Source organism: Syzygium oleosum, unplaced genomic scaffold, assembly GCF_021117445.2.
Source record: "Syzygium oleosum isolate NSW1041296 unplaced genomic scaffold, Sole_v2.1 Sole_v2.43, whole genome shotgun sequence".
NCBI classification, from domain to species: Eukaryota; Viridiplantae; Streptophyta; class Magnoliopsida; order Myrtales; family Myrtaceae; genus Syzygium; species Syzygium oleosum.
The window spans coordinates 225,353-297,092 of record NW_026607527.1 but is presented as its reverse complement, the minus strand read 5'-3'; the positions used below and the strand labels follow the sequence as shown (position 1 = coordinate 297,092).

The 71,740-nt window shown below is 40.0% G+C and overlaps 3 protein-coding genes and 1 long non-coding RNA gene across 5 annotated transcripts; 1 reads left to right on the top strand and 3 right to left on the bottom strand.

Moving 5' to 3' along the window:
• Positions 1-27,013: 27,013 nt before the first annotated feature.
• LOC130136200 (glutamine synthetase leaf isozyme, chloroplastic) lies at positions 27,014-31,653 on the bottom strand. Of its 2 annotated transcripts, none has more exons than XM_056306360.1 (14): positions 31,338-31,653; positions 29,916-30,171; positions 29,667-29,706; positions 29,492-29,595; positions 29,366-29,414; positions 29,133-29,239; positions 28,954-29,041; positions 28,721-28,849; positions 28,563-28,637; positions 28,394-28,447; positions 28,283-28,320; positions 28,036-28,195; positions 27,852-27,912; positions 27,014-27,472 (listed from the first exon to the last, which is right to left on the bottom strand). In XM_056306360.1, the coding sequence occupies exons 2-14, from the start codon at positions 30,167-30,169 to the stop codon at positions 27,333-27,335; spliced, it is 1,299 nt and encodes a 432-aa protein (XP_056162335.1). In that variant the 5' UTR covers positions 30,170-30,171; positions 31,338-31,653; the 3' UTR covers positions 27,014-27,332. The 2 variants fall into 2 exon arrangements, with proteins under 2 accessions (XP_056162335.1, XP_056162334.1); XM_056306359.1 differs by having other exon boundaries at positions 29,916-30,180; positions 31,338-31,652.
• A 3,961-nt stretch (positions 31,654-35,614) lies between these two features.
• Positions 35,615-36,286, bottom strand: LOC130136201 (uncharacterized). Its single transcript, XR_008815212.1, has 2 exons — positions 35,820-36,286; positions 35,615-35,670 (listed from the first exon to the last, which is right to left on the bottom strand). It is a non-coding gene; the product is annotated as an uncharacterized LOC130136201 (long non-coding RNA).
• Positions 36,287-43,803: 7,517 nt separating this feature from the next.
• Positions 43,804-58,406, top strand: LOC115693443 (uncharacterized). The gene is made up of 14 exons (XM_030620432.2): positions 43,804-44,039; positions 45,162-45,243; positions 46,232-46,335; positions 47,173-47,299; positions 47,729-47,823; positions 49,916-50,039; positions 51,727-51,807; positions 52,928-53,026; positions 53,966-54,124; positions 54,225-54,285; positions 54,431-54,498; positions 56,997-57,041; positions 57,263-57,439; positions 57,515-58,406. Exons 1-14 carry the CDS (start codon positions 44,002-44,004, stop codon positions 58,034-58,036), a joined length of 1,782 nt encoding a protein of 593 aa, XP_030476292.2. The 5' UTR covers positions 43,804-44,001; the 3' UTR covers positions 58,037-58,406.
• A 2,036-nt stretch (positions 58,407-60,442) lies between these two features.
• LOC115693448 (uncharacterized) lies at positions 60,443-63,722 on the bottom strand. Its single transcript, XM_030620441.2, has 2 exons — positions 61,243-63,722; positions 60,443-61,055 (listed from the first exon to the last, which is right to left on the bottom strand). The coding sequence occupies exons 1-2, from the start codon at positions 63,364-63,366 to the stop codon at positions 60,630-60,632; spliced, it is 2,550 nt and encodes an 849-aa protein (XP_030476301.2). The 5' UTR covers positions 63,367-63,722; the 3' UTR covers positions 60,443-60,629.
• Between the last annotated feature and the right edge of the window lie 8,018 nt (positions 63,723-71,740).

Sequence of the window (71,740 nt, the reverse complement as noted above, 5' to 3'; positions counted from 1 at the left end):
GCCCATCCGGACTCGCCGTGCGCCCCGGCACGCTGCTCGCCACCGTGCCGCGCTGGCACGCCGATCGGCCACCGTGCCCAGCGCTGTGCACGCCGATCGGCCATTGTGCTCGCATTGGTCGGGCCACCGCGCCCGTGTGGCCCGCGCCCGCGCCTAGTCCGCATTGTTCACCCGGCCATTTTAGGCCCGAGCCGACTTTTCCCGGCCGTAATCTAATAAGTGACTTCCTAAACCCTACCTAGTATTTTGGGTACTTTATTGACTTGTCTCGTGTTTAGAACGGCTAGGGCATGTTTTAATTTAATTATATTATGTTACAATTATGCTATTTGAATTGGATTAAATGATGTGCTTGATTTGGGTAATTGTGCGTGGCCGACTTGAATGTCTGGTTTGTGGATTGAGGTGGCGAATTGTGAATTGGACTGAGTGGTGATTATGGGGTTTGATGCAATTGGCATTAAATTGATTTAATTGAGTGGCGTGTGCTTGCTCACGATTCTAAGCCCGGATTGATCGGAGGGCTACGGACTTGGGACGTGTTGATCAGGGTCCGTGTGAAGGCATGAATGGCCGATGTGCCAAATGGACGCGGGGCTTGAGACGTGTTGACGGTGGCCCGTTAAAGGTGTGTTAGACCGGGACGTGTTTACGTCGGTCATTGGTAGTGAGCCCGGATCGACGGAGGGCCGAGCCTCGAGGCGATTTACGCGGGCCGTGAGATTGGGCCTGAGGCGCAAAGGCTCGGGCAATGAGAATGGACCCGAAGCGCAGCGGGGCGCTGGTCGTGAGAAAGATGTTCGCCATGCATGCGAATTGAGTGTGATTGAATTGGTCAAGGTTGTGTGTGACCTGAATTGGCTGGTTGAGTGCGGTGATTGAATTGACCTGGTTGAATGTGTGGTTGAATTAGTAAGATGGATTGCGTGCAAGTGTGGTTGGCGCTTTGAGCAATTGCGATGTGTTATTTAATTACTATTATTGCATTATCACGTGACGACTAACGTGCGAGTTTACATGGGCTTGATGGCAAGGTAAGTATAATGATGCGAATTTTACATGTTATGGGGTAGATTGCATGTACTACTTATCCGGGGTACGCATTGGCCTACGTGGGGTATAGGGGGTTGCTTATTGAGAATCGTTCTCACGGTTATTATATAACCATTTCAGATCCGCGACCATGAGTGACTGGAGACGCTGCAAGGGTATCTCGGAGATCGAGAATGGGTCAAGTACTCGGTATTTGGGTTCCCCTCAGAGAGGAGTTAAGTTTGCGAACCATTGCCCCTTTGAGGAATGTGATTCTTTGTTGTGGCCTAGCTTGGGATTGTCTTTTGTGGGCATCGTAAGTATCTGCCAAGTGTAGGAATTACAATTATTGTTTCGTGCTATTATTACCCCGTATCATTATTAATTGTCCGGGTTGTTTCTATTTGTTTCCGCGCGTGCCTAATCTATGATGTTTGGGTTGGGTCGGCGACGTGTCTGGGACGTCGCATTCAATGATCGACCATATCGAGGGATGATCGCGCGTCGTAGGGGTGCGGGGCGCGACATCCCCAGCGGATTTGGTATCGGAGCAAGGTCACGCTCGAACCAAGATGGTCGAAGCTTGGAGTGATAAGGAGCCGATGACTTTGGGGTAGCCACAGGGAGATTTGTTGGCCATGCGTTACCCAGACTGCTTGGTTGTGATTGCTGAGTGATATTATGCACTAATACGTGAAATGTAGGTGCGCCAGGACATGAGGTTAGTGCACGATCCCTGTTCTTTGTGATTGAGTGGTGTTGCGATTGGTTTCCTGCTTAATGAATTGTGTTGTGATTCATTGCCTAGGACTTTAGACTGATATAGTTGGCCTAGGTCTTTAATTCTCAAGGGGAATTATAGCAGGTAAGTGGGTGGTGTGAATCCTGTGAGTATGAGTAGTCGAGAAAGAGGTCGAGGTCGAGGTCGCGTAGGGTCCGCAAGTTGAGCTCAGGGGGATCCTGTGATGGGATGAGATTTTGAGGCATTCGAGGAAGTTAGAATTTTAATGGGAAGGCAAACCGAGGAGCGAAATGCTATTGTTGCTACTAATGTTGAGGCCACTATTGTCGTCACAAAGGAAATAACAAGAATCATAGGTATAATGGAAATGTTGGGAATCAAGATCAAGGTAAGTTAATGCAATGACAGACATGCGCGCTTGGTTGGAAAAATTCTGAAATTTGAACTTGCAAGATTCGATGGAAAGCGGTGACCTCGAGACTACATTATTTTGGATAGAGGACTTAGAAAAAGGCTTTTGAGGTATTCAGGTGCACCGATAAGGAGAAAGTGACCCTCGGCTATATATTAACTCTAAGGAAATACAAGTGATTAGTAGAACTTCCCAAGTAGGATATTTCGGAGGGCATATTTCCAAGCCGGGGTGTCGTTATCGAGGCCTTCAATGGGAGGTACTTTCGTGAGACTATGCAAGAATAGAAAATGACGTAGTTTCTTCGGCTTCGCTAAAAATTGAATGTCAGGGGATCGCTCGAGGTCGAGTTTGTAAGGTTGTCTAAGTACGCACCAAGGATAGCCAATGATCGTGTGGATAGGACAAAGAGGTTTCATGATGGATTGAAATCGAATCTCCGCAATGATTGATGCTAATGAACTTAAGGGATTGTAATGAGCTATATGACGGGCTCAAACGGTTGAAAGGGATATGAATGAGAGGGTTATCGTATATGGACCGCGGTACACGCCGGCCAGGGACAATAGGAACTTTGAAAGAAGCTCTATGATAGAGAAAACAAAGATTTGTCCCTCTAGTAAGAAAGAATTTTGAAAAGCCGAACTACTACTCCAACGCGGCATGTCGGTCTTGTGGAGCGGGTATAGGAATAACTATTGCCAAGTTAGAAATGGAGTACGTTGTGGATGTGACGCAGTAGGTCACCAGATGAGAAACTCGTTGAATCGATAGGTTATGTCACTAATGCAATCGCAAAATACCCTGTGTAGGACATTAAGCTTTGAGAGCCGCCCGCATTAATCGACTAATTGGCTAAGGACGAAGGAAAAGTGTATGTTGTGGTTGAGAAGGAAGTGAAGGATGTGCCTTGAAAGTCTATATGCATTATGTGATGATATTGGGTACAATAGGAGATGATTTTGAAGCTATTACTTGAATGATCATGTATGACGTATTATCACTTATGGTGAATAGGCGTAATCGATCTATGGATTTCTGATTTACTAATGACATTCTTGGACGAGTTTGGAAGGATAAGTTATGCTTGAAAATTTCAGATTTTATAAAGAATCGGGGTGATTTGTTTTGGGAGACTGTTGGATTGAAATTGGATGGGTTGAGCTTGTCCTTGAGATGTATATAGATAACTATCTTGTGAATAACTCGTTGGTTAAGGGGTCAAGGCTAGAGGACGTAGTCGAGGTCTGTAATCTTCCCAATGTCTTTCCTCAGGAATTGCCAGGATTGCCACCTGATAGAGAAGTGGAGTTTGTGGTGGAATTAACCCTAGGGATAAAATCGATATTGAAAGTGCCCTATAGGATGTCGCTGTCAGAATTAAAGGAATTGAAGGTCCAAATGCAAGAGTTATTGGATAAAGGTTTTATTCGCTCGTGCGCCTCCATGGAGAGCTAGTATTATTCGTGAGGAAAAAGGATGGATTGTTGAGGTTGTGCATTGACTACATATAACCCAACCAGGTGACCGTTAAGAATAAGTACTCAATTGCCAAGGATTGATGACCTTTTTGATCGGGCCATAAGGGGCGCGCATTTTCTAAGATCGATTTGAGGACTCGGCTATCACTAATTGAGGATCAAGAAGGAGAACGTGTCAAGTCGGGCAATCAGACGAGGTTCGGGACACTATGAGTTTACGGTGATGCCGTTTGGACTGACGAACGCCCTGCAGCCTTTTATGGATTTAATGAATCGGGTATTCAAGGAATTTTTGGATCAGCTTTGTGATCGTATTTATAGATGATATTCTCGTGTATTCGAAGAGTTCCACCGAACACGAGGTACATTTGGAAAAGGTTCTACAGCACCCTAAGGAACATGCGCTCCACGCTAAGTTCAAACAAGTGTGAATTCGGCTTCATCGAGTGGCATTCTTAGGACATGTGGTATCCGAGAAGGAATTGCAGTGGACCCGCTAAAATTGAAACCGTTGTGAACCGACCAAGGCCGACAACAAGAACTCGAGGTTCGGAGCTTTTGGGTTTAGAGGTATGAGGGTACGCTTCGTGGAGAAGTTTTCGGCATTAGCGATGCCGTTGACGCGGTTAGTAAAGAAGGAGACGAGGTTTGAATGGACGGATAAGTGCGAAAGGAGTTTCCAAGAATTAAACAGAGGTTGACAACCGCGCCAGTGTTGACACGGTCCCGTTAGGTCCGGAGATATGAAATCTACAAAGGACGCTGTCGCTAAGAGGACCCTGGATGTGTATTGACACAACGTGGAAGAGTAGTGCCATACGCATCGTGACAAATGAGACCGCATAAGCTGAATTATCCAACTCATGATTTGGAATTAGCCGCGATTATTTTCGCTCTTAAGATTTGGAGACACTACCTGTGTGGGGAGAAATTTCAGGGATTTTTACGATCATCGCAGTTTAAAGGTATCTCGTTTTCCCAAAAAGAACTTAGCATGAGTCGCCATTAGATGGAACTTCTTAAGGACTACGATCGCGATATTTTATATCACCCCGAAAATGCTAATAAGGTAGCGGATGCACCGAGTTGGAAATCGAGTATCGCGCATATGATGGTTAAAGAGTGGACCCTGTTGGAAGGAGTCCAACATTCGAATTTAAGTTTGAAGTGAGTCGTGTCTCAAGTCCGCTTGCCGCATTGAGGATTGAATCAAACAGTATTAAGATTAAGGCTCTACAATCGATGGACCTAAAATTCAAAAAATTTTGAGTATGGATGCCACAAAAGGAAATCGTATTTTCGTGTATCCGAGGATGGAATACCTTGAAGTTCCGTGGACGGTTGAGTGTACCCCTGAGATGCCGAGCTTAAGGAGGGGATTTTGTCAAAAGCTCACCTGTAGTAATTACGTATTTACCCGTGTAGCGCGAAAATGTATCGAATTTACTTGGCAAAGATTATTGAAACGGCATGAAACTGGACGTGGCCAAGCATGTGGCTAAGTGTTTAACATGCCAACAAGTGAAGGCGCAATATTGCAAGCCGGGTGGAATGTTGCAGCCATTGGAAATCCCCTCGAGTGGGAAATGGGAACACATCACAATGGACTTTGTAATGGGATTATCGAGAAGTAAAGTGGGTCATGATTCGATTTGGGTGGTGGTCGACCGATTGACAAAGTCGCCGCATTTTCTACCAAGATTTAAAGGATTTCGCCTTGGAAAGGCATGCCGAGATTTACGTGCGACAAATAGTCCGTCCGCATGAAGTACCAAGTGACGAGATCATTTCCGGACCGTTATCCTAAGTTTACCGCTGCCTTTTGGAAAAGTCTTCATACTAGCATTAGAACGAAGGTATAGTTTAGCACGGCCTATCATCCCCCAGATGGATGGCCAAATCCGAAAGGATGATCTCGTACTTTGGAGGTCATGTCATGAGTATGTGTTTTGGATTTTAAGGGTGGGGAGGAACAAATTGCATTTGGTCGAATTCGCCTAAAACAATAGCTACCGACAGAGTATCGTAATGGCACCATTCAAAACACTATATGGCATGGCTTGGAAACAATCGTTGTGTTGGGATGAGGTAGGAGAAAGAAGTATAATGGGTCCAGAGTTGGTTCAAGAATCGGTGAAAACGGTAAAGACTATCCGGAAAGGTTGAGAACATGCTCACGAGCCGTTAGAAAAGTTACGCGGACCAAAGGCGAGACCGCTGGGGTTTCAAGTTGGCGACCATGTATTTCTCAAGGTCTCGCCGATGAGAGGGACTATCTCTAGTTTGGCAAAAAAAAAAGGGGAAACTAAGTCCAAGGTATATAAGCCCGCTCGAGATTTTGGAAAGGATTGGGACGTTGACTATTGTCTCGCCTTGCCGCCGAATTTGTCGCAGGTTCACAATGTCTTCCACGTGTCGATGTTGGGGATATACGAACCGGATCCGACCCACATGTTGAATCATGAGGTAATATACGGATGACAGGTGTCGTACGTGGAAAAGCCAAGCCTGTGAATGAGATAGAATAGAAAGAGTGTTGCAAACAAGAAAATTCCGATGATCAAGGTAGTTGGAGCACCATGGGACCGAAGGTGCGACGGGGAAAGTGAAGAATTGATGCGACACCAGTACCCCCATTTGTTTGAATAGTCAAGTTGGATTGTAAATTTCGAGGACGAAATTTTTGTAAGGGGGGAAGAGTTGTGACATTCGAATTTCGGCCCATTTTGGGATTTATAAAACGTGTAATTTGTCACGTGGTTTATAGTAAAATCTCACCCGGAACCGATCACTTCGCTATTATTTTTAAATTGTAGATTTCACTAGAATCGCACTCGATCGAATTTTGTCATATTTAGACCCCAAACTTGGCATGATGGAGTTTCAGGACGAAATAAATTGGACGGTGTCAATATTATTGTGGCCACTGCCGAGATTGCCTTAATTAATGAAAAATGGAAGTTTTTAACCGGGTGCGAATTTGGACTAGTAGACCTTCCTTCGGTAACTTGATTTAATTGATTTGGCCTTTGTCCCTTATTATATTCGAGGTTTAATTTGGACCGGAGATCGTTATCTCTGTTTTAATTATGGGCCGTTTAATTGCATTATTTATTTGATTGAACATTTAAATTTTTCTCTCTCTTTCTTTCTCTCTCCTCTCTCTCCTCCGTCCGTGCGCACTCCCCCTCAATCATCACGCCCGTCCCGCTCTCCCTCCTCGCGGCCATCACTTCCCCACCTACGCACGTCCGCCCTCCCCTTCCCCATGCACGTCTCTCTCTCTCTCCTCTCTCCTTCTTCTCTTTCTTTTCTTCTCTCTTTTCTCCTTCTCCTTCCTTCTTCCTCCTTGGCCGACCGGGTTCCGCTCCTGTTTCGCCCGCCCAACAACTGGCCACCGCGACCGCCCGCTGTCCGCCTCGCAGACCGCTGTAGATTCGACCGGGCCAGCACCACTACGTGCGCCGCCCGCTTCATAGCCCCGCTGCCGCCCTGGGCCACCCGGGTCACACCCTCCTCTCCCTCGACTTCCGTCCGTCTCCGTGCCTCCTTTTGCCCACGCCCTTGTTTCGCTCAGCCTGATGCCGCCCGAGCCCGCCCTTGGATCAGCTGAGCCCGCCATTGGCCGCTTAGCTGCCCCGGCCACGCCAAGGCCGTCTGTCGCCCGCCGCTTCTACCGGCTGTCCTCTCCTCCCTCCCTTGTTCGCACGAACCGTGAGCTCGCTCCGTGACCGCCGTGGCCCAGTCGTCCCTGTTGCCGCTGTCGGGCACGGGCCGCCGTCCGCCCGGCCCAAGCCGCCGCTCGCCTCATGCTGCTGCCGGTCCGCCATCTCTCCCCTCAACCCCGATCCCTCCCTCACCCTCACCCTCACTTCACCTCACCCTCACCCCCCCGCTCCACTCTTTTTCTCCCCTCGTCCAATGCCTGCTGCAAGGCTGCTCGCCATCGTCGCTGTCATCCAAGCCACTTGTCACTCTGTCACCGTCGCTGCCGTCGCCAATTGCCGCCGTCCCTGGCCAGCTACTGTGCCTCTGGTCACCTCACTGGGCCAATAGCCCCAAGCCGTCGGTCAAGGCTCGTCGCCACGCGACCAAGCCGCGCGCCCGTCGCCGTGCCCACTGCCCGCGCCCGCGCCCGCGCCCGTGCTTGCCCGCTCAGCCTCGGCCTGCTGCCGGCGCGTCGACTATCCGCTGCCATGCGTCCCCGGCACGCTGCTTCGCCACTGCGCCCGTGCGCTGTAGTACGCCGATCGGCCACTGTGGCTCACATTGGTCGGCCACCGCCCAGGTGGCCCGCGCCCGCGCTTAGTCCGCATTGTTCACCCGGTTATTTTAGGCCCGAGCCGACTTTTCCCTAGCCGGAATCTAGTAAGTGACTTCCTAAACCCTACTTAGTATTTTGGGTACTTTATTGACTTGTCTCTTGGTTTAGAACGCTAGGGCGTGTTTTAATTTAATTATATTATGTTACAATTATGCTATTTGAATTGGATTAAATGATGTGCTTGATTTGGGTAATTGTGCGTGGCCGACTTGAATGTCTCGGTTTGTGGATCGAGGTAGCGAATTGTGAATTGGACCGAGTGGTGATTATGGGTTTGATGCAATTGGCATGAAATTGATTTAATTGAGTGGCATGTGCTTTCGTTGATTCTAAGCCTGGATTGATCGGAGGGCTACTGGACTTGGGACGTGTTGACCCGCCATCCGTGTGAAGGCATGAATGGCCGATGTGCCAAAATGGACGCGGGCTTGAGACATGTTGACGGTGGCCCGTTAAAGGTGTGTTAGACCGGGACGTGTTTACGTCGGTCATTGGTAGCGAGCCCCGGGACGATCGGAGGGTCGAGCTTGAGGCGTATTTACGCGGCCGCGAGGATTGGGCCCGAGGCGCAGTGGGCGCGGGCAATGAGAATAGACTCGAGGCGCAGTTGGCACGGGTCGTGAGAAAGATGTTCGGCCATGCATGCGAATTGAGTGTGATTGAATTGGTCAAGTTGTGTGTGTGACCTGAATTGGCTGGTTGAGTGTGTGATTGAATTGACTGGTTGAATGTGTGGTTGAATTAGTAAGATGGATTGCGTGCAAGTGTGGTTGGCGTTTGAGCAATTGCGATGTGTTATTTAATTACTATTATCAGCATTATCACATGACGTACTAACGGCAGAGTTTACATGGGCTTGATGGCAAGGTAAGTATAATGATGCGAATTTTACATGTTATGAGGTAGATTGCATGTACGACTTTGTCCGGGTACGCATTGGCTTACGTGGGGTACGTGGGTTGCTTATTGAGACTCGTTCTCACTGTTATTATATAACCATTTCGCATCCGCGACCATGAGTGACTGGAGACGCCGCAAGGGTATCTCTGAGATCGAGAACGGGTCAAGTACTGGCATTTTGGGTTCCCCCTTGTAGAGGAGTTAAGTTTGCGAACCATTGCCCCTTTTGAGGAATGTGATTCTCGTTGTTGTGGCCTAGCTTGGGACCGCTCTTTTTGTGGGCGTCGTATGTATCCACCAAGTGTAGGAATTACAATTATTGTTTCGTGCTATATATTACCCCGTATCATTATTAATTGTCCGGGTTGTTTCTATTTGTTTCTTCGCGTGCCTAATCTCTCGATGTTTGGGTTGGGTCGGCGACGTGTTCCGGGACGTCGCATTCAATGATCGACCATCGAGGGATGATCGCGCGCTCGTAGGTGCGGGGCGTGACATTTACTTGTGAGCATGCGTTTGGTCGCCTTAACAACCTCACTATCGCTGACCATTATAAGCATGTCGTCTACATATAAGCATAAATGGCAAAATCATTATGAGTGTTCTTAACATATACACATTTATCACACTCATTAATCTTAAAACCATTCGACAAACATGACTTGGTCGAATTTAGCATGCCATTGTTTCGGTGCTTGTTTCAATCCATAGAGTGACTTAATAAGCCAACATACTTTCTTTTCTTGTCCTGGAACAATGAACCTTTCGGGTTGTTCCAAATATATTTCTTCTTCCAAATCCCCGTGTAAGAAGGCCGTTTTAACATCCATTTGATGGATTTCAAGCTTATACACCTGGTTTGCTATGGCAATTAGCATCGTTATAGATGTAATTCTAGTAACAGGTGAATAAGTATCAAAATAATCAAGACCTTCTCGTTGCTTGTATCCTTTACTACAAGCCTAGCCTTATATTTATCAATAGTACCATCCGCTTTCATTTTCCTCTTGAAAATCCACTTACATTATAGTGGTTTATTACCGTGGAGGAAGGTCAACCAATTTCCATGTATGGTTTGACAGATGGATTCAACTTCACTATTGATAGCTTCTTTCCTAACGGGGCTTCAGCGATGTCACAGCCTCTTTGAATGTCCGGAGGCTCATTCTCTAACAGTACGTTAAGAAATCGTGTCCAAAAGACGTGGAAGTCCTTTGTCTTTTACTACGTCAAGGTTCATCCTCCATTGGATCACTTCTAGATATAGTATCTCGAGACCTCTTATTATTATCAATTGGCTCATATACTATGTTATACGGAAATATATTTTCAAAGAACGAAGCGCCCCTTGATTCAATGATCGTATTAACATGTATATTCTGGGATCTCTCGACTTGTGAACAAGAAAATGATATGCATTGCTATTCGGCATATCCGATAAAAACACAATAATGCCTTTGGTCCTATCTTTAACCTTTTAGGCTTAGAAACCGCAACTTTAGCCAAACACCCCCACACCTTGAGATAATTCAAGTTAGGCATTCGCCTTTCCATTTCTCATAGGGAGTTTGTTGTGTCTTTCTATGGGGTACTCTATTTAAACTAAAATTCGCCATCAAAACAGCTTCCCCCACAAATTCCGTGGTAAACCGGAACTATTCAACAATGCATTCATTGTTTCCTTTAAAAGACCGGTTTTTCCTTTCCGCCACTCCATTAGATTGTGGTGTATAAGGAGTAGTCATTTGGTGAACGATACCAAAATCAGTACAAATTTCCTCAAAAGGAAATTTATATTCACCTCCTCTGTCACTCCTTATTATCTTAATTTTCTTATTCAACTAAGTTTCAACTTCGGACTTATAAATTCTAAAAGCATTCATCACCTCATCTTTGCTACTAAGCAAATAAACATAACAATACCTCGAAAGCAGTCATCTATAAATGTGAGAAAATACTTATTACCACCTCTTGACGGTATTGATTTCATATCGCATATATCTCGTGTGTATTAAATCTAAAGGTTCCGAGACTCTATTGTCTACGAATGAAAAAGGAGGCTTAGAAAATTTAGATTCAACACACACTTGGCATTTCTCACTTGAACAATCGAATTTTGGCAATAACCCCATGTTCATTAATTTCTTTATCGACTTATAGTTAACGTGTCCTAATCTAGCATGCCATAAATTAGGAGACTCAAGCACATAAGCAGAAACAACTTTATTCATAACATCATTGGGTACATCAATCATTACATTCAACTTGAAAAGACCATCACTAAGGTAATCCTTTCCTACATACATCTCATTCTTGGAGAGTACAAAACTTATCGATACAAAACCAACTTGAAGCCATTCTTGCTAAGAAGAGATCCGGACACTAAATTCTTGCGTATGTCCAAGCATGTAGCACATTGTTTAGTGTCACAACTTTCCCAAATGTCATCTTTAGAGCAACCTTTCCAACACCTTCAACCTTAGAAGTCGATGAATTACCCATATAGAGTTTTTCATCACCTTCCATAGGCATGTAAGATGAGAACATTGATTTATTGGCGCAAATATGACGAGTTGCTCCGGTATCAATTCACCATTCTTTGGGATTTCCCACCATGTTGCACTCGGATATCATAGCAAGAAGATTGATATCATCAACACCATTAGAAATCTGTTCCACCACATTCGCCCTCGAGTCACCTTCCTTTTCTTGGCTCTACAGTCTTTGGCACGATGTCCGGACTTTCCACAATTATAGCATTTGCCAATGAATTTTTTCAAGCCTTGGGTGGATCCCCGTCCATAGTTTTTCCTCTTCTTGTTGGGTTTTGATCCTTCTTCAACAACATTGGCTCTTAAGAGCGCCGGATTGCTGCCAACTTTCTTTCGAATTCCTATTGTCTTCCTCTATCCTCAACCGAACAATCAAGTCTTCAAGTGACAACTCATTTATCTTGTGTTTGAGATAATTTTGAAATCTCTCCAGGGATGGTGGCAGTTTTTCAATGAAGGCAGCCACTTGAAATGACTCACTTAGAGTCATTCCTTCAAAGATGAATATCATGCATAATCACTTGAAGCTCTTGAACCCGACTATCCATTAATCACCTCTATTTCGTAACTTTTTTTTTCTTTACCTCTACTCCGTAACTTATCCATAACTACTGAAAACTCCTCCAACGCATGGAGCGATAATCATATTTAGTTAGTATCGTTGATATTAAGATAGGATTCTAATATAGCCAAGACTCTTTCCAGATAAAAAAAAAGAAAGAAAGAAAACGTTTTGCCAAATTTCCATATATAAATTTTCTAGTAGTACTTGCAAGACCTTAGTAATTCCTAGTTGTGTACTAGTGACTAATCAGTAACACCAAGCCAAGCAGACCTCGTCACTACTACGAATACATTTCAAAGGTCTAACAGTGGATACCGGCACTGATTCTTGAGACATGGCTAGAGTACGCAAAACATCTTTTTAACATCCTCAAAAAATTGGGAGTATTAAAAAATCGATACTATTTTCTTGTAAGATAATGTGTTGGTGAAGCAAAGCCACAATTTTCCACTCGCCGACGTCATGGTGCTGTCGCAAAAGGATCTTTTATAAAAAAGGTTTTCCATTGGCCGACAACTCAGAGTCACCATCCACTTACAAAGGCTACAGCTACATTACATAGAGCACAATCATCTACATCCCAGCAACCATCATTTTGCAGCCTAGAGAGCAGCAATAGGAGAGGGAATGCCCCGATGGCTGCACAATCTCCGGTGTGCCGTGGACAAAATCAGCTTAGGCTTGATGCTAAAATATTATTTGAGCTCTAACCGCAACTTGGGCATGGTTTTTTTGTCCATAAAAGGACATGGCTTTGAAATTGGACATGGACCTTTACTACCTTTATGGTTCTAATTCGGGCCTAGTCAGATAGAATGTTTTTTTATTTCAAACACTAACTGCATTCAAACAAGGACAACCTTATTTTTGAAATAGGTGTAAAGATATTGAATCTGAGGTTCATTGTTCTTGTCAATTGATAGACACGTTGCTTTAAACTCTTTATCAAACCACTTTTCTGTTTAGCATTAAACTCACGTTCTATTCTAAATCACACCGAGCAAGTAAGATAAATGTAATCCAGTATACATCCTATTGCGCACGAAGAACTGAGCTCTCAAAAGTATATAAGGTAGTAACCAAGTCTCTCTTGTTCAACATGAGATTAAAGATTTCACTAAACATTGGACAAGATACCAGAGATTCGGAATAAGGATAGCATAAGTTGCACATTCTTATTCCCAACTAATCACAGTTTGCTGTTATATCTCATAACTTCCCCTTCCGCATTAGTTGCATGTTCAACACTTCTATGGATGCCACTTTAATTATATGTCATTCCATTTCTTTCTAACCCCTCCTTGCTCTATTGGGATTTCCGAAAGAATTTACGTTACTTGTAACCGTGCATGTAACTAATGATTTTTCATATGATTAGGAACTTTTTATTCAGTGTATGAACAATCACTAACTTGTTTACATAACTAGTAACGTTTCATATAAAAAGTAATTATTCTATGTTGATTCTTATCGTCCAAATAACAAAAACGACAACTTTGAACATAACTAGTGATAATATGCATGTCCAATAATAATAGAAAAAATGTATTTAAATGACAACAACTAATTGAAACCTCCACTGTCATTAATGCTCAAACCCCTACATATACTTATGTTCTATATATTACTTTATAATAAAGTTAGAAAAAAGCTTAATCATCTCATTTAATCTTTTACATATCTGAACAATATATCAACAACAACTCGCCTTACTTACTAAGTTGGATATGATCTCTCACATACTAGAACAATATGTCAACATCTTGCTTTACTTATCAAATTGGATGTAACCTTCTACCCATGAATCATTTTCCTTATACAATGTTACAACCAAGGCCCACATTAGATGCGGATGTCTTCCAAATCTTCTTGGTCAATAAAGCAAAATTTTTATATAATCTGGCCAGTTAACTTAATGCTTCAATTTTTTTTTAAAAAAGAAGCACTTTGGGATTCTTTTGTCAAGATGCATGCGCACAATTAATAATATATTAACTTCAATTCGCTTAACTTATGAAATTTGATTAAATCTTTTACTCATGAATCATGCTCCTTAAAAAATGCCATAACCAAGGACCACATCTGATGCGGATGTCTTACTAATCTTCTTGGTCATGGTGCAAATTCTTTACATAATTTGGCCGGTTCACTTTGCGTCTGAAATTTGAAAAGAGGCACCATGGGGTTATTGTTACTAGTTTGTGTCACTTTCATCCCGATTTAATTGTGGTCCTAACTTCTAACTCAGCTCTCATGATCCACAAGATATGTAAAAGATTACATACAATTTAATATTAAGGCAAGCTGATTTGATGTATTGTTCCAGAAAAACTACATTATATAAAGTTAGATGATTGGTTTTTTCCTACGTTATAGTAAAGTAACAATCTAATTAATGTTAAGGGAAGTGAGAGGGAATGGACGTCTGTGATGATGTCGGTCCACCATCAAACTCCTTTTTACGTAACTTTCTTAATATTGAGAGATGTATCTGTATATACATAGTTTGGTTTTACAGATGACACATAATAAAAAAGAATGAAAGAAGGCAATCATGAGCTTTCTTAAGACTTGTTCCTTTGTGCTTTTTAAAGAGCAAACCCGATTTTTTTGCTTTCCTATTAGAACATAAGATGCTATGCAAATATAAAATGGTTAGGAAGAAATTACATGTAAATCACGTATCAATATTTACATGTTGTGAAAATTTCTTATGTTTCGGGTCAAAAAAATGTAAAAAAGTGTCCGAGACAAGATTAAATTAAACAAAACAAAATGCAAACGCATGGCAAGCCCTTCCTATTTTGTTGACGTTTATGAAAGCGTTACAGCTTGAAATCCACTGCAAGTGGTGGACCATAGCAGTGTCCTTCGGTTTTGATGTGCCATCTTTTCCGCCGGGTCCTCTTTTCCTTAATTTTCCCTTTGTCCAAAAGGCGACCAGAAAAGGTTTAAGATAACGAGTAGAATGAGCAAATTTGTCCGTGGGCCAACAAATGAGAATCACCATCACCTTACAAAGGCTCCACTACATCCAGCACAATCAACTCAAACCCGGCGACCATCTCATTGCAGATTAGACAACAACAGCAGCACAGGGAATGCCCCAATGGCTGCACAATCTTTGGTGTTCAGTGGACAATATCAGTTTATGCTTGAAGATAAAATGTTTCATTTGAGTTCTAACAGCAAACATCATAAAACTAGTCACTCAATTAGTAGAAGGGAAAGGACCATCATGAAGCACAGAGAATGTTTCATTTGAGTTCTAACAGCAAACATCACAAAACTAATCACTCAATTAGCAGAAGGGGAAGAACCATCATGAAGCACAGAGTTTCTTTCGGTTTAAATAAAGTAGATTGCCTCCCATTCCAAGCAAAACTCTAGTAGAGTTCTCAAAAAAAGTTTTACACTTGCCAGCGATATGTTTGAAATGAGGCTTAAGTAGGCTGCTCACATTCAAAAGCTCTCACCAAATGTAAGTAGAGTCACTCTTAGGTGCAACAGACCAAGTTCTTGGTCCTTTAACAAATAAAGCCAGCTCTCATTACCAATCTCCGGAGGCAATTCCACGCAAGTAATTGTCTCCACCCCATTCACCCTTTTACATTAAGAAGGCATATATCTTTCCAAGCTGCTTTTGCTCCCTTAGCATCGTCAGGCTTGCCTCTCTAAAGAATAGCGGTGCGCTTAATTTCCACTAGCTTCAATATTGGCAGCACAAAATTTGCATAATTGTAGAAAAAAGTACTAACCAAAATAAACACAAGTTTCCAACTGAGTTTATTTAGCTACTACACATGAATCATATTTTTTTAATTATATTCGCAAGATGCCCGGGCATTGCATGGGTAAAATTATAATTGGTATTTTATTCTATATGTCATTGTCAATGTGAATTTTCGCAATAGAAGTAAAACACAAAAAGTTGTAATAAAATAAATATTCACATAAATTAAATTCTCCGCTAGACGTTACGTGGAGTTTTACTTAAAGTGGATCCACCATCATGCAAATGTATCCTTAATTAAAAGAAAACAAAAGACATAAAATTGTACTATTAATTGAATCATAATATAATTCCTTGTAATGTTTCAAGCATGTAAAATGTTATCAATCAATAAACAAGTAAGCATAAAGTAAGATCATAAATTTCCCTCTCTTGATAGCTTTCCTCCATTTGTTGGAATGTTCAAGGTTGTGCTATCATCGACCAAAAAAAAAAAATGTTGTGCTATCAACTTGGTGTGTAAAAGGCGAGCAAGCCATTCATGTAAAATCTTCTTCAGAGGAAAATGGTTTATTTTCTCTTCTCCATTTGCTATTAATAGAGAGTTGGATGCTAAATTTTGAGATTATCTTCCAATTTCATATAATTGACTTTCCTTTTAAATGGAAAATGTCCCTTGTATTTTTGCTCATCATTTGATGTTTATCTTTTTCTTTTGGCAAGAGTTGACAGATAGCTCATCATCTATCGCAAAGTCTTGGCAATGTATCATAAAAAGAATGTTGGCTATCTTGCCAAAAAATGCAATATTCGTTTGTATTTTCAAAGAAACTTGCAAATTTTCCCCAAAGGACATATTTAAAATTCACCTGACTGATTTTTGTCACAACCCTCCCAACAAGGCGAAGACGAGTTTGGAGATAATGTTGAGTTGGGGAATAACAGTCCCCAATCGGTGCACTCTCCCAAACCCTTATCTTCACGACATTGGGATTTTCATTTTATCTTCCCAACAAGGCCTTACGATATCTGTTGTTTCGTTGTCACCGACTACCTAACTGTAGCTGTGTTCTTTATACATGTCTTCCAAATCTTCTTGGTCAATAAAGCAAAATTTTTATATAATCTGGCCAGTTAACTTTATGCTTGAAATTTTTTTTTTAAAAGAAGCACTTTGGGATTCTTTTGTGGTCGTGAGCTATTTTAGCCTATTTGTTAGGCTTTTTTATTGTATAGATTTCTTCCTAGTATAGAATCCTTCCTATTGTATATCTCCTAATTAGGGTTGACATATGTCCTATATATACATTGTAAATGTACAGAAAACAAATTTATTGAATAGAAAAAGGAGAGTCTTTTCCTACATGGTATCAGAGCCCTAGGGTTTGATCCTTGGGGTACTGTACGTCAATCATCGACTACGGCGGTCCCGCACGATTCTGGCACCGTCGGTTAGGTCACCCATCTTTTGGGTATTTACGGCATTTGTTTCCCAAGTTATTTCATGGTCTATCGAACTCTAGTTTTCAGTGTGATACATGTATTTTGGCAAAGAGCCATCGTACTTGTTTTCCTCCCAGTTTGAATATAAGTTCTGCTCCTTTTTCCTTAATTCATTCTGATGTATGGGGTGCGTCTCCTATTACTACTGTATCTGGGTTTAGATGGTTTATCATCTTTGTTGATGATTGCACACGTATGACTTGGCTATATTTGATGAAACATAAGAATGAGGCTGAAGCTATCTTTCGGACTTTCCACCGTATGATTCAAACTCAGTTTGGGGCCAAACTTCAGGTTCTCAGGTCTGATAATGGTGGCGAATACTTAAGTAAACCTCTTGCGACTTATTTTCAAGAACATGGTTTGATACATGAAACTTCTTGCCCTCGGACTCCTCGCCGAGAATGGTGTTCTTTGAGCGCAAGAATCGCCATCTTCTTGAAACCACTCGAGCACTCTTGGAGGGTAGCCATGTTCCCCATCGTTTTTGGGATTCTGTCGTAGTCACAGCTGCTTATTTGTTAAATCGCATGCCTTCCCGCATTCTGAGCTATCGCACGCCAATGCCAGCACTTGCTGCCCATGTGTCTCTTCCTTCGGTTCTTACATTGCCTCCTAAGGTGTTTGGTTGTGTCGCTTATGTCCATCTTCACAAAATCAAACCAAACTTGACCCTTGTGCACTCAAATGTGTGTTTCTTGGTTATGGCCCTTCTCGAAAGGGTATCGGTGTTATGATCTTGCCGAGAAGCGTATGTATGTCACCATGGATGTAACATTTATTGAGACGGAGTCCTATTTTCCTTCCCCCCAGTGTCCTGTTCAGGGGGAGACTAGTTGTAGAACCAGACATTGGTGGGAGGTGGGAATTGCAGGAGCGACGGATGGGTGCGCACGTGATCTTGAGGTTGCACGTGATTCTGAGGCTACTGAGACTGAAGATTTTGATCTCTTGCCGCACGATTCCGAGGATGCACGACTGCGGACAACACCGACTTACGGCATGGGTCCGAACAAAAAGTGTCAATGCGCATGCACAAATGCCGCAATTGTCAATGCATGCACAACCGCAACAAATTTCTCCTTGTCTTCGCAGAACAGCAATTGTCAATGAGGCACAACCGCAAATGTACCTCCTTGTCTTTGCCCTCTTTAGTACCACTCCAAGCTCCCGAGAATGTACACGAGGTAAGTACTTCTACTGTACTTGATTCTTTTGAAGATACTGATGTGCTTACTGGTTATAAGCTACCCGATAGGCATAATAGGGGTAAACCACCGAATCGATATTCTCCAGATGTAGAGGACCACCGGTCTCGATACCCTATTGCGTGCACTATGTGGACCGCTTAAGAGGCTGTCCACACCACTACAAGCCTTCATGTTTACGATTTCCTCAGTTCAAGTTCCAAACAGGGTTGAAGAAGCCATGAAGGATCCGAAATGGCTTCAAGCGATGGAGGCAGAGATGGAGGCGTTGGAGAAAAATCGAACTTGGAAACTTATGGAACTACCAAAGGATAAAAAGCCGGTTGGATGTAGGTGGGTGTTCACAAATCAAACATAAAATGGCAGCACTATTGAGAGGTATAAGGCGCGATTGGTAGCTAAAGGGTATACACAGACTTATGGGGTGGATTATCAGGAAACATTCTCTCCGGTTGCAAAGTTAGACACTATAAGAGTGTTGTTATCTCCGGCTGCAAACTTGGGTGCCTTTGCATCAATTTGATGTGAAGAATGCATTTCTTCATGGAGATTTAGAGGAGGAGATCTATATGGAGCTTCCACTGGATACGAGATGCGCGAGATAAGCCGAACATGGTCCGTAAGCCGGAAAGATCATTGTATGGGTTGAAGCAAATCCTCTCGTGCATGGTTTGGTCGCTTTAGCTCAGCTATGAAAGGGTATGGATACTCCCAAAGTAACTCAGATCATACTTTGTTCTTAAAAGGTGCTCAAGGAAGAATGACAGCTCTTATCATATATGTAAACGACATGATTATTACAGGCAATGATAGTGCGAGAGATTATGAGACTCATAGGATTATTATCAAGCGAGTTTGAGATGAAGAACTTGGGAGGTTTGAAATATTTCCTGGGAATCGAGGTTGCTAGGTCGAAGGAAGGGATTTACTTGTCTCAGGCGGAAGTATGTTCTTGATCTTTTGACCGGGTTGGCATGCTAGATTGCAAGCCCGCAGACACTCCTATGGTACAAAACGTAAGCTTGGAGAGTACCCCGATCAAACGCCTACTAATAAAGAGAAATACCAAAGGTTAGTAGGTCGATTGATTTACTTATCACATACACGTCCTGATATTGCTCATGCAGTAAGTGTGGTGAGTCGGTTCATGCATGCACCTAGTGAGGATCATATGAGTCTTTGTGTGGCGCATCATTCGATATTTGAAGTCACCCTAGGAAAGGGGTTGCTATTTGCAAAGAATGGCCACCTTGAAATAGAAGGTTACACGATGCAGATTGGGCTGGAAGTGTGATGACAGAGGTCTACATCGGTATCTTACATTTGTGGGAGGCAACCTTGTTACGTGGAGAAGTAAGAAACAAAAGGTTGTAGCTCTTGGTCTAGTGTGAGCTGAATTCGAGAGGTGTAGCAAAGGGGTTATGCGAACTTCTATGGCTTCGAAAGCTGCTAACTGAGCTCGGGTATCCACCAGGTTTGGAAATCAAATTGTTTTGTGATAATAAAGCAGCCATAAATATTGCTCATAATCCAATTCAAGCATGATAAAACCAAACATGTAGAGATTGGATGTGACATTTCATCAAAGAGAATTTGGAGGCAAAAGTGATCCAGCATTACCATTTGTCAAGTCTCGAAGACCGGTTAGGCGATATATTGACAAAGGCTCACGTCAAGTAGAGAATTTCATTGCTCACTTATCAAGTTGGGTATCAAAGACATCTTTGCACCTACTTGAGGGGGAGTGTGGTTGTGAGCTATTTTAGCCTATTTGTTAGGCTTTTTTATTGTATAGATTTCTTCCTAGTATAGAATCCTTCCTATTGTATATCTCCTAATTAGGGTTGACATATGTCCTATATATACATTGTAAATGTACGAGAAAACAAATTTATTGAATAGAAAAAGGAGAGTCTTTTCCTACATCTTTTGTCAAGATGCATGTGCACAATTAATAATATATCAACTTCAATTCGCTTAACTTATGAAATTTGATTAAATCTTTACGTGTGAATCATGCTCCTTAAACAATGCCATAACCAAGGCCCACATCTGATGCCGATGTCTTACTAATCTTCTTGGTCATGGTGCAAATTCTTTACATAATTTGGCCGGTTCACTTTGTGTCTGAAATTTGAAAAGAGGCACTATGGGGTTATTGTTACTAGTTTGTGTCACTTTCATCCCGATTTAATTGTGGTCCTAACTTTTAACTTAGCTCTCATGATCCACCAGATATGTAAAAGATTACATACAATTTAATATTAAGGCAAGCTGATTTGATGTATTGTTCCAGAAAAACTATATTATATAAAGTTAGATAATTGATTTTTCTCTACTTTATTGTAAAGTAACAATCTAATTAATGTTAAGGGAAGTGAGAGGGAATGGACGCTTGTGATGATGTCGGTCCACCATCAATAAAGCATTAGATGGGAATGGACGTTTTTTTTTTGGTCTGTACAAAGGCCCACATTAGATGCGCTTGTCTTCCAAATCTTCTTGGTCAATAAAGCAGAACTTTTATATAAAGCAAATATTCTTGCTTTACTTATCAAATTGGAAGGAACCGTTTACAAATGAATCATTCACCTTATACAATGTCACAACCAAGGCCCACCTAAGATGCGGATGTCTTCCAAATCTTCTTGGTTACTAAAGCAAAATTTTTATGTAATCTGGCCGGTTCACTTTATCCTTGAAATCAAAAAAGAAAAAGAAAAAAAGAAGCACTTAGGGTTCTTTTGTCAAGATGCATGCGTACTATTAATAATATATCGACTTCAATTCGCTCAACTTACGAAATTTGATTAAATTTTTACGCATGAATCATGCTCCTTAAACAATGCCATAACCAAGGCCCACATCTGATGCGGACGTCTTACTAATCTTCTTGGTCATGGTGCAAATTCTTTACATAATTTGGCCGGTTCACTTTGTGTCTGAAATTTGAAAAGAGGCACTATGGGGTTATTGTTACTAGTTTGTGTCACTTTCATCCCAATTTAATTGTGGTCCTAACTTTTTACTTAGCTCTCACGATCCACCAGATATGTAAACAATCACATATTATTTAATATTAAGGCAAGCTGATTTGATTGTTCAAGAAAAACTATATTATATAAAGTTAGATGATTAATTTTTTTTCTACTTCATTGTAAAGTAACAATCTAATTAATGTTAAGGGAGGTGAGAGGGAATGGACGTTTGTGATGATGTCGGTCCGCCATTAAATTCCTTTCTATGTAACTTTCTTACTATTGAGAGATGTATCTGTATATACATAGTTTGGTTTTACAAATGACACATAATAGAAAAGAATGAGAGAAGGCAATCATGAGCTTTCTTAAGTCTTGCTCCTTTGTGCTTTTTAAAGATCAAACACGATTTTGTTGCTTTCCTTTTAGAACATAAAATGCTATGCAAATATAAAATGGTTAGGAAAAAATTATATGTAAATCACGTATCAATATATACATGTTGTGAAAATTTCTTAGGTTTCGGGTCAAAAAAATGTAAAAATGTGTCCGAGACAAGATTAAATTAAACAAAACAAAATGTAAACGCATGGCAAGCCCTACCTATTTTGTTGACGTTTAAGAAAGCGTTACAGCTTGAAATCCACTGCAAGTGATGGAGTCCGGGACCATATCAGTGTCCTTCGGTTTGAAGTGTCGTCTTTTTTCTAGGTCCTCTTTTCCTTAATTTTCCCTTTTCCAAAAGGCGACCAGAAAAAGTTTAAGATAATGTGTTGATTGAGCAAATTTGTCCGTGGGCCAACAAATGAGAATCACCATCAACTTACAAAGGCTCCACTACATCCAGCACAATCAACTCAAGCCCAGTAACCATCTCATTGCAGATTAGACAACAACAGCAGCACAGGGAATGCCCCCAATGGCTGCACAATCTCTGTGGTTTATTGGACAATATCAACTTAAGCTCGATGATAAAATGTTTCATTTGAGTTCTAACAGCAAACATCATAAAACTAACCACTTGATTAGCATAAGCGGAAGGACCATCGTGAAGCACAGAGTTCCCTTCGGTCTAAAGAAAGTAGATTGCCTTTCATTCCAAGCAAAGCTCTATCACAGTTTTCGAAAAGTTTTGTACTTCCCAGCTATGTGTTTGACACGAGGCTTAAGGATGCTGCTCACATTCAAAAGCTTACCAAATGTAAGTAGAGTCACTCTTTGGTTCAACGGGCCAAATTCTTTGGTCCTTTAACAAATAAAGCTGCACCTAAGCATTCCAAATGAAGCCAGCTCTCACTACCAATCTCCGGAGGCAATTCCACGCAAGTAGTTGTCTCAACTCCATTCCCCGTTTACATAGTAGAAGGCGTATATCTTTCCAAGCCGCTCTTGCTCCCTTAGCATCATCGGGCTTGCAACATGAGAATTATCCAAAAAGTTTTAAACTTATTTCACTTTTACTAATTATGTACTAAAACTTTCAATTTTATCAATTGAATCCCATACACTTTTATGTTTTGCCGATTGAGTCTATCCAGACAATTTTAGCAAGAAACCGTTGATATGGACGCCGGTCATCCTATGTAGCACAATCAATACTGATGTGTACAATTTTTTTAATAATGTTTTATTATTTTTTTGAATTTTTAATCAATTTTTATTTATTTTTTATTTTTCCTTTTCTTTTCTCTTCTTTTCTTTTTTTATTTTCTTTTTCTTTGTTTTTTCCTTTTTCCCTCCGCCTACCACCGGGGCCTCGTCAATGGCCATCGGCCTCGAGCGAGGGACGCCCGCACCGGGCTAGCAAGGCCTCCACCCTCGCTAGCTTGGATAGGACACCTCGGGGTCTCGAGCAAGGGTCACCCTCGCCAAATGTTGAGACAAGGAAAAGTGGAGACCTTGCAAATGCACAAGGCACGTGGAGAAGGTCTGGAGATAGTTCGAGGATACAGGAGATGCAGATAAATCATCGCTGCCATTTTCGTTTTGCGGTTGCTTCGCTGCCTCTCTAAACTGAGTTGAAGCTTTAAGTGTGCTACATAACTCTTTTCTATTTCAAGGATATTGCAAATCTGGCGAGGGCAGCCTCGCCAAGCCAGCAAGGGCAACCCTTACCCATCTAGCATGGGCAGACCTCACCAGCCAGGCCCGAGCTACCCTTGCCGAGGTTGTCCTTCACCCAAGGCCAATGGGGACAGACCTCGCCTGAGGTTGGCAAACGTCATCAGCCATTGACGAGGCCCAATGGTGGTCGGCGGAGGGAAAAAGAAAAAGAAAAAAAAGAAATTTTTTAAAAATATTAAAATATTATTAAAAATTATACATGTCAAAGATTGCCCGTATCACGTGAGACAGGTTGACATCCACATCAACAATTTCCAATCAAAATTGATCAGATGGACTCAATCGACAAAACGTGAAAAGTTTTAGAACTCAATTAGCAAAATTGAAAGGTTTAGGACTGAATTGGCAAAAGTACAATAGGTTTATGAATTTTTGGACTATTTTTCTATAGCGGTGCGCTTACTTTCCACTAGCTTGAATATTTTCTTTGGCAGCAAAAAAATTTGGCTCCTATAAGTAATAAGCTACATATGACAGCTTTAATGAGTTGTAGTCTGCCTGTAAAAGTCAAATGCTCAACATTCTTCCCGTTATCCTTTCACTATTGGTTTGCAATCTTTGTCACTAAGCTTTGCTAGATATTGAAGGAAGTTCAAGGTGGGAAAATTACCACAAAAGTTATAAATATATTGTAATTATGCTAGTTCAATACTAAACCTTTTTATTTTGCTAATTTAGTATTAAACCTTTGAAAATTTGCCAATATAGTCCATCGGGCTAATTTTCATCGGAAATTACTGACATGGATGCTAGTAATCCTACTTGACACCGCCAAGACACTAACATGGACATTTTTTTATAATTTTTTTGTTTTCTTTTTTTCCTTCATCCTTTGCGGTTGCCGCCTCCTTGATGGCCGTGAGGGCCGACCTCACCCATTGAGCGAGGCTCGCCCTCACCTAAGGCCAATGAGGGTCAGCCTTGCCTGCTTCAGCAAGCCTTGCCAAATACCAGCGAGGTGACCTCTATTGAGGTGACGACAATGGCGAGCCTCACTAGATACCCAATAGAATTTTGATAGGCCTTTGCCAAGTCTCACCTGAAGTTGGTGAGGCCGACCCTTGCTAGCCTTGGGTGACCCTCGCTTAGCGAGAGTGGTCGGCCCCTCACCAGATTCCAGCGAGTGTGAGCCTCGCCGGCCCTCGTTTGTGGCCAGTCGTTGGCCATCAAGGAGGCCATCAACCACAAAGGATGAAGGAAAAAGAAAGAAAAGAAAAGAAACAATACATTTATTTAAAAAAGTCAAAAAAATAATTACAAAATTGTCCACATCAATGTCGGCTGTGCTACGTAGGATAGCTGGCGTCCACATTAGTGATTTTTGGCCAAAATTGGCAAAATGGACTGAATTAGTGAATTTTCAAAAGGTTTAAGACTAAATTGACCAAATTGAAAGGTTTATAATTGAATTGACACAATTGCAATAGGTTTGAGACTTTTTTGGTAATTATCCCTAATGAGGCATCTCGATATTGTTTGGTAAGCACTTCATGGATGAAATTTATTTATGTCAATAAAATTTTTACTGATATTTTTTTTAAAAGATCATTTTATGTAATGTTTTTCATTGATATTTTAAAAAAATTCAATTTATGTAATGTTTTGGATTACTTAAATTTCATCCTTTAAAGTTTCAAGTTGGAGATTGTAACTATGATTTCATTTTGGAAAATCTTCAAAGAGCGCTTTTTTTTGTTTCATCTTATTATCCAATTATATGTATATGTATATAAAAGACAACTGATATGAAAAATAATTGATGACAAAATTTTGAGCTTGTTTCCTATTTATAAAAGAGTATTAGGTGTTCTATTATAGAGGGCTAGTTATAGATCAAGATGGTTTATGGATACTCAAATTTGCACCTCTTTATTAATGTGCCGCGGACTTTTTCTAACAGGCATCTCAGATTACTTACTTAATGAGATGTTGGTTTATTCATTCCGAGATGGTATTTCACCAGCCATACATGTTTCAAAGTTGACTTATTTAATGGGATGTTAGTAAGTCCCTTATATGTTGGTAGTTAACTAACCACACTTATAAAATGTGAAAGAATTTCCTGACTCACTAATTTATTGGGATGTTTGGTAAATTTGTTATAGGATTGATATTTTACCAAACAGACAGGTAAAATTTGAAAGAAATTGATAATTTTGCAAATTTAATAAAATATTGCTAAATTCTCTAAAGTGTTGGTAGTTTAATACGCAATCTTGTAAAATTTCAGAAAATTTGGTAAGTCGGTGATTTCATAGAGGGTTGGTAAGTTCCTTATATGGTTGGTATTTTGTGTAAGTTTTAAAGAAGTTGAAAATTTATTAATTCCTTATAGGGCCGATATTTTACCAGAAACAATTGTGGACTTTAAGGCTCCGTTTGTTTCGCAGAAAATAAATAATTTGAAAAATATTTTCCTAAAAATGATCGCTTATATCGCTTACAAAAATCAATAAATGAAAAACATTTTCACCATCCACGAATATATTTAAATATAAATTGTTATCGATAATGAAATATTATTCATTTTAAGTGATACAAGCAATCATTTCTAGGAAAGTAGTTTCCAAATCAATCATTTTTTGTGAAACAAACGTAGCCTAAAAGAAGTTATTAACTTACTAATTTATTGGAATATTGACAAATTTCTTGTAGGATTGATGCTTGACAAAATACACTTGTAAAGATTCAAAGAAGTTGATAAGTTTCAAACTGACTGGAATGTCGTTGAGTTTATTATAGTGTTGGTAATTTACTAATGGTTTACCTGACATTCGAGTTACCACGGTCATACTTTTTTTACCAGTGTCATTAGAAATATACCAACAACTTCAGAATTCTACTAAATAAGGAAAATTTTCCAGCTTTTCCCTTAACCGGACCTTGGAATCGTCTAAGAAGTCCAATTAGCGTGTCTTCTCATCCATAATTCGAGAGAAACACCAATCCTAATTCCCAAATTTTTCAATATGCTGAATACGGCATGCTAGATAAGTCCCGCATTAGTATCATTGCCAATTGTTTGTCCAATTGTTGAATAGAACGGTTGAATTGGCGTGAGAAGAACATGAAAAAAAAGGACCTGAGAAACTTTCCGTTCTGTGATAGACCAAAAAAAAAACAAAAACTTTCCGTTCTGTAGAAGCAAAATGGTAGGTAATGGTGTTGCCAAATTTCTGTTTTTATGATTGTGTTGCATTTTCCATGTTCATGAGAACAATTCTTTGCGTCAAAAAGAAAAAGGAATTGCCGAGTTACACGGACAAACTTGCGCGGGCCTGAGGATCGCTGTCTGTTTATACTTCCCAAAGTTCTCTTAATAAGGCATTGGAAGAGATGAAACGAACTCGTGCATCTCATGTTTAATGAATCAAAAGTCAAACTGTCAAAATGCCTTTTATTCAAAAGAAAGTCGGACATGCCAAATTGAATGAGCTTAGCATATGAGGACACTGAATATGTGAATGAATTGCGCTGAAAATATTGAAGTAACTGAAAATTGGAAGACAGGAAGATATCCATGACACTAAAGGGTAGGGGTGAACTCAAATGCTCAGAACGTTGAAACTACTTGCAAATGCGGATGAAACCAATGTAAAGGAGACCAGGTCTGAGCTTGGACACCTAATTCTCTCTCCCTCTGGGAAGCTTTATTTACATGAGGATCTTCTCTCAATGACCTAAATCTAAAGGAAAAGGGGTTCACAGTCTCTCAGCTTGTTGGTCCTCACTGATTTTAATTTAAGCATTTGGCCTTTCTTAACCAGCAGCTCGAATTTTAGACCTTCAATGCTAGCTTCTGAGCAGCAAGAGCTTCAGCCTCAAGGGTGGGCTCCCATAAAATGGTAGTTTCAGCAAGTAACGAGGTCACGACGTATGGGTCCATGTTTGAGGCAGGACGCCTGTCTTCCAAGTAACCTGTTTATCATTTTAAGCCATTAAGTGATTGAGCAAGGAAGGTCAACTTTGTTTTATCGATGTGCAAAAACAGTGAGATGTCCAACTGAGATGTCAAAGTCTTAAACTTCGATCATGTTCTGTATATGTTGGATGAGTAAGGACTGATATGAAGATATACATTTGTCGAGGAAGCAAAACTCTGGGAGTGCTCTATGATTATTAAAAGTTAAAAAAAATTTGCAAAGTAGAATTCATGAACTGAGATCAAAAGACAGTACTATCTGTATATTATTTTCTTAGGGTAGCATTTCTTGATCACTCTATGAAATTTAAGCATCTCCAATTTGATATTCAGACAGAGCACAAAAGGGAAGTGGTATGGTCATTGTTATAGTACCTTTTCTTTGCTTCTCGGTGTCACGGCCCACACGGATTGAGCAACCACGATTGGCAACTCCCTGCATAACAGAATTTTAGTAAAGGAATTTTAGTAATTCAGGCATCACAACAAAATTTGAGTTCAATTTAACTGGTAATCTTCAAATTTGACTAGCAGCTGGTAAGATTCTTCCCAGCATTACCCAAGAAAATGTGTCGATGCTGGCTGTTTCATGCTTTCCCGTCAACCTTCTCTCATTTCCTTCTCCATAGGCACTAATGTGCTCCTTGTGGCGAAGTGAGAGATTCAGAATTGCCTTCTTTATCACTTCAAAGCCTCCCTCTTCTCTCATGCTTTTTGTACTGCAGAAAAGGAGTTTAGCATACCCTTAAAGTCCTTTGATGAACAAAAATACTCAATAAAGTCCATGTTATTTCTATGGTGTGAACCTGTAGTTAGTGTGGCATCCTGCACCATTCCAGTCACCCTAAGAAGGAAGAGAATATTTAATCAACTTTGGAATGATATGTTGCGTAAATGGTGATAGTGAAGTCAGCTACCTCTATCGGCTTTGGATCTAACGTGAGGACAACACCAGCTTGCTCAGTTATTCTCTGTTATATAAGCAACATAAACAATCAAGTATTGAATATTGTAGAACGTCTGTATGCACCTATTTTGTTTGCAGTTAATTCGTATATTTTCTAGAGCAAGTAATTGTAATTTCACCTCGAGAAGGTATCTTGAGCACCACATATGATCTCCCGCTTCAATTCCCACACTCGGTCCCACTTGGTATTCCCACTGCATAATAGAAGCCAGTGTTTTGGCAACAGTCCTGTGCTTCTAATTCCATAAAAACAGGGAAGATGGAGGTGAGAAATTACCTGGCCCGGCATCACCTCTCCATTGGTGCCACTAATGTTGATACCAGCATATAAGCAAGCCTTGTAGTGAGCATCGGATATGTCTCGGCCGAATGACTTATCAGCCCCAACACCACAGTAATAAGGCCCCTAAATGAACATAAAATCTCACATCACAATACAAGTTTTCTCATCAACTTAAAGCCTATTATCCAACGATATATAGGAAAATTCATTGTGAAACAAGTTCTCACCTGGGGACCTGGATATCCTCCAACAGGCCAGCCCAGTGGCCATTGAACATTTGTCTGCATTAGGGTGTACTCTTGCTCAATCCCAAACCTGATGTGAACATTTAGCCAAAAGTTATAAACTTGTCCATCTCAAAACTTTCTAATTCACAACAGAAAAACCGTGTGTTTGGATCTCCTACCATGGAACTTCATTGATAACCTTTTGCTTACTGAAAATTTCAGCAGCCCTGGCACGTTTGTTCGTTGGGATTGGCTCACCAGCTGGTGTGTATGTATCGCAAATAACCTGCACACGAACAATAATTATCCGTACACTGATTCGTATGTCCTTTCTCATTTGATCAACCTGTTCAGATGATCTAGATGGACGCAAAAGTTTTGACAACATAATACTGGTTTGGTGGATGATTACCAAGATATTGTTGCCGCCTCGGAAAGGATCCTTGAAAATTGCTTGAGGGCTGTTAAAAAATCAAGAACTTGATCGCATGATGTGAAGGAAATATAGTAAGACAGTTTCGGGTTTATGTCATCTTACTATAAGATCACTTCACTATCCTCCCCTGGAGCTTGACCGGTACTTGATCCATCATAGTTCCACTTCGGAAGTTCAGATGGGTGCTCAACAGGTCGAGCGATCGTCTGATTATTCAGAAACCATTAGATCAGTAGCATGTAAAAACAAAAACTCAACATATTGTCGCCATTCATACCTTTGATTTGCTGCGCAGATCTGTGCCAGATCCTCCGATCCTGTCTCATAGTTAGACCAATATCAAAATGTGAAACAAGATATGCCAATGCAGAAATTGAAAGAAAAATGGTGCCGCTTGTTGAATGTTGCTTAAAACGTATGACATACTTATTCTCATGGTAGATTGAAGAAAAAAGCGAACAGAGTAGTTCTAGTATTTCCATCTTTTTGTGCACCGCACTTAAAGGTTTCGGGCATTAAAACATACCAAATGTATTCTGCAATTATCTTATCAGTGTAGGGCCGGACGTCCAAGTTGAGAAGATTCTCGAGCCTGTTAATAGTATCGTTCTCAGACTTCAAAGCATACACCCTGAACTTAGAAAGGATCTTGGTGTTCCCACTCTTCTTCTGTTTTAGCAAGAGAGAACTCCATGTTTTTGCTGTCATGGGACTGGCAGTCAGCGAGTTCTTTGTGATCCTCATCTGGCATTGTGTCATCGGTGCCAAAATCTGCGCCATTGCTGCCTAGTCTGAAAAAAAAAAAAAAAGTGTGAGTAATAGACATATCTACTGACAACAAAAAACCTGGGAGCTTATGACATGGAAGACAGTTCAAAGGACGAGCTCTATTTGTATGACTTGCCTTTCGACATGCTCAAGAGTTTTAGTTTTGAAAAGATATGGACTAGGTACTTCAAAGAAAGGGTCTCTTTTGCATGTGGCAGCGCCAGAAAACAGAAATGCGCTTCTTGATACACAGAAAATTGAAAAGCTACACATTTGTTTTCTCTAAAAACAAGACTACTTTCATGTAGGAAAAACTTGCATTTTTTAAGCATAAATAGTGAGTCATATCAATGGCCCTAAGGATGCTACCAAATTCTCCTTTACAAGAAAAATAAAAAAGGTAGCATAACTATACTTCTTTCAGAACCGTTTCAAGATTATTCTCAGGCCTCTTCCCAAAAGAGAGATTGTGGGTAAGTAATATACTGAGGGCAGTTACATAGTTGAAGGAAGCAGACTGCAGAGCGCAACTATTTAAAGAGATTAATGGAATCCCAACTTACAAGGGTCAACCAACAAACATGTTATTCTAACATTTCATTAGATATAACGAATGATCAACTCCTGAATCTTGACAGTGCACCTAATTCCTTCCTCTAGCAACCCAAAAGGCAATCTCATTGAAGTAGTTACTTCTTTTACAAACTTGGCATAATTGCAAATTACTCTTGCCAACCGCTTTGGCGAAAATATCCATAAGATATCACCATGGCAGAGCAAGACTAATGAACACAGCAATAATTAGTATGACCAATTGAAGTAATAGAACAAGAAAAATCTGAGACTCGAGTCAATACTAGAGCAATTGATTCCAGATGAGGTCCACAACATTCACTTTATAATTGCCAACGATTGATTTAGTTATCAAAATAAAAGAATACAATGACTAATACTCCGTTCATTGCAACACACACAACTTCTTTTGCAGACATTATCGTCACAAAGAGATGAAGTCCATGTCAATTGTCAACCAAACAAAATGTGGCAGGACAACCTTCAAGTGATCAAAATGGAGACGTCATGGATCAGACCTTCAGTCCAACAGTCAAAAGACCTATTTTAATGCCAAAGATGTACTCAATTGCTTAAGATGGTGCTCAAAATTGGCAAAGGATTTTACCTGAGAACCTCTGCAGAATGGCTGACCAGCAAACCAAGAATGTGAGAGAGAGACAGAGAGACAGAGAGAGAGACAGAGAGAGAGAGAGAGAGACAGATGTAATTTGTATGAGGTGCAGCTTCTTGTATAGACTACAGAGTAATTTGGAGGGCGCAAAAATGTTAGTGGCTTTTCCTTAGCAGATAGGGCTATGTTTTGAGTGGCGGAAAAAAGTTGGTGGTGTCTCTTTGGAAGCTCCAAAAGAAAGTGTAGATCACCTTCACCACGACAATAAGATAAGGGTTTTTTCTTTTTTAAAGAACTCTCTCTCTCTCTCCACCATTGCATTTCCCTTCAAACTCTTCATAGAGAGACTCTAGAAACTCCAATATAGGACAAAACAACTTGCAGCTTTTAGTTCATAGAATGCTGCTGTCAAATGCTACCAAAAGGTCTCCAGATTCTCATAATAAACGCTTCTCTTTTGAGCTGAAACAGTATTAAATCCTTCTTCGATCAAGATCGATCATGGGTCAATGTGAAATCTTTTGCAGTTGAGTCCCCAAAGAAAGTCTTCAAGAATTTGCCCTTTTCTTCAGCTCTGCTGAGCGTGCCGCTGTAGATTCCCAGGGAAGAAATAAAAAAGATTATATTTATTGTTTATATCTCCACAAGTTGCATTGCATGTACATCAAAAGAGTTGACTAGCGTCATTTTTTATGCCCCTCCTAAATTCAATTTTGTTTTTTTATGAGCGGCTATAGAGTCGTGCTATCGTATTAAGCGACCCAATAGAAAAGTGTCCCGTCATAGATATGAAATCGGGTTCGATCCGATCGTCCAATTAATTATTAATTAAAGCATGGAGAAATCAATCGCTATGCCGTATGGGTTCATGCGCGATTTTTCTTCTCCGCATAGGAGTTTATGCATTAATATTGAATTCTCTAGGGTCAATATCGAAACGTACTATTGTTAGGTGAATATTTCTTGTTTTGGCCAGATTTGTTAGGTGAGCTAGAGTGCAATATATGATTAGGTGAATCTTTACCAGCTGCAATTTGAAAAGACTGCAATATATGATTAAGATGCACCCAATCTTGAACTAGAAAAGATCAATTAAAGCAAGCAAGACAATCAACAACCAGATAAGACAACACTGATTGTGAAGGAAGATAACAAGGTCATGGCTTTAAGAAATTTAAAAGATAGAAAATATCGCATCTCGATTCGAGAAATCGAATTCGAGAAGCTCGGGATTGTCCTATCAAGTAGGGAGAATTTCCTCGAAAAAAAACCAAAAGAAGACGAATCTTTTAATTGGTGACAGAACGACAGAGGTTGCTTGGTTGCTGCTAAACCAGTCCTCATCAAGATCACAACACGACCAAGTCACCTTAGACCAGTAACCCTTCACCACGCAGGATGTCTGATTAAGAAGGACCTAATCAAAATTCAAGATGCAAAAAGAAAATTGGAAGGAGAAAAAAATTAAGACAAAAGACAAAATCAAGAACCGAAACGAGAAGCGTTTGAGTCCAACGGTTTTCGCTCCTTTGTTGCCTCTTTCTTTAATCATAATTATCGTAATGAATTGAAACGTGCAGAAGTGGGGACGATTGCAAACAAGCGAGAGATGGCAACGATTTCGTACTCGCCTTCCGCTTTTGGGACCAGCGGATAAAGCAAAGTTTCGAATCTGATCCACACGACAAGGGCCAGTTTTAGCCGTTGCTGGTCCTGATCCGACGGCTCATCCTTTTGCACCAGAGATCGGAGCCACCAAAATCATAAATTATGCGCAATGTAATATCAATATTTTAAACTTTTTCATGTCACGAAAATCCTAAAACCTTTACTGGCATGACATATCAATACAAATTTGGGCATTGGCGACACGAAGAAATTTTTTTGAGTATCGGTATCACCATGAGCAAAGTTTAGAATTTTTTGTGGTAGGCAAAGAGTATTTTTGTCGTATTAGTATAAATTAGGGGTACAAGTGACCTAAACAAGTTTGGGGTATCAGTGTTACAATAGACATAGTTTAAAGTTTTTTGTGGATATTTTTTCCTTTTTTTTAAATATTCTTTTCCTTTTTTCGTCTGAGCATATTAGTAGGATATGATAAGTTTTGAATGAAAAGTTTATACGCGAAATGGTGATAGATTTTTAATTAGTAGTTTCATAGGATAAGGTTACTTAAAGTTTATTCACCAATGCTTAAACACATTGCTTTTTTAGTCCAATTCCAAGTGCTCAATTCATTTTAATTTTTTGCTAAAAGTTTATTTTCTGTTTAATTTAGCGACCAACTTAAAGAACGAAAAAATTATTGCCTAAAAAGAGTAATTCCTAACTAAAGAAAGCAATAAGACGCTTTCTACTTTCTTTATGAAAAAAAAAATTAAAATAGTAATCAAGATCTTTTACAACACTAATTTAAAATACTCGCATTTTATCACATAAAATAAATGCACATACATATTTTCAATAAACCCTCCTTCTCCCATGTAATTTTGCTTTTTATGATAAAATACTCGTTCTTGTTAAGTAAATGAATGGTAAGTGTATAAAACACGTCTTTCTATACTCCACTTTTTATTGACGTAACATCTCAATTGTCATTTATACTCGTTCATCTTTTAATTTCTCGCTAGATAGCAAAAATAGTACTTAAATCCATTATTAGTTGCAATACTTTAAAAATATAACTTTTAAATAATATATATAATTTTAAATGAGAATAACATCATTTTTAGATTCTCATTTTTTAACGGACTTTAAAAAAAAGCCGGTATTTACCCGTCCATACGGTGTCTTGTAATTTCCATCCCATATAGTAGTATATGGCATATACTACTAACTAGACTGAGTTTGGCCAGTTAAGGAAATTTTCTTCAATTAATAAATTGTCGCCCCGAGAAAGAAATATTATAAGGAATATTTCTCAAGTTCTTTGACATAGAGATCTTCTTTGCCCATATATATCTATTCTGATGATTTTCGTATGTCAAATGACGATGCGCAATTACAAGATACATGGGGACGTTTTGGGTCATAGGAATATTTTAAGGAAATATATAGTACCCTAGGAATCCTTCACTTCTAATAGTACAAGAGAAATTTAGAGATAAATGTATCAGAATTCTTAAAACTTGTCGTGAAAAGTATAATTGAGTTCCAAAATTTATCAAATTGATGCAATCAAATTTCTTCATTAACTCATCCAATTTACCTAAGGGGAAAAGCTAATGTAGTGTTTTTTATTATTTTTCGGGAAAATTCCAAAAAAATGTCTGAAATAAACATTGTTTCAAATAAGAGCATGAAGTGGTTATGTCAGTTTCAAAGAAGAGCATAACTTTCTAGATGGTCAAGAGCATTTTTGTACTTTACCTTTTTTTGAATTTTTTACCTTCTTTTCTTTTTTCCTTTTTCTTTATTTTTTCCTTTTTCTCGTTTTTTCTTTCTGTTTTGCCGGTCGCCGGCCACCGGCAATGCCCAAAGAGCGCTAGGCAAGGGTCACCCTCGCCCGATCTGGTGAGAGCCGGCGTTTAGCTATGGCTGACAAGGGCGACCTCACCCAGCCTTCTTCGAGCATCGCGGGTGACCAAAAGAAAGAAAAAATTAGAGGAAAAAAGAAAGAAAAAGGAAAAAAAAGAAAAAATAATTTAAAATTAATATTGTCTTTGGACAAAAATATAATTGAACTGTCGAAATATTTAACCAGCCGATAACAGAAGAAAAAAGAAAGAAAAAGGAAAAAAAGAAAAAATAATTTAAAATTAATATTGTCTTTGGACGAAAATATCCTTGAACTGTCGAAATATTTAACCAGCCGGTGACCGGCGAGATCAGGCCCTTATTTAAAAAAGTCATGGCCACTTCAGGTCCTTATTTGACACAAAGTCCACTTCAAATCCTATTTGAAAAAATGAAAGCATTTTGGACTCTTATTTACAAATTTCCCTAATTTTCCTAAGGGAGGTGCTGATGTGATTATCATGTCAGCTATTTCAAGAAAAAAAGCACTGAAAAACTAAAAGCAAAACTGGAAGCGTTGGTCCTCCACGAAGCAAGCGTTCCAAGATCCAGAGACGTCCTGCTTCTCAACCGAAATCGGTGCGAACCGGGTCCCCTCGCGGCCGCAGTTCGTGCAATCAAGAAAACCCCGCAAAAAGACAGATGAAAACTTTCTACAGATTTCTTTGAAAAGATCGAATTTTTACAGTTTACCTTCATCTGGGTGCGACGATTCCGGAACCTCTTCTGGTCCCCCAAGCAAAAGGCCTCTCTGCTCAGCTCCAACCTTTACTTCTGCTCCTCAGGATGCAGACACTGATTGAAGAACCTAAAGCCAGCCACAAATAACTAAGAAAATGCCTCTGAGATTGAACGAATCATAGTCAAAATACAATCCAAAAGAAGAATCTTTATATGGTAATCCTTTTCTTTTCATCTGGGTACTGTGAATGTGAAGCAAGAGATGGGGAGCCGTACGCTCTGAGTTCTTGGATTTGCTGGGGAGCGTGTGCGGCGGTGGCAGCGCTTCCTCCTCCTCCTCCTGGGGGTTTGTCGGAGGAGGAGGCGCCCTGGCCATCGTCGCCTGGGGCTCCGCCTGCCGCCGAGGTTGTCGCTGCCGGGATTTACTCTCTTGCTCTTTGCTACTCCTCCTGCGGAGGTGGTGAATAGAAAGAGAGAGAGAGAGAGAGAGACGATGGTGAGGATGTGGGATCGTGCAGAGAGCGAGAGAGAGAGGGAGTGCAGGGGAGTTGTTGAACATGGAGTCGGACGGAGAAGGGCTCGAGAGGGGCTGGCCGCACGATTGCGCCGGCGGCGGCGGGTACGGAATACCAGCGGCGACCCTTGCCCCTCCTTCCGCCGCCGCCGCCGCCGCCTCAGCCGGTGTCAAGTAATCCCCAGGGTCATGAGCGGCACCTTCGAGTTTCTCTTTTAATTTCTTTTCATTATTTTTCTAAAATAGCTTACATGACAACCACATCAGCATTATTCTTTTAAGAAAAATAAAAAATGTCTCCTCAGCCTTTTCCTTTTAACTTAATTAGACGAAACTAACGAAAGTACTCGATTACGCATTAATTTGATAATTTCTAGGATCTAATTATATTTTTTGAAAGTTTTTAGAATTTGATTGTACTTTAAGAGTAAGTATTAAGATTTTTAGTACACTTGTCCCAAAAAATTTTAAGATTGTATTTATTGGTTGAATCTAAAATCCGATCTATTTAGAAAATCGGACAATATGCTAAACTAATATACCTACAAGTTCTTAATTTCAAATTGTTCTTATGATTTTAATAGTAGAGATTTGCATATAAACACGATGGAGAATTACTTCCATATTGGAATACCAAAGCACTTATATAAGTTCACAAGAAATACCAGCCTCTTCATACCTCAGTGCTTATGTAAGGGTTGAAGTATTTAATTTATTATCCGTTTGTTTCGCGAAAAATGAATAATTTGAAAAATATTTTCCTAAAAATGATTAGTTATATCGTTTGAAATAATTGGCCAACAAAAGAATATTTTCATTATCGATAATAATTTATGCCTAAATTTTTTTATAGACGATAGAAATATTTTTCCTTCCTTAAATTTTTATAAGATCATTTTATAGGAAAATATCTTTCAAAACGTGAGTCTTTCGTGTAACAAACTGACCATTAATGTCAATTTTTCCTCTAACATGAAAGGCAGGTGACATTGGTTATTAATAGTGTTTAGGGTCCAACGAGATGGAGTTTTGTGAAGAGAAAATTGATAAAGTGAGTAGAATAAGACACGGGTTTTAAAAGTCTTATATATTATAAGATCATGTGTTTGCTTCTATAATGAGATCAAGAAGCCGCAAATTTGTGAGATCGCTTAGAGCCTACATATGAGTCTCTGAGAATTTTGCATTTGTGAAATCTCTATGCTTAAGGCACAGAGAGATATGGTAGAAACATGTGGAGAAATCCTAAAACTTGTGTCAATAGTGTATTTGAGTTTTAAAATTTTCATTTCATTAATTTGATTCCTGAAAATTCCATTAAATCACAAAGTCCAATTGACTGAAAAAAAGGCATTTTTTAATGGGTTTATACCACTAAAAATCCTAAACCAATATCCTATGATATATTTACCCCAAAGTAATTTCGTCTCATAAAAATCACAAAATGGTATCATTGACTCAAATCTACCCTACGTTAGCATTCCGTTTAATATCCCATTATAATGTATATGTGTTAATACACGTCTGCAAGACGAATTTAACATGGAGAATGACAATTTCAATGTGGAAAATCATGCATGTATTCTAAAAGAGGGTGGATTTAGATTAGGTTTACTGATTTGGAATTTTTTGTTAGATGAAGATTAGTTTGGATAAATGTGTTTGGTGATACCAGTGTGGGATTTTGCGTAAGATCAAAGTTAGTTTGGGCGTAAATGAGCCATGAGGGTATCGATTTGGGTTTTTCGGTGAGATGAAAATTAGTTTTGGATAAATGTGTCATATGTCCCAATTTGAGATTTTTAATGGTGTTAACCTCTTTTTTATTAGTTTTAAGTGAATGGAAATCCTAGAAGACCTCGAGTATTTCCATAATTTGGTGAAATATTGATCCACGTACCTCCGTGGCAATATGTACCAACATCAAGATCAAAAGTGAATGTTTTTTAGCTATCAAAGTTGATAATTTGTCAATCCTTTCGGTTTTTCCACATCTTACCCTAATTACTACACGTATCGTGAGCACTTTTCCATGCGAAAAGTTTGGCCAAAAAAGGACATGAGAGTCCGTCTATGTTATTAGCCAAAGGGTGTCTATTCTTAGTTTATATTAAATCTAAAATTAGCTTATACTAAAGATAATAATCATTATTATTACTAGAATTTAGCAACTGATTGAGCAAGCTCTTATTTGGAAGGCGATCATTTTGTGCATGGTTCCACTTTTTCTTCACATCCAACTTAATTTTTAATGTTGTCTGGACTAAAAATTTAGAGGGTCAATACTACAAAAAACCCTAAACTGGTACACTTGTGATAAATTTATCCTCTATTAAATTAGATTAATACCACGAAACCACAAATTAGTACACATATGACAAATTTACCCTCCGTTAATTTCCATTAAATTTTACTGTCAAATTACTAAGTTAGATAACACAAGACAGTTGACAGGTGTATCGGTTTGGGATTTTACCCCTCTGTTTGTCACAGACGTACCAATTTATGATTTCGTGGTATTAATCTAGTTTAATGGAGGGTAAATTTGTCACAAGTGTACCGATTTTTTTATTTTTTATGGTTAAAAAATTAATTTGGGGTAAATTTATCGCAAGTGTTCCAGTTTGGAATTTTTTGTGGTCAAAAAATTGGTTTAGGGTAAATTTGTCACAAATGTACAAGTTTAGGATTTTTGGTGGTATTAACCCAAATTTAGAAGAGCAATAACTTTAAAACCTAAACTTGGGCCACTATTGACCAAGTAATGTGAGTAGTTAGATTTAACAGGTTCTATATGGGATCCACATGATTGACGATTCACGTCATTAAGTCCACGGCGGATCTAAGACAAGGCAAGAATTTGCCATATGTACCGTATCATATGTAAATTTTATCTTGTTATTACGGTACGGGATTTAAAGGTACTTGCGTCAAAGTGTTGAAGAAATTACGTTATAAGCCCGCCCATGAAAAAACTATGTTAAAATATCAAATAAGAAAAATTTAGAGTTTCTAATGCATCAACCTTTTCACAATGTTGGTTATTAAAAATATTTTACGGGTGAACCGTTATAATTTCATACTCTTATTCGATGAATTTCAATTATGACTTTTCCACTTCTAGGTCAACACGAAGAGTTCAACTTTTCTCGATTACACGTCAATATCTGGACAATTGAATATTTGTCTTGTTATTCTAGTCTTCGACTTTTTCTTTTCTTTTCTTTTTTCTGCCAATTGCTATACTCTACATAACGAATCTATTTTCCCAAAAAGTGTTGACGAAATATCTTTCGAATCATGGATCACTGCGATAAAAGGTGTGAAAGGACTTTTGTTGGTTCTTGGATAGGAATCGTATGACGAGGAATTAAAAGTACTAAGACCGTAAACAATCATATCAAGCCATGTAAAGGTATTGAAATGTAAAGATGAATTGAAGATAAAACTAATTTGTGTTCTTTGATTGATTGGTAGACCCTTTTACAAACTACAATTCAAGTTTTTTTTACTGCCAACGACAATTAACAACGGTTCAAAGAGAAATTAAGCGCAATGCTCATGTATCCTACAATTCAGTGACTTCTACGTACAAACAATTATTCACAAATCACCAACTCCACCATTCCGACGGCTGTGCTTCCACTACTTCACCGGTCGTGTCATTTCTTCTACTCTGACAATTATATTTTCTCCACTTCTTCGCATCAATTGCTCACGAGCTTCTTGTCTCCACAATCTTCTCGGCTCAACTACTCGACAATTATGTAAATTTCTCCCTTTGCGAGGGTTTCTCCTACAGTTACGCCTAGGGTCGCTGACTTCACCATTTATACGGTTACCTCATCTTGCCGATGGTTATATCAATCGTGGCTTTTATCGTTTGAGTAAATCTTGACTTGTCAACATTTCCTGTTGAACTTAGCCATTTTCATTTATATCTTCTGTCGGCTAAATTGGTTTTCTAATAAACTGAATTTGCCGGCTATCCTTATAAACACTTAGCCTATCTTTCCTCCATCGCATCTTGCTCGGTCTCATCTAGTCTGGGTCGACAGTCAAGAACCAAGTTTTTTTTTTTATATTAACATATGCTCCTTTTAAAAGAATCAAATGGTTTTTTATTCTTTTAATATCTAGGCATAATTGTTCTGTAAATCGAGGAGACGTGCATTTAATCACCCAACCTTTTCATCTCACACCTTTTCACCCGCTACTGTGCACTTCTCTTGTCACGTCTTTCATGAAAAAAACCGCCATGTCATACTCATTTAGGAAACCTATTCATTGAGGCGACATGCATCTAGCCAAAAACTGCACCTTATCATTTGCTCCTTTTCCCTTTGAGTTTGGGAGCCAGGTCGAAGATGATATTTGATCAAATCATTCTTTGTCCTGTTTTAAGTCGCTTCCATTTTCATCAGTTTTTGAAGAAATGCTTCCCTCGCCATCATAAAGAGATCCTCTCTATCCATCGGGATTTTATCTCTGAACAAGCCTGATCGAATATAAATAATTGCTGCATTTCCAATCTTTGATGAGAGATTTTTGTAGTGGTATTTGAGGTTAAGACCTTATATATTGTCCACTTGGAAACAAATGCGAATCGATTTGGCTTTAGAATTCTGCTGGCTTAATGTAGACTTGCAAATGCCATACTTTAACATACATTAACATAACAATTTGAAAGGAAAAGATACTTTTATGATGACATAAATGAAACTAATTATAGATTTAGGATTTGTTTGTTTTACCGAAAATTTCTTGTTGCTGAAAAGTAAATTCAAATTTAGAATAAGCAAACTACTTTTGGAGTTTGATTGAACTAAAAATGAGTTGGAAAACCCACCCATCGGTGGCCGCGTTGGTTTGCGCTCAGTTCCTTTCACGAGAGGTCCTGGGTTCAAAACTAGCCCATCGGTGATTTAAGTGGGGGGTCGTGGCGGTGGGATGCTGCGCTAGCCCCCCTCGAGGACTAGTCGGGCATCACCGCTGGTTTGAGCCCTAGCTCGCCGGCCGCGCGGATACCTCGATTATCAAAACAAAAAATGAGTTGGAAAAATTGATTTTATGGTATTTGATAATAAGTGAATCAATTAAATGCATCTTGCATATTAAATATGACATATAATGACTAAAAACTGGAATCAACATCTTCTTTGTGTATCATGTAATCCATAAAAAAATAAACAAAATTGCAAAGAAATTAAGAAAAAAATTATGAAATCATATTCGTTAACGATTTCATGTATTCAAGATAACATGGGCATTAATGAGTTATATTCAAGAGATGGTAGACAAGGTTTATGAAAAAAATAGATGACACTTAACAAAATAAAGAATTGATGAGAGATAGAAAAGAGAAATAAGAGATCTATTCATCTCACTCGTATGTGCAACAAGAAATCAAGAATAATGATTTCCTCCTTTTCAAAAGACGAGTCTCTTTCCCCAATTTAAACTGGTCATTTTTTGTCCATGGAAAACACTTTTCATAGATCAGCTAGTTTCCCGTCATTCAAATACCGGAAAGTCCGAAAATAATTTTTGATAAATGATTTTTCCATCGAGCAAACCTACCCTCAAGATCAATCGACAAGATGCCCGCGAGAGATGACCAACTCGGTACCGAGATGGGAAAGAAAGGAGGATGGAGCAGTTATGTGGTCTATTTCGAATTTGGAATGCGACGTGGTTGAAACCAAAGAGAAACGCCGGATTTTAAGGCTTGGCGGCTGAAGGCAGTCGTGCAAAAGCGTCGTTCATCTCCTTCAGATTCCTTAAGAGAAAGTGCTCCCTCCCTCATTAGATTACTACTGTAGCCACTAATTGCCATGAAGGAGACACTAATAGTTCAAAAGTTGACGGCATAGATGATGTAGATGCAGTGAATTCATCATGACCATAAGCCTATTTTACTTAGAGCCTGTGATTTTCACTTTTACTACGGTGAAAAGTCTATGGTAAACATGAAGAGAACAGATGGAACATCAATGATTTATCTGTGGATACAAACTCGACACTGTTCCCATCAATGTCAGCAATCCTGAAATCTACCAACCGGGCGATTGCAATCATGGAAAAAGCACCCAACTTTTCACGAACATAACATACCCCTCTTGATCCTTCCGCTTTTGGGTTTTGCTTGCGATGGAGAGGGGTGATTCGATGGAGAATTGTCCCTTTTGCGTTAACATCAATTTTTGTGCTATTGTACAGTACACTTTGCAATTCACAAAGAGAGAATATGAGAGGGAATTACTTTTTTTTTTTCACAATTGTTCCGTTCTTCAATGGGAACAAGACAATTTCGTGCGTCGGGTTTGGTCTAGCTCATCAAGAGGCAATCCATACCCGATCTATATATAGTCTTGCCACGGGATAAGAATACTACGAATGTCATGATTTCTTAAAAAGCTTTTATTTAAGTATCGTAATTTTCAATCAATCACTTCCGCGCGCATAAACAAATGGTTATAAGAGGAAGCAGTTGAAAATAGGAAACGAGTAACCATTGATGTCATTTCTAGTCTTTCTGTTATTCCATTCGGGGTAATTTTAGGAAGTTAAAAAAATGAGACCAAATTCACTGTTTTGTGAAATATAACCATTTATTTGATGAAACATGAATAATTTAGAATATATTTTTCTAAAAATGATCGTTTGTGTCTCTTGAAATAATTAACCAATGACAAATGTTCTCATTATTGACAATAACATATGTCTAAATTTTTTCGTGGACGATAAAAAAATTTTCGCTCTCATTTTGTAAGAGATATAAGCGACCATTTTCTGGAAAATATTTTTTAAATCATTCATTTTTCGCGAAACAATCGAAGGTCTAATTTCTAAAGAAATCGATTACTTTTTCTTTTCAAATTTCCATAGGAGAAGAAACCTTTCTTATTGCCAAATTTCCTTAACATGATGATGGGAAAATGACATAAATGGTTCCTGAATTTTGGCCAAATGTATAATGTCATTACTGAATTTTTAATTTTTTCATTGTGGTCTCTGAAATTTCGCTCGATGTGCAATGTCAGCATTGAACTTTTAATTTGTTTAATATGATCCATGACCTTTTGATACATATTAAATTGAGCCTCATGAACTATATGAAATTGTTCGATATTGTTCTTGAATTTGAATCAATGGAATGATAACATTAGATATTTTCATATAGTTTAGGGACTAGATTGAACATTTACAAAAAGTTCGGGACCATATCGAATAAATTAAAAGTTTAGAAACGACATTATATATTACGCTCAAGTTCAGAGACCATATTGAACAAATTAGAAGTTTAGAGATAACATCACACATTGGGTTAAATTTTATGAACCATATTAAATAAATTAAAAGTTCAGAGGTAATATTATATGCTGGGCTAAAGTTAACAAATTAGAAGTTTAGAGACAACATCACACATTGGGTTAAATTTTATGAATCATATTAAATAAATTAAAAGTTCAGAAACAACATTATATGTTGGGCTAAAGTTCAGCGACTGTTTATGTAATTATCACCGTGACGATAGGCTCACTTCACCATCTTCGAACACGTGCAAGCAAACCAAGGAGTGAGAAACCAGAAAACCAATAACTTCGATTGTTGTTTGCAAGGGACAACGAGTCACTCAGGAGTCAGGACCCAAAAATTAACAATTAACAATTAACAAACGGCAAAATCAAAAAAATCAAAAAATTAATAAAAATAATACACAAAACAATCAACGAGGTGGTCGTCGTCTTCTTCTTCCTCCTCCTTCCTCTCTCTTTCGTTTCTCTCCTTTACGACCGCCATCTCTCTCTCTCTCTCTCTCGCTCCGCCGTCTCCCCAGATTCGTCCCCGTTTCTTTCCCCTAAATCAGAGGCGAGAGCAGCTATCGTAGCGAAGGAGGAGGGACGGAGACATCGTCCGCCGCCGCCGTCGCCGTGCGAATCCATGGAACAGCTCATCAACTTCATAATTCGGCCTCCCAGGTGACGGATTTGCGACATCCCCCCGGCTCTTGATTCCTCGTGTCTTGATGCTCTGCTTGCTCGCTTTCGAGTTCAATCCGATTGGTGGGGTTGGTGGGTTTGTGTTCTTTTCGCTGCCCGTGAGGCTGTGATGGCGAGAATTTGACAAATCTTGCGGATCGTCTAGCTATAGTAGAAACAATCTGGCCATGTATAGAGTAGTTGTCGTTAACTGGTTTCGCGGCAAATAGAAAATCTGGGGCTATATATATTGTTTTCCTCCTTTGTATTTAATGCCTTTGTATTTGGGGGTCAGCTGTAATGCCTATCCTCAAGTGTCAGCCGTTTTCAGGATCTTCAGATCGTTTGATGTTGAAAGTGTATGATAGCTCAGCCTGTGAAGCTTGTGTCCGCAATTTCGCGAAAGTATTGCTAGATATGTTATTTGAGAGTTCTTTCGGTAGTCTCTGCCGCGACGCGGAAACCACATCGTCCCATCAGAAGCACGTGAATATTTGTCGGACGGGCTTAAATTAGTACCTTTTCTTATCTTTTTGAAAGGAAATTGCTGCTGAGATTCGTTTTCAAAATCTGTTGCTGCTTTTGTTCAGTTTTACAGTTACCGAAAAGTTCCTTGGCATATGCTTCTGCTAGAAAATCTATTGCATTACACTTGTTCTGAACATATTACTTATCAAAAAGATAGCCACCAGCTTTAATGCATCGGAGCTAGTAAATCCTTGTTATGATGTTTGGTATCATTGAAAGTTGATATATCCGTACTCTGGTCTGTCTGATTGTTTAAACGTCAACGTTCCATGACACTGAACATGAAGAGAAGTAATTGAAGGAGGAGGATGTTCACACATAAAATCCTTTTGAGTTCTGAAAGTAACAATCTAGTCCTTAAGCCTACACTGTAGTAAGGCATTCTAACATTTTTAATGTGACTTTAACGTTTAATTAGCCGTCATTCATTAATGTACATGGACAAAGATGAGGAATCTAAACAATGTCAATTATTGAGTTTCATTAATTAATTGGCCCCGGACCTCCATTATGCAGTGTCCTATCTTCTGTTGAGTATTTTTCTCATAGATTGGTTAATTTAAGATTGTCAATGTCCTCATTGCTGACCTGCAGGGCTGAGTATACTGCCAAATATGATTTGTTAGATGACGAATTCATGCTGAAGGGAAAATTGTACCATAGGAAGGATCTGGAGGTAAGATATTGTTTTCCGCATTCTCTTTCTGAGAGGTACATAACAGAAGCTCTTCCTTTGACATATGGGGCCTTCCACCACTTTGACTAGTTAACAATACCCCTTCTTAAATTTCAATGCCGTTTTGATTAAATCGTGTCTGAATATCTCAATCGCCCTTGCAAATGGAGAGTTTTCCTCCCTACTCTTATGGTGCTTTCTTCAAATTATCGGAAAAGTTTGAATCATTGGCTGAAGCTTCTTGTTCAGCAGTATAAACCAAAGTTTATAACTGCTTAAAATGCATAAACAAAAGAAGCCTTTTGCCATTTGTTATCTGTGCATGTTTACCGTCAAGGCTGCTTTAATTTTGGATTAGTAAAGATAATTCTTCTTATTTGATGACTAGAGGCGTTAGAGGAGGAATATTTCGTTAATCGCTTGAGTATGTTTTTTTCCTTTTATGATGAGAGATTGATAGTTTGAATGTAGTTGGGAACTCACAGGAAAGGAGTCGAGGCCTGTTATGGGTGTAAGTGATGCATCGATGTACTTCCTGAAAGTTAAAAAAAATTAGAAATCACCAAAATGGAAGACTAAAGAAGTGTTGGAGATGGTGAATTCGATGAATCTTTTAGTGCCCCTCCTTTTTTGCTTTCATTCTGCTTATTTGTAGAAGTAAGAAAATAAAAGGAAAGGTCTCATACATAGCTTCCAATTTGAGACATCTAGAGCCCATGCAAGATTTACTTTAGAGTTCAATAATGGACACTAGGTTCTATACACGTTTTGTGGTGGTGCTTTTGCTGATACTCTATTCTTCTGCATATTATGGTTAGTAAGCTGGCTTTATGGTTTATTAGTGCTCATAAAAGCTGGTTGTCAAGCCCTCTTCTTGTCAATGGCAAATCTTAGTTTACCCTGATAGTTATGGGGAAATGAGGTCTTTATATATGTTAAGTAAATTGAGATTCTCTTTTTAATATGGATTGTATTGAATTTTATGCAGGTTGAGAACAGTCGAGGATATATCCTTCAGTGTAGTCATTACACGCCAGTTATAAGTCCTGAAGGAAAACCTCTGCCATGTGTAATATATTGCCACGGAAATAGGTTAGCTCTCTAATGGAAAGTTTTTTTTTTTTGGGTAAAGAACAGAAAGTTGAAGAGCAGGCTTTTTATTTTTATTTTTAAATATTGTCATTTTTAGGTCTTTTCTACTGTCACTTACTCTTTTTCCAGACATTTTGAATGTTCCTCTTACTGTGTTGATACTTGGAGAGAAAATATATGGTCTCTTGCTTGTCATATGCTAAAAAGGTTCCATTTGTAAGTTCTTAAGAGGAATGGTTTTGTAGTTGCGCTCATATGGTTAGACAGCATGGTCGTCTGTTTTTCTTAACATATTTCTGCGAGCTGTTTTCATTCTCACAAGTCAGTCATTAGCATAACAACATTGACTTTAAGTAGATTTATCTGATTAGTGATATCATAACTGTGATTGAGGGAAAATAGCATAAACAATGCTGAGCCTTTTCTTATCCTACACTTCTATTCTCTGCTTTCCTAGTGTACACTTTACACTCTGAGGTTTTGAATAACCATACTCTATACCTGGAGTCTAAGAAACTTTGTAAATAGAGGCTGCAGAGTGAAGTTGATTTGGAACTAAAAGGTGCAAAGTAAGGTTTTGAAGTACAGGATGAAAAGTGTAACCAAGGGAAAATTTGAGGATGGTTTTTGTTGTTTTTCCCTTTTGATTATTTTAGTAGAGGGACATAGATTTATAGTTCCAGATAACGACGGATTGGAAATTTCATTGTCTAGTGGATCTCTTTTTGACCTTGATAAGGTTTTCATTCCCACTCATTCAAGTTTTATTTTTGGCTCTAATTTTCATTACATAGCAGGCGAAGGAATTTCTTCACTCATGTCTTGTTGTTATGACAGTGGATGCAGAGCTGATGCCAGTGAAGCTGCCATAGTTTTACTTCCATCCAACATTACAGTTTTCACGCTTGATTTTTCTGGATCTGGACTTTCTGGAGGAGAGCATGTCACTTTGGGCTGGAATGAAGTGAGTGTTTGTCTTTACGCAGAGGAATGGTCAGAGTCTCGTTTAAGAAATTCTGGTCTTTTGTTTTGTTTTGTTTTGTTTTTTTTTCCCAAATAACCTTCTTTCTTATTTTTGCCTAGAGATAACATCCAAAGGTAGATTTCTTAATGGCAACACCTGTATGAATCTCTCTCTCTTTGATTAAGTTTTTCCCCAGCATCCTACATTGCGTTGCCATACGTGTATTTTGCAAGTCCTTCCACAAAAGTTACATATAGTGGTAGATATTCTTTGGCTTACATTTCTGCATTTCATCAGGATTTAGAGGACATAACTAAATGAATGGTAGTTTGAGGAGCTCATACCTCTTGGTGGAATCTTGTAAGCTGCTAGTTTGATTCTATATCTGTATCTTGGGTTCAAATTCATCATGTTTATTTTGGGTTTCAGAAAGATGATCTGAAGGCTGTGGTCGAATACTTGCGGGCCGATGGAAATGTTTCTTTAATTGGCTTGTGGGGCCGCTCAATGGGTGCTGTCACAAGGTATTCCTAATTTATTATTGGTTTTGATTTTCATTACTTTACAGTAAGAACTACAGGATATGTTTTCCTTTATCCTGATGATTGGAGCTAACATTCCAACAGACTTGTTGTCCTCGAGGGTAATTGCTGATTAGAATCTGATTTAGCATATGGCTTCACGTTTTCAACTTGCTACCTTTGTCAAAACTCTTTTTGTACTCTTATATGTCCCTTTCCTTCTACTTCTTTTGTCCACGAGCCCTTTTAGGGTGTGCTTGGTTTGCAATAGCTGATGTTGAATGTTATCATGCTTTGGACTGTATGGATTCATTGCTTCAATAGAGTTTGTCACACCGCTGCTAAAGGAAAAGACAATGATCAAACTGTTGAGGTCAGAGATTTGGATAGTGAGTGCATCCATTAGTAGATGTCTCCTTTCCTTTGGACCATGACGTTATATGATGAGTTGTTAGTTCAAATTCACTTGTGGTGAACTTGGAACAATAAAATACGTTTGGCATAGTTTTTTCTTTTTTGTGCATATTGGGAGAAACACAGATTACGCACATCTGAGGATGGGCCTTATGTTCTTTTGGACGTTGACTCAACTGAAGTTTCTGACATGTTGTGTTGACAAATTTATTGACATAAAATAGTTTAGAAAAAATTCGTTGACTGTACGATCAATCCCTTCCTTTTCTATTCAAGCCAATTTTTTTATTCCAGCATTTACTACAATAACTAATTTCATCTCAGCACAATATGCTTCTTTATTTGGCGGTAGAGAACAATGTATTTGTTTGCTTTTTTATTTTGTGAACTAGACAGCTTTGGAATGTGATTAGGACATCATGATTCTGTTTTGTTTATATATATTAAAGGAAAACAGTCTAGTACATTTTTTTTCCATTTTAACCTTGAAGCATTAAACAACTTTCTTAAATGTGATGCACCATTTACATAATTTAGTTGGTAATTTATTGTAGGAGTGGTTTTCAGGTGAACAGTATAACAAGCTTGGGAATAATCGTAACATTCATTGTGTTTTCGGAGTCCCTTATTAGAAGTGGTTGGGCACAAAATGATTAAGATATGCTCAAGATGGTCTTTCTGGGTTCAATTAGATCTGGAATTGTTAATCTGATGTGTAATTTGTGCAATTTAGATGTGTCACAAATGGATTACTGTGGTCCCAAGTAGGCTGGGATTATGAATAGTCCATGTAAATATCATCTTATTAGAGTATTAAACAAAAACAGAAAGTTGTCATTTGGACTTGAAAAGCTTAATTAAGGCAATGTCAGGATAATCTTTTGGATCCAGCACCAGCATTATCATTTGTATTAGTTGAAATTGGCAAATTTTATATTTTGATCTCCTACTCCGTTACTCCTTCTGTCTCATTATCTGTATTAACCGGATTACTTAGCTAGTAACTGTTATTCATATAGAATTTCCTGTATGTCTTGTTTGAAACATGTAAATGACAAGATTTTACTGTATATTTTCAACTGCCTTTGTATATTAGTATTCCACTAAAACATAAGGAAGTTGTATGATTTTCTAAACACATGTTACTTGGTTCAGCACATAATCGGTGGGTCTGCTCATTGGTCTTATATCTCTCTGTTGCTTCCGATGTTAAAAATGATGAATAAAAATGAGAGTTCTCAATAATATTCTTGGTTTGGATTGAGTGCTGTAGTTGTTACATTGCAGTGGTCCCTATAAATTTTTTTACAGACTATGTACACAATCTCCATAAAAAGGATCTTCTGCTTGTTTAGTGGTAATTTATCTGTTTCTTGTTTGAAACATGTAAATGACGAAATTTTACTGTATATCTTCAACCGCCTCTGTATAAGTTTCTAAACATATGTTACTTGGTTCAGCACAAAATCAGTCTGTCTGCTCATGGGTCTTATAGCTTTCTGTTGTTTCTGATGTTAAAAGTGATGGATAATAATGAGAGTTCTCAATAATACTTGGTTTGGATTTAATGCTGTAGTTTTTACATTGCAGTGGTCCCTATAAAATCTTTTACAAACTATGTGCACAATTTCCATAAAAAGGCTCTTCTGCTTGTTTAATGGTAATTATCTATTTCTTGCAGCCTAATGTATGGTGCTGATGATCCTTCAATTGCTGGAATGGTTCTTGACAGTCCCTTTTCCGATTTGGTTGACTTAATGATGGAACTAGCAGATACACACGCCTTTCGCTTACCTAAGTTCACTGTGAGTTGCTAAATTCATTGTATCCTCACTGACAGTCTTTGTAATTCTAGATTTGGTAAAAACAAAAGAAACAGAGATAATAAGACAAAGATTTGTTCTATCTAAGTTTAAAGTTTATGCTCATAATTTGGTCAAGATTTATTGTATGGGGGGAGAGATAGACAGGGAGACAGAGAGACAGAGAGTAAGAGCATCATACTTATACTTTGGAAAAAAAAAATTAACAAAAAATAACAATTTTGAATAGTAGAAATGCACAAAACTTGGTCTTTGTTAACTTATCGACAGATAAAGGAAGAATATATGAAAATGATCACTTCTACGAGCTAAATAAGTCCATTCTTGATAAATTGTTTAAGGAACTTTGATTTTCCCTGTACATAGGAAATCCTGAATTTTCAATATCAGAAGTGTATTTGCTGAAAATAATTTAATGAAGCTTAGTGAGGAAAAAAAGGACTTCTCATGGTTGATACTTTAGTGAAATTTGGAACTTAAAAATTTGAGAAGTATTCTTGATGGAAATTATATAAGAGACATAGTAACAGTAAAGTTGAAGGACGTAGATTGTTGAGCAGCAGAGTTTTCCACAAAGCTGATATGTGTCCCACTAAAGGATTCCACTTGAATAGAAAACGAAAATTGAAATGTATATATGTCATGAAAGCAACATAAAAAAAATTATTGAAAATGAAGGATTCTACTGTTCTGGGTTGCATTGGATTTAGTGAGAACATGTCCACCTTTAATGTTTATCCTTATATGATATAGGTGGATGTAGAAATTTTGGATTTCTCAATTGTGACTAGTGGAAAAGTAGTGATCACCACCCTTAATGTTTCTTCTTATATGATATAGGTGGATGTAGAAATTTAGATTTCACAATTGTGACTGGTGGAAAAGTAGTGATGGTCATCATTCTAGTTAATGTTAACTGTTGTAACTTTGATGCTGCTTCTCAGTGTTATTGCAGCGAAATGCGCAATTTGATTGTCTATTCTGTTTCTGTATGTTCAATACAATACTGAAGAGATTGCACTTATTAGAAGGTCATAACAAGGTAAATGGCATTTACGTGGCTTTAGTGTTTAGGCTTTAGGGTATGTGACCTTTTTCCAGTTTTATTTCGTATTTTTCTTTCTTGCGGAACATTCTTGGTCACAGTCTTAAGGACATGACATAAACATGCTGGACCATTGGGCTCTGTGGTTTATGAAGGGTAATCTATTGTTTCCAATAATGTATGTAAATTCAGATGTTCACATATACACACTTAACAAGGAGGTTGACGGGACCTCATAAAATGAGAGTTAGAAATGTTAATATGATTCTCTTGATGAGGAGATCGCAGAAGGGAAACATCAATGTTCTTCGTTCTTTTGCAAGGTGTAGCTTTAAAAGGACTTTATTCTTTTGGCTGTATTTCTTGTCATTAGTATCTTTATGTTGTAGGGGTTTAATTTCATAATTTCCATTAAAAAGTCTAGATTTACCACTGACTATATATGCCAAACTACGCAAAGATTACTTGGACATGATGACAATGTCGACTTCCTAGGTCCTTTTCATGTTCAAACTCAGACCATCATTCAGTTGTTGAGGCGTGTTTTTCAGTGAATTCTAGGCATGACTTTTCAACCAGTATTCTTTGTCTCTTGACCTCTAGCTCTCATCTGGCTTATCTTAGGTCAAGCTTGCTGTCCAGTACATGCGAAGACAAATCCAGAAAAAGGCGAAATTCGATATTGTGGATCTCAACACCATAAAGGTTCTAATCTGCTGTTATTAATGCTTGTCTTTTCCAGTGGTCATTTGCCTATTTCATCATATTTAGCTTATCCAAGGTTTCTCTACTTACCCGGCCTTTTCTCCTTCACATATATATTTGTTTTTTGGGTTTTCATATTGCTTTTCCTTATATTCAACACTTGCTGAGTTTATCAATGGCGGAGAATATGCCGCCTGATAAGTTTATAAAATTTCTGGGCCTCATACTAGAGCCTAAGTTGAAAACTTTCATAAATTCACTTATAGAAATTACCAGCGAATGGCCGACTTTGTTTATGTGACTATCTTTAACAAAACACTTATTATGAGACTTTATCTTTTGCTTTCTGCCTATGAGAATGGATTGCCACTAACAGATTTTATGATGCATAGGGTAGATCTATTTGAGTGGACGTGGCTCGATTCTTATCACGTGCTTTACATGTCTCCCGCACAATGTTCACCCTCCCATTTGGGAAGGAAATAGTAATTGAGATCTCTGTTCAGATGTAGTTGATTAACTCGGAATGATATCTACTAGTTCATTCTATAGTCAATGTGCAAAAATGCTGGGTTTTTTTTTTTTTTTGCATGGAGAAAGAACCCTTTGATGAGAAAACTATTCGCATATTTTCCCTGTCAAAAGCTTTTGAGGTTCTTTTTGTAACCAAAAAAGAATAAGTTAGCGTTAGTCCTGCGCATAACTTAGAACTCTTATTGTAATACAAATAAGTCCTGCACAAAACTTAGGACTCTTATAGTAATACAAAACTGCAGTGGCAGTTGCATGGATTTTCATCTTGGAGTTTCTTCTACTTCCTTCACAAATTATCTATTAGATATTCTAGTTATTAATGTTGCCTACATGGAAGCTGCTAGTGACACCTCTTTGTTCTCTTACTTGATCAAACCTTTCTGATGGACATGGTTCCAAAATAGTCAAGGATCTAAACTGACTGGAAACTACTTTAAGTAATGAAATTTGTGTGGAAAATATAGCGACATATATTCTTTGACACAATAGAAGTAAAAATGATCTTACTTAATCGCTTGTTATAACGAAATGTTCTTCATCAATACATTTGCACTGAATGATTTTTTCATGGGTTTGCTTATGTTAGGTTGCCAAGTCTTGCTTTGTACCGGCTTTATTGGGACATGCAATTGAAGATGATTTTATACGTCCCCATCACTCAGATCGAATATTCGAAGCTTATATGGTAATGTCATTTCATATCGGAATTAAGAATATCCTCTTTGAGCAAAGGATGCAATGATATCTTTAACAATCACAATGCAAGCACTTTTAATTATCCTCAGAAAGCACTTCATATTAACTTCAGCATAAAGTGGAGCGAACTTTACGGAAGTCCATTCTTGTTAGGATTTGGTTAGAAACACTCGTCTGTTATGTGAATTGAAAGTGGATGGGAGGGTGTTGACTGAGAGAAAAGCATCCATTCTAATCTAATGTCAAGAATTCAGTTCCCACCTTCTTTGGTTTTTCTGGACATATAGTTCCCACCTTAAAATGTCAGTTACTGAATATTCTCGGCACATTAAACCATGAATAAGTAGAAATAACGGAATTACTTGAAGCAATATGTAAGATAAACTTGTAAAAAAATAGCTAATAGTATTTTTGGGTCAGAATCGTAATGAAATATAAACTGCCCAATAATGCAAAATATAGTTAGAAGAAATGGTCTCTTCACTGCTGCTGCCTAATAAGGTTATCTTATTCTGGTTAAATAAGGCTGGACCATAAATGCTATCGATTGGATGAAGTCTTCACAACTGATTAAAATGTTGAAATTGATAGGACTCTCACAAACTGGATAATTGTTTTACCAAAGTTTACACGCTAGAGAATCTTGTGCGAGGATAAATTCAGGGACTTTCTGGGAACCCAAGCCTTTAGCTGCAGCTCATTCGATCATGTTGTTTCTCTCCAGATATAATTCTTTCCACTGTGACACTACTGAATGATATGTTATTTGAATTCGCCTCTTGGATTTCCAATTGCTTTTTTCTAGGTGTTTATTTAAGCACAAAAACTTGAATGCCTCCCATGTTGCCACTCGCTTGCTATTGTTATTGTTTATCCAGCCCTTATGTGTGTACCACCTTTGGCTTGCCTTTTAACATGGTCTTTTCAGGGAGACAAGAATATCATCAAATTTGAGGGTGACCACAACTCCCCCCGTCCACAATTTTACTTTGATTCTATAAATATATTTTTCCACAATGTTCTGCAACCTCCAGAGGATGAGGTGGCAGGAACATATTTTGAACCTATGCTTGATTACTTTGGTAAGGTAAATTGAAATGCAAACAATCTCTTCTTAGTTTCCTTTGGTCAAGGTTGCAATTCTTGTCCACCCAGATCTTTACCAATGGTTCAATCATTTTCTTCAGGGAGATTGGAGTGGTGCGCATGAAGTCAGTCATGCCCTTGAACCTTCATCTGTAGCTCAAGGTAGGTTTCAGTACCGCTTCTGTTGTTGATGATTTTATTGATAGTGACTTTCAGCACTTTGTGCTCTCTCTCTCTCTCTCTCTCTCTCTAGCTGGAAAATTGTGGGCCCTCTAAATTCTCTGATTCTGTGAAATTATTATTGTAGGATCGAATGCTAGTACAGCTGATGCCATCAGACAATTGCGTACTAGGAGGCCTATGAGTCGGATGGAGGTCAGTAATTACTTGTATCATTTTGCTCTCATGTTTAGAGATGATAATTAATGAATGGAAAGTAGTGTACTCGATAAACATGTGCAGTTCTTGTGTAAAATATGCAATCTTATTGCCTGTTGTTTGTCCTTGATAGTCCATGAAAGAGGCTACCTACTCCTGTTCCTGTCTCTCCCTATGAAGACAATTTGTAGCCAAATCCAACTTTATATTATTTCAATGTTGCTGCGGTGTTATCAAAATCACTATAACCCCTGACAAACCACGATTCACTTACATCGTTCCTAGTTCGGGTGGATTTATATTCCATACATAAATTGGCAATCCAATCGGCCCAATGTAGTTCAAAAATATTGACAAAAATTAGATGGTGCTAGCTTTATTCTAAAAACTTGTTCCACAGCTTTAACCTAATGTAGGCCTTTGGAATCATAGATGTTGAAGTATATCTAGTGGTGTTTGTCAGTAGTTAGCAGGTGAATCTTAATTAAGGTTCTTAGGTTTTTGGGTGTCTCTTATGTTCTATAAATAAAGCCTATCTTATGTACTCTTTCATTAAGCCACTGTTTCATTAAACAATTCAGTAAAGATGTAGCCTTCTAATCTTTTCTCTCTTCCTCTCTCTTGAAGATCCTAGAACATTACATGTTATGAGAGCCACCTAGAGAGAGGTGCCCAAAGTAAAACCTTAGCTTTTGTTTCTTCTTGCGGTCAGTAAAAAAGAAAAAGGTTTATTCTTCGTCAATGTCGCGCTTCTGGTTCCACCTTCCTCATTTGACGCCATCAAAACTGTGCTCCCTGTCTCCTGCTCTCTGAGGTCGTGGCTCATTGTCCGCTGTGATCTGCCTTGCCAGCTAGGAGGTTTGGATCAAGTCAAATTCAGCAATCATCTTCTCTGTCAGTCACGAGCTCTCTCCACTGTGGGTCTGTCCACTTCTTTCTCCCCTGCCATTATTCTCTGTCATCTCTGTCAGCCTTCTGGCATCATAGCAAGCCTATCTTCCACCTTTGTTATTGGCAAGCACATCCCCTCTGTTTTCTTTTTTTTTGGTAAAGTACATCCCCTCTGTTTTCAATGTCTGTTTCTGTCAAGGTTCTGTTGTCCTTGTCGAGCCCAATCCATGCCTCACTGTTCGTCTTCCTCAGCCTTTCTCCAGCATGGTCAGTGACATATCCTTGATTGCCATCAAGGAGTCGTTTGTTCAGCCTCTCTGTTCATGACTCCTCTGCTGGTCAGGCTCCTTTCTGTTGCACATCTCATTGTTATTCATCAAATTCCTTTGCTGTCCTCAATCCTTCTCCTGTGTAAACATCATTTTGCTAGTCCATATCAGCGAAGCTCTCTGTTTTCATGTGCTTTCTGGTTTTATTTTAGGCTTGTGTGGTTTTTCAATTCACCATAAACAAAGAAAAGAAAGGCTTCTGGAAGTGGTCTTCAGCAAAATTTCCCAATTTTGGTCCTTTAAAACTTTTACAACCTCTATTGTAAATGTCATCCGTTGTGAGACTCATCTTCAATTGCAAGCGTCATTGACAAGCGAAGTCGCTGTCAAGATTCCAGGCTACTGTGAGCGCTAGAGTTCAGCACACCTTTGTTGAGCTGCTAGAGTCTAGCGCCGTGGGGTGATGCAATTCAATTTGCCACAATTCTTGAAGTCAGGTTCTCACACGATTTTATCCTTCTTGTTTGAGGAAGAGAAGGTGTCAACTTTCCAATTCAATTTGTCACTTCAGCGCTATAATCAAATCCAGTGTTGATGTGGATTACATTCAATTTGTCGCGTAAGGTCTAGCTTACACAATCGTCATGATGTCAAATCGGGTTTGATGTATCTATATTCATTATATAGTGTCAGGTTCGGCTTACATGGCACTTGAGTCATAAATTGTCGAAGAAAATTGTATCCAGTTGCAAGCTAAATGTTCAAGCTTGGGGGGGAGTGTTGAAGTAACTTTAGTAGTGATAGTCAGTAGTTAGTAGGTGAGTCTTAATTAAGGTAATTAGGGTTTTTGGGTGTCTCTAAGGCTCTATAAATAGAGCCATCTTATGTACACTTTCATTAAGCCATCAAGTAAAAATGTAGCCTTTGAACAATCTCTCTTGAAGATCATAGAATATTTACAATAGAAATTAACTTGGAATTCAAAGTTTTTCATATCGGACTTTGCTTTGCAATTTCAAACCAAAAACAAACGATTACATTCATATATTACATAGTGAATGACCTCAAACAAGTACTTCAAAGAGTAACGCGACCATAGCAGCCAACCGACCAACCGTACCCATATTTTTCAGGACAAGTAGCTCACTGCATATCCATCTGCATGTTACGACCTGTAATAAATCCTGATCCTGATCCAGATAACTGTATCAACTATCCAGTTGGACCGGGACATTTGCTTCTAAGGTTGCATAAGTCTCGAAAGTTTGATTGTATTTGTAGCATGAGTTAATATCAGTATCTGTGCTTTGCCTTATCTTCCTTTTTTGTGCTCAGGTTCCTTCTGATATCCCAGAAGCGGACCACCAGTCTATGACAGAGGTATGTTGTTGCCTTTTGTTGTTTCCATCTCAAAAGCTTATGCATCCCGAGTCAATTATACGGGCAACCTACTATTCTAATCCTTCAGTAATAATCCAAGGACCAGTCAATGGAAAATAGTTCTACGAGAGAGAAGAAATAATTGTACGACAAAAAAGATTTATTAGGTTCTATGTACAAAACTACTGGTCATCTTCACACGAAGTAATATTTTGCTGTAGGATGCAAAGGCTGAGGAGGATCCTCGTTCCTCGTCTTCCAAAATGATCAATTTTGAGCTGTCCAATGGTCATCCCTATGGTCCTCATGTTCCGGCAACATTAGAAGATGACGAATATGTGGAATACCAGCTTGATGACCCGACAGGCTTTCCATGCACTGTGGAAGAGGAAGAAAAGGTGTCTTAACATGTTCTCTCGCGTTATTTCCAACTTCAGAATTAGATTTACTGACCACATATATTGGATATTCAGATGTTGATGGAAGCTGTCATGATGTCATTAAAGGACCTGGAGATGAGACATTACAGTGAAAATGATCCTCTGCCCGACACGAGCACTGAATCTTTTGGGTCTTCACAGAAAGATGGTCAGGCCACTTCTTCCGCTACGGAGCTGTCTGAGGCTTCAAAAACTGATTCCATTTCCACCTCCGCGTCAGAAATCAATGGTCAAAATCAGACTTTTGACGCATTTCGTGATGCAAATACACCATCGAGCAGTCCGTCATGTGACAACCCACCCGCTGCAACTCAATCTGATACAAATTCATTGTCTAAAAGTCCGCTCGAAAATGCTCAACAAGTGACAGAATTAGGCGTTGAGAAAGCTTCTTCTGTTGGTACTGAAGGTCCAACAAGCATCCAGAGTCCCTTAGATACAGATATGTCGGGCAACACGAGAGCTACTCTGACTGTTGTACGGAATCCTTCCAGCAACATAATGGATGGTTTGATGCGTCGTTGGGACTTCGGCCTCTTCAGGAACAATAGGTGAAGTGAGTCAAACCTTTTTTTTTTAATGTTTTTTGATTGGGTTTGTGCACGTCCTCTTGATTGTTGGCATTGTTTTGTAACTACCATATATCAGAGAATGTAGGGTTGTAAAGATTCATAGAAAAGGAAAAAGGAACAAGAAAAAAGGTGGGGAAGAAAGTGTTGTACATACATATATGATGTTGCATTCCGTCAATTGACTAGTGATTTTTCGATAGAGAGAGTGAGAAACTTTGTATTTGCTTATTAATTGGATTCCTTAGGGGACGAATTCACACACCTTGACAATGCTTGACATTCGAGCAGGGTGTGGTACAATTAACCCTCCTTTCTAATATTTTCATTGAATGCCAACAACCAGATGAGATAAATGATTACAGTGCAGATGCACGATGGCTCATGTTTGAAATTATGAGATCAATTCTAGTCTGTTTCTTCTCTGGATGATGCTGCACTTACGGTACTTGGTTTTCCAGAACAAGAATCAGTTTTGAGTGGCAAACAATTGCCGAGATCTGGGTCCTTGTGGATCAGGTTAATAGCAGTGATTGATTATGTGAGTTCGACAAGCATTCCATAAAATCCTATTGCTGCGATTGCACCTGATCCATTGACCATGATTAAGGGTGATATTTGCCCTTTCGAACTTGCCAGGCTTCTGAAATTTGTGAACCTCCATTAAGACCTACCAATTTACGAGCGCCTACGGTGCATGAAATGTAATGCAGCAAATGCCAGGAGCTTGTCCAGTTAGGCCTCGAATGCACAATGCTCTGGTCCAAGGATCATTCTGCTGCATTATGGGAGTAGAAATTACAATGTCTACTTCATAAGGAATGCTCAGACGGAACTTTTCCTGGACGTACTGTGCTATGCAATACGAAGCTACTACAAACCGGACCATAGACGAAACGACCGGCAATGCCCAGCGCAGAAACTTGTCTGTGACATAATAGAAGACAAGCTCCTTGACACTGGCCCAGTAATCGATCAGGTCTAGTTTTAACTGCTTGCAAAGATAGGCCAGTGTACATGAGGCAGCATTTTTGTAATATGGAGTCTGCATTAGTTCTCAGAGAGTACGGCTTCCTTACATTGGTTGACACTCCCTGGTTATTTTATAAAGACTACATATCTTTGGTTGTGTCTTATCAAGTCCCAGTCTCTTTCCAGAAACTACATTTCACCATCAGAGACCGCGAGTTCATAATTCAAATTCATCATCCCCAAAGTTGAGCATTGTTTGGCCACTCATAGTCATGCTTTACAATATTTACAGCAAGCGATCCAAGCGGCGAAAGTTGGAAGAGATGAGCAGAAGCCTCAACCTTGAGGAAGCTCGGAATTGACAAAAATCTTGCAGCCACAAATCTGACCTAGAGAAATAAAAACTAGCTCAGATAATCTGGTTATACCACAAGATCCATTCAACAAAGAAAAGACACAAGAAAATAATACCAACTCGAGCAGAGGTGTACAGCTGAAGAAAAGTTGAAATTCAAGGGCAGATCCAATCTTTTGAATCAAGAATTCGACTTCTTGCAACCATTGATTATGCAAGCACGGGCAATGAAAAGTTGGTGGTCTTTAAGCATATCCTTCAAGGGGTCATGGGCTAATCATGAGCTGTCGCGTATCAGAAGGACACGGGCTAACCGAAGCCCGCTACAAAAGGGTTAGGGAATAGGCCAAGCTAACTGCGTGCCCGGTTTTGTGTTTACTTTTGGAGGGGCAGCCGTGCCATGGCCAATCCAAGCTTCGAAAGCAGCGCGTTCTCTCATCTACCGAAACCGAGTAAATAGCATCTACCAAAGCTTGCAAAGAGATGATACGGCGTATGAGATTAATGAAGGAGTTGGGTCTGAAGCAAGATGCATATCTGGTGCGTCGTGATTGTCAAAGTGCAATCCATGAATTCCACTTATCATGCTGGAACAAAGTACATCGATTATCCATATCATCGGATTCAGGAAGCTCTCTGAGGAAAAAAATCGATGAAACTTGTGAAGATTGCGAAGAGCGGAAATCCATAGGACATGATGACAAGCAAGAAACTCGTAGGAGCTTGGTTGGTATGCATGCCTGTTGAGACGGTTGGCTTCTTTTTCCAAAAGATATGCTCATGTCCCACCCACATTCAAATTGAAGGCACAAAACCTAAACACCAGCTCAGCCTCGACAGCTCCGCCGCCCGCCGTCAATGTCTCCGACCCGCTCACCCCACTGCCCCCCGACACCTCTGATGCCGTAGCCAAGCCGGCCCACCCCCTTTATCCCTGTCCCGATCTTCTTTCTCGTACACGAAGCCGCTCGGTCACACTCGCGGGCCTCTTTGATATGGAATTTTATTGCATATAACACGATAATTGCTAATGTCATTAACGTTAGGAGAATTTAGGATGTCATATCAAAGGAATTGCTGTGCAAGTGCAGCCAATGTATTGAGATACTGAGCAGATCAAGAATTTTCAATGTGTTGAATCATGTCAACACTCAAGAAAACAAGATCAACATGTTGCCAACAAAAGAAAGAATCTCCTCTCATTTGTGTATATGCTTAGGTATTTACAAAGTTCGTCTCTCTCGACTTAAATTTAGCCGTCCGCCAAAAGCTTCAACGCCAGCTCGACCAAGGAGTGGATGGTCATGTGATGCCGGCTCACCCCGACCGTGCCGGAGAAGATGTTGAAGCTCTCGACCTCCGACGTGGTCTCCAGCACGCGCTCCAGCTCTCCCTCCATCCCGAGGTCCTTGAAGGTGAGCACGTTCGTCTCCTTGTCCGTCATCATCCAAATCGCCAGCTCTATGGCGAACCGCCGTATCCTGGGTACCTTGATCGGCAGGTACCGGTACTTCCTCAAGATCTGGACGAGGGTGTCGGCCAGCTCGGTCTCCCGTATCCCGGCCCTCTCGAACACGGCGCTCGACTCCTTGCTCGTCATGTATCTGAAGACCTGGGCTGCTAGCCCGACCATCACCTCCTGCGGCTTGTTCTCTTCGGACATTATTGCCTTCAGAACCTGAAAATTCGGACACAACTTTGTGAGAGAAATATATCAAAATATTTTTTTCGAGTAACAAATTTATCCAAAACTAAAATCGGTACACTTGCGACAAATCTATTTTCGTTGAATTAAATTAAACGTGTCATCCAACTTGGCAATTTGACCGTAATGGAAGTGACTGTGACCAAGAAGAGACGCTCACCGTGGGTGCGGCGGCGGCGGCTCCCCGGAGCATCTCGAAGCAGCTGTCACCGCCGAACGCGCACAAGTTCCTCAAGATCCTCCCTGCGTTCACCCGCAGCAGCGGCTCCCCCAGCGCCTCCACCAGCCTCTCCAGCACGCCCAGCCTCAGCACCCTCCGGCAATTGCTCTCGCTCTCCAGCACCAGCATTGCCACCGCCTCCCCGGCCGCCACCCTCACCCTCCTCCCTGCCTTGTCCTCCGCCCCCGCTGCTCTCCCGCCACCGCCGCCGCTGAGGAAGATCCTCAGCAGCTCCCTCAGCACGCCACCCGTCCCCCCGATCTGTTCCGTCGCGTCCTCCTCCAGCGCCAGGCTTGTCAGGATCTCGATCCCAAGCCTCTGCATCTCCGGGTACCTCTCGCCGTGCCGGAGGATCTCCTGGACGTTCCCGATTGCGAACACGATCTCTGATATCTCCCTCCGGAGCTGCTTCCCGGTCGCCCCTGCCGTGCTTGCCAGCATCCTCACCACCTGGAGCGACCGCTTCACGGTGAGGACCTGAGAACTCGCGGCGGTCGCGTCCCTCAGGATTCTCTCGTCGGCATGCGTGAGGTCGATGATCTTAGGCAAGAGCCCCCTCGTGTTCCCGATCTTGCCGCAGTTGTCGTGGTCCCGGGCTAGTTTCTTCAGTATCAGAAGCCCAAGGTGGTTGAACGTGTCGAATCCGTAGCTCATGTGGCCGCCGTCAGAAGCGGCGGCAGCAGAGGAGGAGACTATCGTCTTCTCCGCGATCTCGTCCGCCGAGGCGGTGGAGGGCCGGCTCGTCTCGAGGAGCGACGAGATCGATTCCATCGCGCCGGGGATTCCGGAGACTCGGAGTGCGTTCCGCTTCTTCCCGGCGAGTTGCGACAGTATCTCCGCGGATGACCGCCTGATCTCCTCCTCCTGTGGGTCCTTCCAGTTCAGCATCTCGACGAGCCGCTCGATCACGGATATGTTGGTCCCGATCTTGCGGAGGGTGTCATCCGAGAACCGGCTGTTTGTCGCGAACTGGCGGAGGATCCTCACCCCGATGAGCTGCTCGTCAGGGGAGTTCGAGTCAAGCAGCTCCATCGAGAATGTGATCATGTCCATTCCCAACCCGTCGAAGATGCTCCCGTTGACAGACCGCGAGTAGGAGTCGTAGAAGAAGCGCCGGACCGCGATCAGGCCCGATTTCCCCAATTCGCACTCCCGGGTCACCTCCTCCAGGATCTTGCAGAAGCTCACCTTTAACTCCCAGTAGGCCTTCTCCATCAGGAACAGCAGGGCTTCAGCCAGGGCCAGCGAGTAGAAGATGGTCAGGGCGGCTTTCCGGTTTCTCTTGTCGGTGTCGCCTTTCGCGACTTCGCCGTAGTTGTGCTCGATGAGCTTCATCAGGGAGAGGACCACGCAGGCCGTCGCCGATAGGAGCTGAAGCCAGTACAGCAGTTTGCTCACGTTCCTGGAGAGGAACACCCATTTGCCGTAAGGCAGGAGCGGGACGTCCGAGGACGTCCACATCCGAGTCGGTTTACGATGGATGCCGTACGTGTTTGGCGAGCCTGCAAATTGTGCCGCTACGCCCCTGCTCTGCTGCTGCCTTCTCTTCTGAACCGCGGACAAAATGGGACGAAAAGCAGCTTTGAAGCTCTTGATCAGGAAGTGTGAGCTCGATTTGAGCGCGCGGAAGCTGTTGATGCCCGCGTCAGTGATCGACCAAGTCGCCTGGTGTTGCCACTCGAGCTCGTGGCTGCGGCTGAAGATCCGCGTCCCCTCAATCAGCAGTATGATGGTGATGAACCAGAAGTCGGTTTTATCCAGAGTGATGGCGAACCCGCCGAGGAGGACCACGGTCGCCCAGATGAACCCAAGCGTCCCTAGGTCAGTCGCGGCCTTCTCGAACACCGCAAGGCGAAGGGCAAACAGTGTGAGTTTCTTTTCCGGCGCATGGAACGCTGGCCTCGCCGAAGAAACAGATCCTGCATTGCTGCTGTCTCTCTTCTCGCTGCTGTTCCGCGGCTCAAAGATGGTGGTGCTCGAGCTGCAAGCGTCACCGAGCCTGCAACACTCGGAAATCTGCAACTTGACGCTGCCTTCGCTCTCTAGCGAATCGCGCTGATCCATATGACCGGCTTCCCAACGTTGCGGCCTGGAAACGAAATGCTCAGTTGATCGATCGACTAATCAAGTCTGCGAATGCCGATACGAGTTCGGTTTTCGCGAAGTCGATGCCGGTTCGGGGCTTTTTGACAGAGGAAGGGGGGAAGTGCATTGGAGCTTTTATAAAGCCAGGAGATTGAGAGAATGAGCTTAGGAGGCACGTTTGTGGCGTGGAGGAAAAGAGTGACGTTAAGTTTCTTGAGTTTCCGTCGCTTTTCCCAGGAAGCTAAGTCTCTCTGTTACTTATCACTTCCTCTACTTGGCCGACAATCTTCCCTCCACCCTTATCCCCTTTCATTTCCACGTCCGACGACGGTATATGAACATTCGATAGACGCGTTTTACGGACGATACGCGCGGCCGGAGCCGGTCGCGACGTAGAAGCTGCGCGGAACTTGTGCTTCTGAGCTGAGAACTTGTCATCGGTCATCGGGTTAAGTCCACACAATGGCTTCCTGGTACATTACCAAAAGAGTACGAGAATGTCTCACGTTAGATTCATCGACAGTTGCTGTCACCTTTTCACTTTTGTGTGGGCGGCGATGTTTTGCTTTCGTGGGTTACATTTTCATGGAAAGGAGGAGTCCCAGAAAGCCAAGAAGGAAACGTGGTTGGTTCTCAATGCGAGCTTTTATGTGCACCAAACTGATGAACCAAAATTGGTTTTGAGTTCACACGAGGAGGAGACTACTATGCTTTGGCATCAAACAAGTCACACGGTCCAATCCTAATTCCAAAGCTCAATTTTGCATATGCAATGCACCCCCTAAGTTCCCGTTATTTGTCGCGCAGATCCTGGGCCGCCCGGGTTCCGATACCGAGGAGGCAAGGGTGCGGTCTTCTTCGACAGTAGTAGCCCGTCTTCGGGACGATGCCGGGTTCGGTTCCAATTCGAATTTTTGTGCACCCGGCTCGGCGGCTGCTCGAGTTCGGACTGTAATTTCGGGGGTGGCATGGGATATAAGGCTAGTCAAAAGAGAGTTATTAATCAAAAGAAGATCTTTCCATGCTTTTAATTTATTCCATGTTCAAATCCTAAAATCAACTCTCTGGCATGCATGCACACGGTGCTCTCGATTAGTTTATCACATCTCCAATCGTCCCGACGGAAATTAAACTACGATTTCTTGTCCAGCTGAGGAGTTCCTAGAAACGAAATTAGTCAAGCATCCAGCAATCCAAGATCACGTAATTTCATGCCAATCGCAGCTCATAATAAACTAATGATTACCTTAGGGAACGAGCCATTAGGGGGAATGTCAAAGCCCCCATGGGGCACTTGGAAATTTGACTTATCCATCATTCCATGTCTATTCTTTGCTTTGTCGTCGTCCCTTATCAATAAAAGGAGGTTGTCATGTTGTGTGTGATTAGGGGGGAATTAGTTGGGTCCAGTCCTTTGCTTTCGGGAGGAAAAACGTATCGAGAATATCAGGTTTTGAGTTTTCTTGTGTGAAGCTAAAGGCTTCCAAATGGGACCACAAAATGCTCAAAGTCTCTCTCTCTCTCTCTCTCTATCCCTTTGGGCACAAGAAATACTAGAAAAAAAAAAAACCCCAATTTGACCCCATGATTCTAGATCTCTCTTCTTTGGTTATTAGGGTTTTGCTTGTTTGATGATATCGTTTTCGGGGAATTGTTTTCGGACTTTCGAGGGTTTGGATGACGGAGAGGTGGTACTTGATCGACGGAAAGCATTCTCTGTAAACTTGAAACGACAAGCTCAGATCGGAAAAAAAAAACGGCTTTTTGTTCTGGCAAGAAGGAAATCATTTTCCAGAATTTGTATTTTCCTGTCTTCTTGGTTCTCAATTGCTCGTCAATTTTTTTCCGTTTCTTTTCTTCTATCGATAAGTCCCATCCGCTTTCTCAATAAATCTTTGTCCACCTCTCCTGAATATTATTCTTCATTAATGCTCATATTCTTCTACGTTCCCAAAAGCGCGATCATATATAACATTTCACGGATATGATTTCATGGTTTCTTTCTTAATTCTTTCATAATTCCCTTTATTTCGATGGGATTACAAAATAAACAAACAAGATATCGGTTCCAGCTAGTCATTACATATCATCTTGAACTATACAAGTTACCTTTAGTCAATTCACTTATTATCAAGTAACATAAAACCCAAATTTTTTCAACTTTGTTTTCGGCACAAACAAATGCCAAAATGTAGTTTATTTTTATCTGAAATTAAGTGTTTTCGGCACAAACAAATGCCAAAATGTAGTTTATTTTTATCTGAAATTAAGTTTTCTAGTGAAATAAGCGGACCCAATACTCCTAGCTTTCCAAATTCAATTGAATACCCCTGATTTTTCCTGGAAGGTGGGTCTGTTTCTGGAAATGTGATGCTTTATGAGAGATTAGACAAAACATTTGCATAGCGCGTCAATTTCTCTCTCCCGTGGCATTTGGACCGGAAAGGTTGCTTTTGCGTGTGGTGATTGTGACCAGCTTTTGTGTCGTGTTCCCTTGCAAAGTTCGATTGTGGCCTTTGAGGACTTCCATCTTTTTCTGCACCGCCTCTCTTTTCCGTCCAAGGAAAAATCCCCCAAAAAAAAGAAAAAAAAAAGAAAAATAATTGATTAAATCGATCATTCTAATTTGGTAGTCCACCGCTTGCAAATTTAGTACGCAACATTCATCAAAGAGCTAATTTATTGACACTTACCTGATACAATCGATGCTGAGGTGGTTACAACTTTCAATAAAAGGTACAATCCAGAGAGAGAGAGAGAGAGAGCGCGCTTGCTTGAGATTGAGCCGGGGGCGGAGTGTTGGGAAAACTGAATTCCCGATCGACGCATTCGAAACATATTCGGAACGAATTCGATCAATGCGGAAAACGTGCCCGAGGACCATCAACTTGTATCACCGATCGTATAGGTATATCACACAACGAACATACCCGGTATTGTCACAGATTAAGTGCCACTTTGCGCTTGAGAGTTCTTCGAATGTCTTTCGTACTCGCGTGCGTTCCGAAGCAAAAGCAGAGAATACGTTGTATCAAAAGAGTGTGTTTGCATATATTGAAAATCACGTCTGTTTTACAAGGGGTGCCTTCTATTATAGATAGACAAATAACTACCTCATGGGCCCTTGTGGCTCACGGGCCGGGTTTGGCCCATCTTGGGCGGTCCACCCAATATGTCTTACATCTCCCACTCGCCCACGATGGGTTAAACACAACTCTCTTCCTTGCAAAGTTCATATTGACAAATAATCCGTGCGACCAGCATACTACGAGAGCTCGTTGTTATACATCTGTTAGGAATATATAACAGCTCAAATTGGGCATTATCCAGAGTAGTATTAGTATGCAGTTCCCTAGATCAATCAGTCACAATTTTCATCTCTCTTGATCTCTTTTAGTATCTCGTATATTGTATTCACAACTATGATTTACTCAAAATCATAATTGGTCGACCTGTGAATACAAATATAGAATGTGACATCATAAATTAAATTGATCTTCCTCTTTCCTTAAACCTCTCCATTTCAGTCCAACTCGCTTTTTTAGAAATGCCCCGTTAGACCGAATTATCATGATCATCGGCAACATCCTAAGATAGAAAACACTGAATAGAAATTTTGAGAATAAGTAAGAGTCGTGAGGGCACTTTAATTGAGAAGAACTATTTTCCTCAAGAGTCTCACACGACTTAAAAATTGAGATCATAAATTTTTGCCAACTCTTATCGGTCGTCCCATGCATACATAATATGAAATACGTATTACGGTATTCTCTCCTTTTCCCATAGAGCGTATGTCTTTACTCTCAATACCGTACAGATGATAGTTTAGACATACTCAATGTCTAACTTGAGTTCACAAATCTACTCTATTCATAAGCATCTATCAGAACTCACATCTGGCATTAAAGACAGGTAAAGTGAAATATGTGGGTCATTTCACTTTCAGACATAATAATATATATGTCCTCATCTTAACATTCTGTTAAGGCGACGTCTATGCTTCAAGCTTGAGCTCTCAATTATCACTTAGATAACAAGCTTAAAACTGTCTCATCTCTATTCATCACACAGTGAGTAGAGGCGATTACCCGTGTGAGTGGGCTAATATCTCATCTGTTCGACATACCATTTCAATATAATGCACTCAGCATCGACATTCACAAACGTCATACAAACTTATGGGCATTGATAATAACAAACTTCATTAATAGTGAACATTCTGGGAAAAATTACAATATTCAGTACATCATATTCTACACAGTCCTAGAGATCTCATATGACCATGGAAAACTTCTCTAGGAATCGGTTTCGTCATAAGATTTGCTATCATCCTTTGTGTAGATATGTACTTCACGTTCACTTCCTTTCGTGCAACCATGTCCTTGACATAGTTATACTTGATATCTATATGTTTGGTCTTTCCATGGTACTTGGGATCCTTAGTGTACGCTATTGCTGCTTGGCTGTCACAATAGACCAATACTGGGTTTGCAGCATTCTCAGGAACACTTAAGTGATCCAAAAATCTTCTAAGCCAAACAGCTTCTTGTGCCGCTGCTGATAGAGCCACGAACTCGGCTTCCATTGTAGACTAGGCTACACACTGTTGTTTCTTACTGCTCCAAGATATGGCGCCATTATTCAGTAAGAACACGTATCCAGAAGTAGATTTCCTTTCTTTTAAATCTCCTCCCCAGTCGACATCGTATAGCCTTCAAGGTGTAGATCACTTCCTTGATAAGTCGGCGCATAGTCGGCACTTCCCTTTAGATATCTTAGGATTCTTTTGACGGCGATCCAATGTGCTTGACCTGGATTGGATTGGTATCTACTTACCATTCCAACTGCATAACAAATATTAGGTCTTGTACACATCATAGCGTACATCAAGCTTCCGACAGCACTAGCATATGGAACTTTTTCCATTTGCTCCTTTTCTTGTGAAGTCTTAGGACACATTCTGTCGCTTAATGCTTCGCCCTTTGCAATAGGAGTATCTATTAGTTTACAGTCTTGCATACGAAATCGCTCAAGGATTTTATTCACATACGTCTCTTGTGAAAGGGATAAGGATTTCTTTGAGCGATCTCTTGAAATCTTAACTCCAAGAATGTATGCAGCTTTACCCATATCTTTCATCTCAAAATTGGAAGATAACCAATTCTTGACTGTATTAACAAACTCCATACTGCTTCCGGCAATTAGTATATCACCAACATATAATAATAAGATCACAAATTGATCTTTTGATATATACACAATTGTCTTCACTAATCATTACAAAATCATATGCCATTATGGCATTGTGAAAACGTATATACCACTGTCTCGAAGACTGCTTAAGGCCATATATCGACCTCAATAGTCGACATACTTTGTGCTCCTGGCCTTTTGTAATGAAACCAACAGGCTGTTCCATGTAAATTTCTTCCTCTAATTCTCCATTGAGGAATGCAGTCTTTACATCCATTTGATGTAATTCCAGATCCATACTAGCTACTATTGCCAGAATAAGGCGAATAAAGGTAAATCTAACCACAGGAGAAAATGTTTCTTCAAAGTCAACTCCTTCCTGTTAATTATATCCTTTCGCCACAAGACGAGCCTTATACCTCTCTATTGAGCCATCAGCCTTACGCTTTATTTTGAGAACCCACTTGTTCCCAATGGCTTTGCGTCCTTTTGGAAAGTCAACCAATTCCCAAATTTGGTTTGATCTTAATGACTCCATTTCCTCTTCCATTGCATGTATCCATTCTTCCTTATCAGGGCACTTTAGAGCATCGTTCACATTCTTCGGCTCATCTTCATCTTGTGGGGCGATCATGAAAGCTTCTCCTTCAATGTCAAAACGTCGACGGGGAATCCTATTGCGACTTGACTGTCATATGGAATGTTGTACTCCTGATGATTCACCACATTCCATTGCGTTCCTACTCGAATGAGATAATGGTGGTGTCGTCTCTTTAAGTGGTTGCAATTGAGACTTGGTTGCATTCAACTCTCCATTTGTCACAATGCTCCCACTAACTTCATTATCACGATCCACAGATTCGTATAGTGAGTAATCACCACCTACTTCGCCCTTTTTAGGAAATTCATTCTCTAAGAATGTGACATCCCGTGATTCAAATTCAGTTATACTTCCGCTTTCTTGCTCACCTATGAATACATATCCTTTTGAGTGCTTTGAGTATCTTATAAAAATACTCTTTTTGCCTCTTGGGCCTAATTTTCCATACTTGTGAGAAGACTCACGAGTATAGGCAGCACAACCCCAAGGTTTTAGAAAGCTTAAATCAGGCTTTCTGCCTATCCATAACTCATATGGAGTAGAAGCAACTGATTTAAAAGGCACACGGTTAAGTATGTAGGCAGCAGTCAACAAAGCATCACCCCAAAAGGTGATTGGCAAGTTAGCATGTGCCATCATTGATCTAACCATTTCCATTAGAGTTCTGTTTCTTCTTTCCGCAACACCACTTTGTTGAGGAGTATATGGAATAGTCAGTTGTCTTTCTATTCCATTTTCATCACATAAATTTCTGAACTGATCAGACAGATATTCTCGACCTCGATCGGATCTTAATGATTTTATTTTCTTGTCTAATTGATTTTTCGCTAAGGTCATAAATCTTTTAAAGCAATTTAAAGTTTCGGACTTATGAGAAATCAAATCGACATGTCCGAATCGAGTATAATCATCAATGAATGTGATGAAATAAATAGACCCGTGCCTTGCTTTTACATTCATTGGACCACAGATGTCAGTATGGATTAATTGCAAAGGAAATTCAGCTCTTGTTCCTTTTCCAAATGGTTTCCGTGTTGTTTTTCCTTCTAGACAATGCTCACATATGGGCAAATCAACCTTTTTAATATTGCCCAATAGGCCATCTTTAGCCAATCTATTCATTCTTTGTTGGCTAATATGACCAAGTCTAGCATGCCACACGTTCACATCATTCTCATAAGAATCAGATGATGTAAATAAGGAATAACTAACATTAACTTCACAATAGTCAACATCTAATACAATGAAACCATCTAAGAAATATCCGGAACCATAATAACTTGTACCTAAAGACAAGTCTACACCATTGTTATGGAAGTTTACATTAAAACCAAGTCTAACTAAAACCAACACTGAAACTAAGTTCCGACGAATCTCTGGAGCAAATAGCACATCATGTAGGAACAATGTGCGTTCACTGCGCATAAGTAGTTGATAGGTGCCAATGCCTCTGACCTCCACTCTTGAATTGTTCCCCACGTATATCCACTTCGTTCCTTGTGGAACTCATCGGAACTCCACGAAAGCTCCTCTATCCTTCGCTACATGGTCTGTGGCTCCCGAGTCTACAGTCCACAAAGGATTAGATTCAGTTAGAAACACTGAACTAGACACATAAGTAGCATTTTCATGAATGCTAAGGGTTTCTACCTTCTTTGGCTCGCCACAGTCGTGAGCAAAGTGACCCTTCTTGCCACAGTTGAAACATTTCACTCTTGAAATGTTCTTCTTGAAAGGACGCTTTCCTTTCTCCCGTTAGTTGAGCCTCGGCTTCTTCCCTGAAGGACTTGGCCCCTTGCCTTTCCACTTCTTTGACCCAGTAGGGTGCTTCCTCTCGGAGCCCGAAACTCCATGCGAACTAGAACCAGCAAAGTAAATATCAGTTTCTGGTTTAGCCGCCATGAGGCGATCCTCTTCCAGTTCAAGATGCCGCATAGCATCCTCGAAGGTCTTAATACCCTCATTGTGGGTCAAATGGATCTTCATATGCTCCCAGCTTTGAGGCAAGGAGCGGATCACTGCCTGCACCTGCTGTTCATCAGTGAGTATGTGCCCAGCATCCTTTAGCTCACTAATCATATTCGACATATGCCTCAAATGTTGTTTCATGGTCTTTCCATGAGACATCTTGTATGAGTCGAAACGGATAGTGAGTTGTCTCAGTTTGGTCACAGAAGTTCGACCAAATCTTGATGCCAATGCAGCCCACATGTCTTTGGCGTTCTGGAAACGTCCAAACTTTCGCATGATGTCATTGTCCATGCTGCTTAGCAACGTAATGCGAGCAAGAGAGTTCTTTCTTTTCCAAACAGCAAAAGCATCTTTGTCCCTCTTGTGTTGGGCAGTTGTCCCATCCTCAGGTTTTTCCATAATCTGGTTAAGAGGTTCGAGTGCCTCTTGCTCTTCCAGCACATATTGAATCTTGAGACTCCAAATCTCATAATTGTTGCCATTCAATTTTTCTCCCTTATTAAGTTCAGCCACTATATTCTTAGTTGCTGAAGTCATCGTATCTGAACATTTCAGACACATACGCACGAGTTATTGAAGCCTATCTAA

Coding starts and splice junctions, on each gene's coding strand:
- LOC115693448 (XM_030620441.2), bottom strand. CDS start 63,366: ATGGATCAGCGCGATTCGCTAGAGAGCGAAGGCAGCGTCAAGTTGCAG. Junction 61,056..61,242: donor CCGCCGCCGCCGCACCCACG/GTGAGCGTCTCT, acceptor CCGAATTTTCAG/GTTCTGAAGGCAATAATGTC.
- LOC130136200 (XM_056306360.1), bottom strand. CDS start 30,169: ATGGCGCAGATTTTGGCACCGATGACACAATGCCAGATGAGGATCACA. Junction 28,321..28,393: donor TAGATCCAAAGCCGATAGAG/GTAGCTGACTTC, acceptor CTTCCTTCTTAG/GGTGACTGGAATGGTGCAGG. Junction 28,196..28,282: donor GGATGCCACACTAACTACAG/GTTCACACCATA, acceptor CCTTTTCTGCAG/TACAAAAAGCATGAGAGAAG.
- LOC115693443 (XM_030620432.2), top strand. CDS start 44,002: ATGGAACAGCTCATCAACTTCATAATTCGGCCTCCCAG. Junction 50,040..51,726: donor TTCGCTTACCTAAGTTCACT/GTGAGTTGCTAA, acceptor GGCTTATCTTAG/GTCAAGCTTGCTGTCCAGTA. Junction 51,808..52,927: donor TGGATCTCAACACCATAAAG/GTTCTAATCTGC, acceptor TGCTTATGTTAG/GTTGCCAAGTCTTGCTTTGT.